Raw genomic sequence first — 72,089 nt, forward strand, 5'->3', positions numbered from 1 at the left:
AAAATGGGTCAGACAAATCTATTGGCACCCTCAATTTTTGGTTGCACACCCGTTGGAATAAATAACTGTAATCAATTGCTTCCTATAACCATCACAAGCTTTTTACTCCTCTCACCTGCAATTTTGGACTCTTCTTTTGAGAGCTGCTCCAGGTCTCTCATATATGAAGGAGTCTTTTCCCAACAGCATTTTTAAGATCTCTCCACAGGTGTTCTATAGAATTTAGATCTGAACTCATTGCTGCCCCTTGAGAACTGTCTAGCCCTTTTATTTCCATCCATTTCTGGAGGCTTATTGAAGTACATTTTGGGTCATTGTCCAGCTAGAACACCCATGACCTAGGACGCAAACCCAGCTTTCTGACACTGGGCACTACATTGCCACCCAAAATCTTTGGTAATCTCAGATTTCATGATGCCTTGCGCATATAGTCAAGGCCCCCAGTGCCAGAGGTAACAAAACAACCGCAAAACATCTCTCAAACTCCACCATATATGTGATTGTAGGTCCTGTGTTTTTTGCTCTATAGGTCTCATTCTGTTTTCGGTAAACAGTAGAATGATGTACTTTACCCAAAAGCTTCTGTCCACACGATGCTTTTTCAGAAGAATATTCGCTCACTCATGTACATTTTGGCAAACTTCAGGCTAGCTTTTTCATGTCCCTATGTCAAGAGTGAGTCTCTTGCCATTGCTACCATCTGGGCTATCCTGTATTGCAACCTTTCATCAACTTTTCTCTGCCGTCCACGTCCTGGGAGATTAGCTACCATGCCATGGGTTGTAAATTTCTTAATTATGTTGCACACCATAGACAAAGGAACATCAAGATCTCTGGTGATGTTGATTTTAACAATGTTGGTTCCCAAGTCCTCAGACAGTTCTCTTCTCCTCTTTCTATTCTGCATGCTTAGTATTGCACACCTGTGACACACAATACAAAGATTGAGTCAAGTTCTCCCCTTTTAATATGGTTTCAGGTGGGATTTTCATATTGCCCACACCTCTAACTTGCTACAGGTGAGTTTGAATGAGCATCACATGCTTGAAACAAAATTGTCTATGTGCAATTTTGGAAAGGTGCCAAAAATTTTGGCCTGTCCATTTTGGGTTTTTTATGTGAAATTATGTCCAATTTGCCTTTTTCCTCGGTCTTTTTGGGTTGTTAGGATGCACACAAAGGAATTAAACGTGTGTAACACAACATGTGTAATTGTGATAGTTCTCTGGGAGAAATACTTCATTTTCTGGAATAATTTCAAGGGTGCCAACACTTTCGGCCATCACTGTACTTTTACATGCAAAGTGATACTAGATTTTTTTTTATTATTATTTTTAAAAAAGTTTTTATATTTTACTTTATTTTTTTAGTCCTCTTTAGGTTCTGTTTGCATCTACTATGTATCATAGTATTATACTATACTAGTAGTATTATATTATGTATCATAGTATTGTAGTATATAGTATAAATTGTGGTCTTTTATGAAGTTTACCCTATAGCTGAGTTAAACAGGAGTACTTAGATAGTAGTCACTAGGGCCATTAGCAGCCCCGGATTCCATGTTAACCATCGTTTACTCTCTAATTTGTCGCGGAGTGCCGATGAAATGTGATGTGCATTCACTGTCAACCGCTGCATTTTAATACCACTATAAGAGCTTGAAAGTAGTATCTAAATGGTTAACAGCAGCGATCAGAGCCCAGCTCCACTTGCTGCTGTTAGATTCAGATACAATCTATGTAACATAGCCAGCATCTACCTCATATTAAGGGAATTAAGCTCTTAAACCCCCTCCACACTTGCGGACCCCAGCAATGACTACATTCTGTGCTAAGGGATTAATATAATATGAGATTTTTGTTCCATTTTAAGCACATTTATATTAGTTGGTTGGTTTAAATCTGCTTCCATTTTATTACTTCTTTTGAACTGAGGATAGCTTCATTTTATTTTTCTAGTATACTTTGTGCGGTACAGGATCCTAAAGAAGCTTCCATCCTCTACATAGAACCTAATTTACAGCTGTCAGAATATTTTTCTGATTTTTACATATAATGTGACTTGCTTTTCTGTGTTTGAGTTTCTGACTATTTTTCTTTTAATATTTGTCTTCATTATTTTTGGATGACACTGGTAAGATTTCACAACCAATTATCTTTTGTTTATTCTGTTACTTTTCTACAGTTATGGTCTCATGTTGCAGTTTTTTCCTCTTACGATGGTCTTCCAAGAACAAATTATTATTGCAATATGAGGGCAAACTGTATTATTATATTTTGTTATTAGATATGCTCTTTTTTTGTGTAATAACCCAAAATTACAAAAAAAAAAAGAAATCCTCATTTCTATTGTTTTTATATTTTGTTACTTTTTATATTAGTGGTTGGCAAGCGCTTACCATGTTGGAGCTAGCAACAACTGTTTTTTATTATATGAACAATCAGCTGAAGAGCAAAAAAGCAACGAAGTACAAAATGTCTAAAAGTTCTGGAACGATTTACAATGACCGAAGACCAACTTGTGCAAGACGTAAAGTATTCAAAGGAGCGGAGAGCCCTGACAGACATTAAAAACTGATATAAATGCAGCACTAATAGCACTCAGTGGGTTGATGAGGGGAAGCTATGAATAGGTTTGGACAGCAGAACTGGACACCCACACAGCAATACTGGAGTTTGCAAGAGATCATTGAAACCCTTCAAACTTGAGCTTATTAAAGATGACCTTTGACTTCTCTAAAATTTCAAAGCTGATGTTAAAAGTGCTGAACAGACTGTGTGCCATATGTAACATGACCTCAGCTCTTGCTTGCTGGAGCATTGATGGCTTCACTAATGAGAGGTAAAAGACTCCATTCTTCTCACTATTTTCTCCAATTCATACATATAGGAGCATATGATTGTTTTCTAGCATTTATTTTTCTTATTAATTCTGTTGCTTGTGAGGTTTTTTTACTATTATTTTACGTCTTAGATAGTTACGTTTAGTTTTCTATGTATAATTTATTGCAAAACTGAGTATTCATTAGAAAAATGTAAATATATAATATCATTGATATATTTATGCTAACTCTAAATCATATTTGGCTATATATCTATATACTGTTTTTCCAAAAATTAGCCCTCCCCAAAAATAAGTCCTAGCAGGAATTTTCAGCCCTTTCGGCATAAGGCTTAGGCTAGGTTCACATTTCCGTTGTTTTGCATCAGTCACATGCGTTGCTTGACGCTTGTGACTGATGCGTTGTACAACGGATGACAAGAATAGAATTGTCGGACTCCGTTGTAAAAGAGAGAGCGATCAGCCGATCGCTCACAGCAGCCGGCCGCCGGGTGATCAGCTGATCGTTCGGCTGCCGAGAATGTGTGCGGGGGGCGGAGTGCGGGGTGGGTGGAGCTGAGCGGGGCCATGGTGCTGAGGACGTCAGTGTCGGGGACTGCATGGCTGGGGACAGGTGAGTGAGTGTGTGTGTGTGTGTACATGTCGAGTGCGGGAGGGGGCAAAGCCGAGCGGGGAAGTGTTGGGCTCCCTGCACATGTAGCCAAGGTAAATATCAGGTAACTAAGCAAAGCACTTTGCTTGGTTACCCGATATTTACCTTGGTTACCAGCGTACACCGCTTAGCGCTGACTCCTTGCACACATAGCCAGGGTAAATATCGGGTAACTAAGCAAAGCGCATTGCTTAGTAACCCGATGTGTACCCTGGTTAAGTGTGCAGGGAGCCAGCGAGAGCATGCGCAGCAAAATCCTACGGATTGCGCTGCTCAAAAATATTACAAGCTGCGTTCCTGCCGCCTGACGGTCAGTCATTCCACGACTGATCAGTCGGGCGGAGGATGCAACGCAGCATCATCAGTCACAATCCGCCGCTCATACAAGTCTATGGGAACAACGGAATCCGCCAAACAGATTCCGTTGTTTACCAGAGCTGTGGATTGTGACTGATACAAATTGATGGAAATGTGAACCTAGCCTTAAATGTAAGCCCTCCCCCGAAAATAAGCCCTAGTCATGATTCAATAATGAAGTGTTCATACAGCTAAAAGTTAAAGATGCTGCAGGACGCTTCATTATAGAAAGAAGACACCCCCAAAAGAAAGAAGAAAGAAGACCCCACAATCATACTAACCAGATGCCGAATGGGAGGAGCTGCAGTGGAACGTACATCAACACACATCAGATCGCACACATACAAACATCAGATCGCACACCCACACAGATAAGATTATACAAACAATCACACATCAAATCGCACACACACACTCACCCCATCCGGCGATACCAATTGCTTCTGGTGGGCAGGTGAACCTGAGCCGCAGTGCGGTGGAATATATCGATGCATTCCACTGCCGAGTCCTCCATACGTTCCACTGCAGGTCCTTGTGCTCTACTGCACTACATCCAATCTTCTCCTGCTAGTCAGATGCAATTAGTATCACCGGAAAACTAACACTGCACATCACCCTGAAGACACCATCCCCACCGTCATACATGGTGGTGGCAGCATCCTGCTGTGGGGAGGTTTTTCTTCAGTAGGGGTAGGAAAGCTGGTCAGAGGTGATAGGAAGATGGATGGAGTTAAATACAGGGCAATCCTGGAGGAAAACCTTGAGACTGTGGAGTAGGTTCACCTTCCAGCAGTACAAGGACCCTAAACATACTGCCAGAGCTACAATGGAGGGTTTAGATCAAAGCATATTCATGTGTGTGAGTGGCCCAGTCACAGTGCAGATCGAAATCACATTAAAAATCTGTAACAAGACAAGATGTGGAAACGTTCACTAGGTATGAATACTTTTGCAAGGCACTATGTGTATGTTACAATAATTTCTATGCTATCTTATATCTACTAAATAGGACTTAAGCTGGGGTCACACTAAACGACAGCGACAACGACGTCGCTGTTACGTCACCATTTTCTGTGACGTAGCAGCGACCTTGTAAGTCGCTGTTATGATCGCTGCTTAGCTGTCAAACACAGCAGCCGAAGCAGCGATCATAACGACACGTGTCGCTGTGCTGCAACCTGTGCAGAGAGGAGGGAGCCGCGCACACTGAGCGCTGGCTCCCTGCTCTCCTAGCTACAGTACACATCGGGTTAATTACACGATGTGTACTGCAGCTACATGTGCAGAGAGCAGGAGCCGGCGCTGGCAGCGTGAGAGCGGCGGAGGCTGGTAACGAAGGTAAATATCGGGTAACCACCTTGGTTACCCGATGTTTACCTTGGTTACAGCTTACAACAGCTGCCAGATGCCGGCTCCTGCTCCCTACTCGCTTCATTTCGTCGCTCTCTCGCTGTCACACACAGCGATCTGTGCGTCACAGCGGGAGAGCGACGACCAAAAAATGAAGCTGGACATTCAGCAACGAGCGGCGACCTCACAGCAGGGGCCAGGTCGTTGCTGGATGTCACACACAGCAATAGCGACGGGACGTCGCTGCAACGTCACAGAAAATGGTGACGTAGCAGCGACGTCGTTGTCGTTGTCGCTGTGTGTGACACCACCTTTAGAGATTTATTTATCCAAATCTTTAGATATCTTCTTGGCATTATCTTCATTGGCATATAGATAATCCGTCAAGGGCTGATATTCTTAGTTTATTTTTAATAAACTGTAGCTTGTTAAATTTAGTTATTTATATGTAAGGCTTCAGTTCCCTGTATTCCATTATCCAGCTTATTTAACCTCTAGTACAGAAACTATATACCGTAGTCTTCTATAGGATCTTACCAATTCATCCAGCACATCAGTTGTGCCTGATTTTGTTTTAGAGCCAAACCAGAAAATGCCATTTCCAATGTTTTCTGATCTGGCTTTTGGTGCTAGACCGGTGCACAAATTTTTTTATAAGTTGTGTCCAGCTGAGGTTAAAAATAAAAAAAAAAAAATCAAACCAACTAATAAATGGAAACTCAGCATAATTAGTTGCATAATTCAAGGCATGGATTTGAAAAAGATAAATATCTATTTTTCTAAGCTAGTCCCACATCTACTGTATCTATCTATCTCTAGAAAAAAGAAAAGGAAGGCAGCACTCCAATTTTAAAGCTAAAAAATGATGTGACTGACAACGTTATAGTTCTTGCAATTTAAGAGACCTTTGTTTCAACCTAGTCTCATAACATGATGTCACAAAGGTCCTGATTCCTGAAGCAGCGTTATCATCAGGATATAAATGCTCAGGCCCCTAGGAGAATGGGGGTCCTGTGAAATTTCCCAGTTTGCTCTCCCTTCTCCTTATCCCAGTCCTGCATACCAGCCTGTCTCCTGTTCAGTTCTTTTGGACTTCTGTAATTAGGAGACCTTTGGTCACAGGACTGTGAAATCATCAAAGGTCCTTAAACCATCTTAACCTCAAAATACAGCTAGCTGTTGGGGTCTCTAAAAGAGTGAGTGCTCTGAGAAACTGTGCAGTCTGAGTCCCCTCAACAATTGCCCTCACTGTAACTAGGGCTTACTTTTGGAGTAGGGCTTATATTTCAAGCATACTGCAAAAATCCTGTAAAATCATGCTAGGGCTTATTTTCGGGGTAGGTTTTATTTTTGGGGAAACACAGTGTTTCCGCGAAAATAAGACATGGTCTTCTATTAGTTTTTGCTCCGAAAAATGGGCTAGCGCTTATTTTCTGGGGATGCCTTCTTTTTCTTCCATGAACAAAAATCCATATTTATTCTTGAACAAAAAAAATCATTATTTATTGAAATATAGTCATATCACATTCTGGAACATTAATATAACTCTCTGAACCTTGTGTGTAACACGTGTGTGTGTATCTATCTACAGTATCTATCTACGATATTTATCTATCTCTTATCTATCATCTATCTACAGTATCTATCTACGATATTTATCTATCATCTATCTACAGTAACTATCTACGATATTTATCTATCTACAGTATCTATCTACGGTATTTATTAGGCCCCCTCCACATGTCTGCGTATGTGTGTGTTCAGCGTGTGCTGTCAGTGTGCTCTCCGTGGGCTATCTGTGATAGCTCATGGAGAGCAGGAACTTCTATACTCACCTGTCCCCGGCGCTGCTGTCTCCAGCGCTGCTGCAGCTTCTGGGTCCGCAGGGCAGTGAATTTGTATGAGCATAATGAGCGGGTCTGGAAGCAAGTGACAGCAATGCCGAAGACACCAGGGCAGGAGATAGGTGAGTATAGAAAATAATGTTATTTCAAAGACATGTGTTTTCTCCAGTGCGTGTTACACTGATATCACATGGATCACATCAGTGTGCAGTCCGTGTGTCACCCGTGAGAAAAACGGACATGTTGCCATGTGGAGCACACGGACACGCATGTGCTCCACACAGACACACGTCCTTGAGAAAACAGGGATGTGTGCGCAGACCCATTGATTTTAATGGGTCTGCGTATGTCCTGTACGAATTAAAACGCACATCATATGTACCGAAATCACAGACCTGTGAAGGGGGCCTTATTGATAATCTATCTATGATATCTATCTCTTATCTATCTATCTAATCTATCTGAGTCTTTTATCTCATTATAGATTCAGAACATGGAATATTATGATGAGACCACACTTGAAATCTTCCCCTTGGCCTAATGAAATGGTAACATTGGAGGAATGTAAATATGTTGATCCCTAGAATTGGGATGGGGGTCTCTAAAACAGATACGCTGAGTGAAGCTTCAAAGGAAAGTGTTCCCATGTTATGTTGTTCTAACCCCACCGGATCAGGTTTCCTGCAGGTAAGTCTCCCTCATTATACAGTGACTGTGTGGCCTGACCTAGCTGCACACAGTTTGTGATTGTGATGGCCTGTGAGATAATACTGCAGTTACAGGATACGAAAGAACTTCTGCTACAGCATTTAGCACTTCCCAGCTGGATTTACTAAGATCTAATTCATTAGTATTGTGTATTATGGAAATTCACACAATGCACCATTACAAGTAAGATCCTTCACCCAACATCTGCAGAAAATGTTACATTCCCAATGTGGCACTAAAAATTATGTAATAATATTTCTAATAGAAGGTCTGAGGGAGTAGAGCAGCCAAAGCCGAGCTTTTTCGTGTTCTTTCAGTCCCTGTATCATGAAGCGCGCTGCGTGTAACAGTGTGTATCAGTTGGGGATAGAATATTGCTTTAACTTCCCGTTTGATCAATTTGTTAGGAAAGGATTTGTAACATTTTCTACAACCCCTAATAAAAGAGTTGTCGTGTCACAACATATTGATGACCGGTGTATGGGATAGGTCATCAGTCACAGATCGGTGGGGCTATAATACCCGGCACCCCCATCAATCAGATGTTATTTGCTCCGGTAGTGGCCAGATGATAACACATGGAATTGAGTTGCAAAGTACAGCTCTATTTATTGTGGAGAAAAAATCCAGCATCTCGTCCGGTTGAAGTAAAATTAAAACCAACTTTATTCCATATTCTTTAAAAAAATTCCAAAAAAGGGGGAAGTCATAAAACACTACAAGGTGCACTTTTGTAGAAGACGCTTACGCGTTTGGACTACATGTCCTTACTCATAACGATGAGTCAGGACATGTAGTCCGAAACGCGTAAGCGTCTTCTACAAAAGTGCACCTTGTATGGTTTTATGACTTCCCCCTTTTTTGGAATTTTTTAAAGAACATGGAATAAAGTTGGTTTTAATTATACTTCAACCAGACGAGATGCTGGATTTTTTCTCCATTCTCCATAAATATGTCCTTTGGATTGCCTGGTATCCTTAATTGCACCGCCCGGTCTTAATTGGGCTCAGAGAACCACACGAAAGGAGACGGGGTGAACTGATATAAAAAGCACTGTTTTCTAAATAACAGCTCTATTTATTGTGTAGTGGCCTCTGCCGAGTACAGCAGAACAGATCCTAAAAGGAGCTGATGTGACCTGCTCTGCGTTCCTCTGCTCTGCACTGCACAATGACTGGAGTTGCGCTTTGTAGCTCCGCTCAAATGGTTTACATCCGACGACCAAATAGTTGCAGATTTGCGGTCGAACACCCAAACTCTGATATTAACAATCTATCCTATGAATAGGTCATTGATATGTTGTCATGGCTGTTCTGATCCAATTTATTAGGATTCCTATTGCTCTATTGTTTACCACTAGTGATGGGTGAGATTGGGCTGGCCATGACAGGATTTGATGTGGTGGTCCTTCATCCACACATTGATGGACCTAGCTGTGTTGCATGACGCATTGTCCTGCTGGAAAAAACAGTCCTCAGAGTTGGGGAACATTGCCTGAGCAGCAGGAAGCAACTGTTTTTCCAGGATAACCTTGTATTGGGCTTTCCTTCACAAAATTTAATCTGCCCAATTTCTAGAGTAAGCTAATCTTCTCTGATGAGTCTATTTTTCAGCTTTGCCCAACACCTGGCCATCTAATGGTCACACGGAGACCAGGAAAGTGTACAAGCCACAGTGTCTTGCACCATCTGTGAAATTTGGTGAAGGATTGGTGATTATCTTCAGCAAGGCTGGAATTGGGCAAATTAAACTTTGCGAAGGACGTATTAAGAAGGCTGCATAAAAGGTTATCCTGGAAAAACAGTTGCTTCCTTCTGCTCATGCAATATTCCCCAACTCCGAGGACTGGTTTTTCCAGCACGACAATGCGCCATGCCACACAGCTAGGTCAATGAATGTGTGGATGAAGGACCGCCACATCAAAACCCTGTCATGGCCAACCCAATCTCTAGACCTCAACCCCATTGAAAACCTCTGGAATGTAATCAAGAGGAAAATGGATAGTCACAAGCATCAGACAATGAAGAACTGCTTACATTTTTGCTCCAGGAGTGGCATAAGGTCACCCAAAAGCAGTGTGAAAGACTGGTGGAAAGCAGCCAAGACTCATGAAAGCTGTGATTAAAAATCATGGTTATTCCACAAAATAGATTTCTGAACTCTTCCTGAGTTAAAGCATTATTAGTATTGTTGTTTCTAAATGATTATGAACTTGTTTTCTTTGCATTATTTGAGGTCTCAAAGCAATGCATTTTTTTGTTATTTTGACCATCTCTCATTTTCAGAAAATAAATACAAAATTTATTGGAAATTCGGAGACGTTGTCAGTAGTTTATAGAATAAAAGAACAATTTACATTTTCTCAAAAATATACCTATAAAAGAGAAAAATCAGAAAAACTAACAATTTTGCAGTGGAGTCTTAATTTTTACCAAAGCTGTAGAACTACAAAAAAATATGAACCCAAGTTATCACCAAGTTTCTGGATAGCGGAAGGATTATATAGAATGCTGTTCTAATATAGTTAGTTCTTATTTTTACAATTTATTATTTGAAAAAGTTTATCCCTTAGGATTTTTTTGTTGGAGTTTCCATTATCAAATATATTGGAGCCGATTCATCAAAACAGTTTTTTCCCATATAAGTGATATGCCCTCCCCGTAATGCATTTGGTGCATCCTTCAATGGTGCCACATGCCAAAAACAAACATCTACTCTTTGTACTAGCTGGAGCACATTTCTGGTAAAATTTGCATCACTTTCAGGTATAGATAATTTTTAGGGATGATCAAATACCTCAAATATTCGGCAACACCCATATTCGCCGAATAGGTCGCCGCTATTCGACTATTTGCGACTATTCGATGCGCAATGTAAGTCTATGGGAAACCCGAATAGTTGCCGAATAGCAACTATTCGGGCTTACCATAGACTAAAGGGGGCTTTACACGCTACGACATCGCTAATGCAAACTTGTTGGGGTCACGGAATTGGTGACGCACATCTGGCTGCATTAGCGATGCCGTTGCATGTGACACCTATGAGCGATTTTGCATAGTTGCAAAAACGTGCAAAATCGCTCATTGGTGACATGGGGGTCCATTCTCAAAAATCGTTACTGCAGCAGTAACGAGGTTGTTCCTTGTTCCTGCAGCAGCACACATCGCTCAGTGTGACACCGCAGGAACGAGGAAGCTCTCCTTGCCTGCCTCCCGGCCGCTATGCGGAAGGAAGGAGGTGGGCGGGATGTTCGTCCCGCTCATCTCCGCCCCTCCGCTTCTATTGGGCGGCGGTTCAGCGACGCAGCTGTGACGTCGCTGTGACGCTGAACGAACCGCCCCCTTAGAAAGGAGGCGGTTCGCCGGTCACAGCGACGTCGCCGGGCAGGTAAGTATGTGTGACATGTCTGGGCGATGTTGTGCTGCACGGGCAGCGATTTGCCCGTGTCGCACAACAGATGGGGCGGGTACCCACGCTAGTGATATCGGTACCGATATCGCAGCGTGAAAAGCGGCCTTTACATTGCGCATCAAATAATCGCATAGCGGCGACCTATTCGTCGGATATTCACGAAGCCAAATATTGCCGAATATTTGTGATATTCGATCATCCCTATTAACTTTTTGTCAGGCCACGGTTAACCCTGTCCCTTTCTGTAAGCTCCACCTTCTTAAAAGAGGCTGGGCAGTTGTAAAACCGCAAAAAAAAAAAAAAAAAAAAAATCACAAAATTTTAGTGCAACTTCATTTGTGTATTTTAGAGAAAAATATGTGACTTATCTGGCAGAAAAGTGTCGTAAATGGAATGAAGAATTTCCACATTGTGTATTTTGGTTTATGTGTCGGTCAGCTCTTCTTACATCTCTGTTAGTAAATTCTTGTTCTCTCATGTTGTTTCTTTATTATTATTTAGCCTTAAAAATGAAGAATAAAATCACAACTGCGTGTGACCGTTGACTGTGTCAAAGGGGTGTTGTCCCTGCACAATTAACAGTGATTTTATGTTCTCTTGCCATCTGGTCCTGAAGAAGGAAGGGGTGCCTTCCGAAACGCGTAGACCTGTAATTGGAATAAAAGGCAACATTGATCTAACAGCTTAATGTTGGTTGTCATTGGCGCGGCTTGAAAACCCTCATCCTATTGCTCTCTGTTATCTGCCAAACCGAGGGACCGCTGCTGTGACTCTGGATTAATCTACACACATGCTGATATAGGAGTTGTGACTGTCACAACCCCTATAGGTGAGTAATATCTCCCCTTCTTTTCCTCCCAATGTTATTTGGGTAAGACCCTATTGCGCTTCTTTCCTCCACAGTTTTTTTATCTTGTCCCTGCACAATTGACATTTTCACAACTTATTGGACAGTGCCTTAGGGGCACTTTGCACACTGCGACATCGCAGGTGCGATGTCGGTGGGGTCAAATTGAAAATGACGCACTTCCGGCATCGCATGCGACATCGCAGTGTGTAAAGGCTGGATGATACGATTAACGAGCGCAAAAGCGTCGTAATCGTATCATCGGTGCAGCGTCGGCGTAATCCATGATTACGCTGACGCGACGGTCCGATGTTGTTCCTCGCTCCTGCGGCAGCACACATCGCTGTGTGTGAAGTCGCAGGAGCGAGGAACGTCTCCTACCGGCCTCACTGCGGCTTCCGTAGGATATGCGGAAGGAAGGAGGTGGGCAGGATGTTTACATCCTGCTCATCTCCGCCCCTCCGCTCTGATTGGCCGCCTGCCGTGTGACGTCGCAGTGACGCCGCACGACCCGCCCCCTTAACAAGGAGGCGGGTCGCCGGCCACAGGGACGTCGCACGGCAGGTGAGTGTGTGTGTGAAGCTGGCGTAGCGATAACTTTCGCTACGCCAGCTATCACCACATATCGCTGCTGCGACGGGGGCGGGCACTATCGCACTCGGCATCGCAGCATCGGGCTGCGATGTCGTAGTGTGCAAAGCCCGCCTTAGTGTGTAGGGATAGACCCCCAGTTGGAAAAACCAAGATGTCAATTTATTAAAACATTTCGAAGAAGAATAATAGAGGAACAGTAAAAAACTGAGTTATAAGAAAAGACTTGGAAGATTTTTATTTAAAGTGGACCTTTTGTTGGAAATTTTTTAATTGAAATGGAATATGCCTCTAAGGGTATGTGCGCACGTTGCTTTTTACCTGCTTTTTTACCTGCTTTTTTGCTGCTTTTTCTTCTGCGCTGTTTAATGCCAAAATGGATGTGTTCTTCTATTCAAGCAAAGTCTATGGGAATTTGGGTTTCTTGTTCACACTATGTTGTTCAAAATGCTGCCTTTTTGTGGCAGAACTTTGGTCAAAAACTCAGCTTTGCAGTGCAAAACCCAAATGGCAAAAACAATTGACATGTTGCTTCTTTGAAAAGCTGAGTTTTTGACCAAAGTTCTGCCACAAAAAGGCAGCATTTTGAACAACATAGTGTGAACAAGAAACCCAAATTCCCATAGACTTTGCTTGAATAGAAGAACACATCCATTTTGGCATTAAACAGCGCAGAAGAAAAAGCAGCAAAAAAGCAGGTAAAAAGCAGGTAAAAAGCAACGTGCGCACATACCCTTATTGTCACTGTTCTACTGATTCTGGAGCAGTTCTTCTTTTTTGTGTTTTTCTATTCCCAAGTTATGATTCCTGGTAATAAAGATACAAATTTCCTTATAACCAACTAGTTTACTTCCGTGCGGGCGTTTGCTTTTACTCCTCTATGATAGAAGTTCTGGGATATATGCCCAGTCGGTTGAAAGGAAAATTTGCACCATTATTACCAGAGGGCAAAAGTTTGGAATGGAGGAGAACAAAAAAAAAAAAAAAGAAAACCTTCCTGAAGATGGAAGATACAAGTATACTGTAAAATTAACTTATCAGGGAAGGCTTTAAAATACAGGCTTTACTGCAATATCTTTATCTTTAAACGGGGCAGAAAATGTGAAGCTCCTAAGCTCCGGTGCAAAGTCCGTGCCAGGGTCATTGCACTAATATATTCTATATATTAGTGTTGTTATATTTCGGAGAGGGTGATTAGGCCATTTTAGACACAAGGCCTTAGGACTTCCTCCACATATTTTTTATTCCAGAGAGGGATAAAAAAGGTTATTCCCATTTCTGCCTTTCATCGCTGTAAGGGGAATAACTGCTTCTAGGTCCTGACCAACTGATAAGGACTTACCAAAACAACTGGGCACAGCTGGGTTACATTTTATGCACAGCTCCCATAGAAATGAATGGGATTTACACCAATAACTTCTGAAAATTCATTAATTTCTATAAAAGTTAGGCAACTAATAGGGATGAGCGAACCCGAACGGTAAAATTTGGGGTTCCTGCCGGACACCTAGTGTCAAATGTCGAACTCCAAACACGGTCTTCTAAACAGAAGTCCCTGTTACTAACAGTGCAGCCAATCAACAAGCCTTTTATCTTTGGACACTTCCAGGCCCTCACAGCCATGACATGTATTGGCATGGCTATGATTGTCCGGCACACCACATGACCCGGTCTTTATAAAGGCCGGATAACTGGTTGCGCCGCCATTCTGAGAACTTCTGAGCCTGGTGCAGATTGCCCTAATTCTGCCTGGTGCATATTGTCCTAATGGCCTGGTGCATACTGCTGTAATACGGCCTGGTGCATACTGCTGTAATACAGCCTGGTGCATACTGCTGTAATACAGCCTGGTGCATACTGCTGTAATACAACCTCGTGCATACTGCTGTAATACAACCTCGTGCATACTGCTATAAGGCTGTGTGCACACGTTGCGTTTTTTACCACGGAAACGCTGCGTTTAGAACCGCAGCGTTTCAGTGGCAAATTGCATGCGTTCAGCTTTCCCAGCAAAGTGTATGAGAAAGCCGAAAAATCAGTGCACAAGCTGCATTTCCAAACGCAGCGTTTTGGATGCCAAAAATCGGTGCGGAAAGAAAAGCAGCATGTCACTTCTTTTGTGCGTTGTGGCTGCGTTCTCTCCCCCACTGAAACCAATGATGTGGGTCAGAACCCAGCTACACCGCAATGAGCTGCTTTTTTGCTGCGGTCCGCGGGCTTTGTCGGCATACAGAACGCAGGCATTTACCTGGAAGTGAGGTCAAGAGGTTTCCTGTTGACCTCACTTCCTGGCAAAGTTCAAGAAAGCCCCCGGTGTCGCCAAAGTGCCCGCCCTGACCCCCAATCCCCCTCCCGAAAATCCAACATGGCCGCGCACACAGCAGCGCACCGGCCGCCCTACTCCTCTGTTTCTGTCGCATGTGCAATAACATGCGACAGAAAACTGCTCCCCAGGCCATGCCAGGTCACCCCCTATTCCCCCCGGTGTCCTCCGGTGTCCCCCGGTAACCCCCGTACCTGTCACAGCGCTGATCCCCCGCGGCCCCCTCCTTCACAGTGCGCGCCGGTCACATGTGCCGAGCAGCTGACAGCTTCCTGTGTTCAGTGTGAGCTGCGCTAGCTGCTGCTGCTCGGCACTGTGCAGCTGTGACCCGGGGAGAGTGGGTGCAGATTCTTTGCACCCACTCTCCTCAAATGGAGGGTCTGCACTACTAGAAAATGGGGGACACGTACCCTGAGCGTGCCCCCCATATTCTAGAAGGTCCAGAGGCGACGTGGGACGTCAAAAATGGATACTGCGGACCCATTTTTTTTTCTTTTCAATAAATTGGTCAAAGAGGGAATGTTTTTGGGGAGTGTTTTTTCAAATAAATTTTTTTTGGTTGTCAATTTTTTTTGCTATAACTGTCAATTAGTTATGTCGGGTATCAAATAGACGCCGTGACATCACTAATTACTGGGCTTGATGCCAGGTGACATTACACATCTGGTATCAACCCCATATATTACCCCGTTTGCCACCGCACCAGGGCGCGGGATGAGTTGGGGCGAAGCGCCAGGATTGGCGCATCTAATGGATGCGCCACTTCTGGGGCGGTTGCGGCCTGCTATTTTTAGGCTGGGAAGAGTCCAATAACCATGGCTCTTCCCACCCTGAGAATACCAGACCCCAGCTGTCAGCTTCACCTTAGCTGGTGATCTAATTTGGGGGGGACCCCACGTTTTTTTTTTTTTATTATTTATAAATAAATTAAAAAAAAGCAGCTTGGGGAGCCCTCCAAATTGATCTCCAGAGAAGATGAAGCTGTCAGCTGTGGTTTGCAGGCTACAGCTGTCTGCTTTACCCTGACTGGCTATCAAAAATAGGGGGGACCCCATGTCATTTATTTTAATAAATTTTTTTTTGGGCTAAATACAAGGCTAGGCACCCTTTAGTGCCACATGATGAAAGGCACTAAAGGGCGCCAGCTTAGAATATGCAGGGGGGGTGGGACGTTATATATATGTTTGACATCCATTGACACATTTTAGGCTGTGTGCCCACAATCAGGGTTTGCAGCGTTATGGGCGCAGAGTGTTTTCCCTGCGTCCATAATGCTGCGTTGTGCAGTAGAAGCACAGTGGAAGGAATTTTAGAAATCCCGTGCCCACTGTGCTTCTCTTCTCTGCAGCATAAACTGACCTGCGGCGTGGCTTCCTGAGACTCAGCATGTCAATTTATGCTGCGGAGACAAGAGTGTTCTCTGCAGGTAGCATAGAGCTCCACAGCAGCCTGAACCCAAATTGTGGGCATAGGCAGCTGCGTTCTCCCGTGGACAACACTCACATCTCTGCAGGAAGGCTGGCACTGTGTACTGGATGTACTGTGGCACTGTCACTGGATCATGTGGTCAAAAACGCACCTGAAGAAAACGCATGGAAAACGCACGAAAAACGCATGCGTTTTTGATGCGTTTTTTCCCAAAACGCATTGTTTACAATTCTCCCCTCTGCCAGAGGGTGCGTTTTTTTCCGCGCTGAAAAAAACGCAACGTGTACACATAGCCTTATACAGCCTGGTGCATACTGCCCTAATACACCCTGGTGGATACTGCCCTAATACAGCCTGGTGCATATTGTGTTAATACAGCATACGGACCTTATACAGCCTGGTGCATAGTGTCCTATACAGCCTGGTGCATCCTGCCCTAATACAGCTTGGTGCATACTGCCCTAATACAGCCTGGTGCATACTGCCCTAATGCAGCCTGGTTCATACTGCCCTAATGCAGCCTGGTGCATACTGCCCTAATGCAGCCTGGTGCATACTGCCCTAATGCAGCCTGGTGCATACTGCCCTAATGCAGCCTGGTGCATACTGCCCTAATGCAGCCTGGTGCATCCTGCCCTAATACAGCCTGGTGTATACTGCCCTAATACAGCCTGGTGCATACTGCCCTAATACAGCCTGGTGCATACTGCCCTAATACAGCCTGATGCATACTGCCCTAATACAGCCTGGTGCATACTGCCCTAATACAGCCTGGTGCATACTGCCCTAATGCAGCCTGGTGCATCCTGCCCTAATACAGCCTGGTGTATACTGCCCTAATACAGCCTGGTGCATACTGCCCTAATACAGCCTGGTGCATACTGCCCTAATACAGCCTGATGCATACTGCCCTAATACAGCCTGATGCATACTGCCCTAATACAGCCTGGTGTATACTGCCCTAATACAGCCTGGTGTATACTGCCCTAATACAGCCTGGTGCATACTGCCCTAATACAGCCTGGTGCATACTGCCCTAATACAGCCTGATGCATACTGCCCTAATACAGCCTGGTGCATACTGCCCTAATACAGCCTGGTGCATACTGCCCTAATACAACTTGGTGTATGCTGCCCTAGTACAGCGTGGTTGCCTACTGCCCTAACAGCCTCGTGCAGATCACCCTAATACAACCTGGTGCATACTGCCCTAATACAGCCTGGTGCATCCTGCTCTAATACAGCCTGGTGCAGACTAACCTAATACAGCCTGGTGCATCCTGCTCTAATACAGCCTGGTGCAGACTAACCTAATACAGCCTGGTGCATAGTGCCCTAATACAGCCTCTTCTCTACTGAGAATTTTGTTCAGGGGAAAAACATGAGTAGAGCATTAAATAGGGGTCATGGAAGAGGCTGTGGTGATGCTGGTGGTGCTCTTGCAGGGAGAGGACATGGTCAATCTGTGTCTGCTACGTGTCCAAATGCAAATCAAAAAAGTCTGTGGAGCCTCTGTAAAGCTGGGTTTACACACTGCAACATCGCAAAGGACATCGCTGTAACGTCACCGGTTTTGTAACGCAATAGCGACCTCCCTAAGTCTCTGTTAAGTCTCTGGTGAGTGTTCAAACAGGCAAACCTGGCCAACAACGCAACAGCGATCCGGACCTGCAGAGCGACCTAGCTGGTTGTTGGGGACGTTGATAAGCAGCCTTTTGAAAGGGAAGTTGCTAACAAAGTCGCTGCAAAGTCTTCACACACTGAAACTTCATGCTGCACAGCGGGAAACAAAGGACCTAGGAATGGTCCTGAACGATTTGTAACGATTACAACTTCACAGCAGGGGCCGGGTCGCTGATAGGTTTCACACACTGCAACATCGCAAACAACATCGCTATTGCGTCACAAAACCGGTGACGTTACAGCGATGTCGTTTGAGATGTTGCAGTGTGTAAACCCAGCTTTAGGAGTCTCGACACAGAAACCAGCCAGATATCCCTCCAGGAAGGACCCAGCCAAGGAGTGGCTCTTTTTAGGAGACCACCATAACCACCATATTAAGTGGCCCTTTAAGTCAATATCCAACTTTTTGACAAGGTTAAAGATATGACCAGGGAAATACCAAGGCCAGGTATCCATCCACAGACAGCTGTTTCGGGGTATTGCCCCTGTGGAGTAGGATTGTGGCCAGGTGGGAGCAATGCCTAGTAGACCAGCAAGACAAAACAATCACTGATCTCGGGGAGACCAGCCAGAGAAAACACTACCAGCAGCCTGTGAGGGCGCTCAATACAGTGAAATCCTAGGTGCATTGTTCCCTGGGAAATATGCAAATCAAAAAAGTCTGTGGAGCCTCTGTTAGGAGTCTCGACACAGAAACCAGCCAGATATCCCTCCGGGAAGGACCCAGCCAAGGAGTGGCTCTTTTTAGGAGACCACCATAACCACCATAACCATACTTTTTTGGGTGCAAAGAATGAGGAGAGCATCAAATAGGGGACGTGGCCGTGATGCTGCTACTGCTGGTGATGTTGGTGGAGTTGCTGCAGGCAGATGACGAGGTAGATCTGTGCCTGATACACGCCCAAATGAAACAAAATCCTCTTTTACACACAGGTGACAGAATGTTCTGCATATTTTCGTAGGCCCGAGTACTATTGTACGAATCGTGAGGACAGAGCAAGTAGAGGTAGTTTTAGATTGGATGGCTGAGAGTGCCTCCAGTTCCTCTTACACTCGTTTTGCTTCCTTTTTCAGCTCCCTAGCACTTACTACAACCAATTTACAGCCATTTTAAAGCAAAGAAGTTTGGGTCTCCATTAACCTTTATGGGATTCGGGGTGAGGGTAAAAGTTCGAGAACTGAAGAGAACTTTTTACTAAAGTCTGGATGAACATGGCAAACCTGAACATCCATGGGTCCGCTCATCCCTAGCAACTAAACAGTGCAGCTGTGCGTGGCTTGGGTTTCGTAGTTAATCCCATCTTTGCTTTTCATGGCTAAGATGGCAATAACTGGAGGAGATAAGCGAACCCCAGGACAGGATTGTTGTTCAGTGTTTGTACCGAAAACACAGACTTTACAAAAAAAACTGAGTTCAAGTTCAGAGATTAGGTGCTTTACATATGCAAACCATTCGCTCGAGAATCACTGTGCTCGGCCCAGTGCGAGCTGCTTGCAGTGTTTGAACGGCTCACACTGGTGGTAACAACAGCATGATCGGACGTAGTGCGCACAAAAAAAAATTACCCACCTGCCCCCAGAAGTGTTCTGTTTATGGCTGGCGGCATGTGGGAAGAGACCCGAACTGACCAATTAGTGACTTTCATTGGGATTGAAGTCAAGTCCTGGTCCCAAACCAAACTTTTTTAAAAGTCTGGCTGCAGCTGCCAAACCCAACTTCCACAGGTCCACTTGTCTCTAGCAATTATCCTTTAAATTAAGAGTGGGTGAGCTGCCTTGAATAGGCATAGTATTCAGCACTGCCAGGCTCCTGTCTCTATAGTCGGTGGTAACACCTATCTCAGGATATGCCAGACCCAGTCTCTGGCTATGCTGACTGTGGAGACACGGGGGTCAGTGGGTGCTCTCGTCCACTAAAACCCGCCGCCTTTAGAAAGACAGCGTGGCTCAGGGCTCATCCCAACTGAACGCCGGCCTCCTTAACCGTGGGCGTAACACTACTCAGACAACACAGGATGAGGGAACCACAATAATTAGACTTTATTGGATCCCCAAACAATTAACGGCACATGACACATAACCAGCAAAACACACAAATGTAACAGGCAACAGAGTCTCACCCTTCCGCTGGCTCACCAGGGATTTAGAATGTCCTTGCCTCAGAGGTTCCAGGGCCGCTTACTCCAATCCAGCAGCACCCCGCTTTTGGCGGGCACCCACCGAGAAAGGAATAGCGCCAGAGTTAGGAAGCTGGCTGAGGTCTGCAAAGTCTGTTCCAGGTGACTGAACTGTCCCAACCTGAGTGTCCTCCTTAGGTAGTCCTGTATGATGATACAATCCTGGCAGCCGGAGTCGAAATCCCTAGGCTGTGGATATGGTCTCCAACCGGAACCGGAGTCCCTAGATTGAAGCCATAAGATATCCTGATCCTCTAGTCAGCTCCAAAGAGCTTAGACTGGATCCATCAACAACCACCTGGTGGCTTAAAGAAATCCCTTTTATAGCCACAGCCTTCCACTTAGATACACTGCGTCCTCATCGATTGGTTGGACAAGATCGCCTCTCCCATTGGATGAATCTCAAGCTGCATAGACAATGTTCATCCAAAGGATGTCTACAGAAAGACTGAGGATATACATGTAGTCTGGAAGTCACAGACTAGATAATGGCTACTAAGGTAATTTACATTAGATTAGCAATACACAACTACATTACAATGAATGCTCAGAGGGGCCTGGCAGACACAATGGTTTAGCAAACATGAGTTAACAAAAACTTCAATACTAAACTCCCAAGAGTCTTGTAGAAACAATGAGGGCTTATCCCCCATCTATACACACAGAAGAACAATAGTCTGGCTGAATTTTAAGAAACTTTAACCCATGCTAGGCATTGGGTGTCCATGTCGTCACACTGACCCCTGGATATGTTGATCTCGGGATACATTGATCCCTGGATATGCCAGTGTCGCGGGCGGGGAGGGGACGCTGCGCTTACCACGCTCGGGTCCGGCGCTGCTGCTTTGCTTGCTGCTCGGTGGCTCGAGCGGTGGGCCGGATCCGGGGACTCGAGCGGCGCTCCTCGCCCTTGAGTGAAAAGGGGAATGGTTTTGGGGATTTATTGTCCGTGACGCCACCCACGGTTGTGGTGAGGTTGTGACACCACCGCTGCTCTGGACGGGGATCCCGGGAGCGATGACAGGGAGCAGCTTGGATGTTGTTTTTCCCCTCTGTGGGTAGGGGGGCTGGTTGTCCCGGGGCCCGGTGAGGGAGGAATGGCAGGTGGGTTACGGGGCCTGGTGAGGTGCAGGGTCGCGGGGGCAGTGCGGTGCCGCACGGCACGCTGGTACTCACTCAGCCAATGATGAATGCAAAGTCTCCGGTAAAACAAACGGCTGGATGGACGGGTCCCACAGACGGCTGCGGTGGTTCTTCTCCCGGTAGGTTGGCGGCGACTGCCTTTCCCTGCACCTCTGTTATGTTCTCGGTTCTGGTGGCTTCCCACCGGTAACCCGCTCCCCAGCTTGGATGGATGCTGAGGGAGCCCCCTTTTGCCCGCAGTCTCTGGCCCTGGGAACTGTAGCCTTGGCGGTGACTGTATTTCCCTTCACGGTTTGATTGCCTTCAATTGGGTCTTGACTGCTGGGAAACCCTGGAGGTTCCCTTCGCTAACGGATTTGACCGGTTTTACGGCGACTCCAAGCCTGGTCGGGGTCCGTAGGCCCTGCCGAATGGTGCTGGCTTCTCTTCGCTCCCCGATCCGGTACCGGCGGGCCACCACCCGTCCCCGGTCCTTACAGTTCACATGAATCAGCCCCTCCTGCAGACGGTCACCACCGTCTGCCAACCTTGCTGTATGTGCCCGGGCCACGCACCCGGACACGGTTAGTCTGCTCCGCTACCACTTCACTCCTTCACTCCTCAAACTCACTCACTACTCTCTCTTCCTTTTCCCACCTCCAGGACTGTGAACTCCTCGGTGGGTGGGGCCAACCGCCTGGCTCCACCCCCTGGTGTGGACATCAGCCCCTGGAGGGAGGCAACAAGGATTTTTGTCTGACCTTGATGTGCCTAGCCGGGGTGTGGGGTGTGTTGTTGCAGTACCTGTGACGTCCTGGGTTGTCGAGGGCGCCACATTTCCCCTTAGTAAAATGCAGACCGTCCGCGGGCTGCCCGTCCATCACCGGTTTTATTTTTGTTAACTGCAAAAGAGTAAAAACACATTTAAAAACACAAGCATTTTTTTTTTAGTCAAACTTCCCATAACGGGAGGCACATTCTTAAACGTTGCTAACGGTATATGTTTATTAAATGGCACGGCTTCCGCTCTTCTCCCACCCAAACAACCTGGCCCTGATGCTGCCCCTAAGAAGTGGGCAGAACCCCTTGACCCCAGTCCAGAACCAAGTTGCCCGAGCGGGTACAGTCTTTTTCAGGGGACCCGCGTCCATGGGGACCCCTGAACCCCCGGAGGATCGCCACCGGTTACGGTAGTGGCGGGCCTGGGCCATCACTTTCCTCCAGGCCCATCCTCCCAAATCAGCCTCTCCGGAGGCGGTAACGGTTTAAGCCAATTATTTACATCCCACAAGTTTGTGGTTGCCCTGTAAGTTCTCGGGCTTGTCCGTAAGATGTTCCTTACGCAATGGTTGCAGAAAGTCCCTACGGGGACTAGTTGTCCGCAACAGCCGGTTCAATCACGGTTCCAATCAGATAACTTCTTCGGTTGATTCAATCTTATTCAAACTTTTATCTATACACTCAACACACAAAGCCACCTTTAAAGAGTAGTTTCCCTGTACCTAAGTGGGGGTCTACCTAGGTTGGGACGGGTGGACCTTCGGGGCCCAGTGTCAGTGGTGGCAGGCAGTGGGGCAGAGGGAACAACTAGTTCCTCCTCCCGGCTATCGTGTGGGGCAGGCGGAGGCGTAGGGGAGCTGGGTACAGGTACATCCCTGGGCACTGGCTCATGGTCGATCACTTCCATCACTTCCTCATCCACGGGTTGTAGGAACAGTATCACTGGAAGAATCACCGCGCTGTTCTGCGTAGGCCAGTCTGCCGGGAAATCACCCATCACGGTATGGATTACCTCTTTTTCTTTCTCCGCCGGTCTGGGAACTGGAGCTTCAGCTGCTATCCTCAATGGTGGTGGGCATCTCTTTAGATGGTCCCGGGAAACCGTGTCCAAAGTCCTCCCCTGGTCACGGCTGATCTGGTAGGCCTTCCCATTCTCCCATCCAGTGGGCTGTACTACATACGGGGTCTTTTCCCATTGATCATCCAGCTTGTGGGTTCTTCTTTTTCGCTTCAGCACTTCATCTCCAGGCTGGAAGGGACCGGCAGGCGCCTTCTTGTTGAAACACTGCTCCTGCTGTCCCCGACTCCGGCAAAAGTTCTTTTCAACATATTCCTGGACCTGTCGGTACTGTGCTCTCCGCCGAGTGTCCCATCCAGCTGTCGAAGGGAGTGCTTCTGGGGCTTCCAACCCCATTTCTAAATCCACCGGTAGCCGGCCGGGGCGAGCCTCATCAGGTATGCTGGAGTGCATTTCGTAGAGCTGGAAGGGATGTTGTTATACATATCGACCAGGTCAGGTAGCTTCTCCGGCCACAGGTTCCGCTCTTCCAGCGTAAACGTCTTGAGGAGGCCCAGGACCAAGTGGTTCATCTTTTCACACATGCCATTGGTTTGGGCATGGTAAGGCGTGGTCCGGATTTTCTTGCAGCCGTACAACTGACAGAATTCTTGGAATACCTCCGCTTCAAAGGCCGGACCCTGGTCGGTAAGCACCCTCTCGGGGTACCCATGCGGTCGACAGAAATAAGTCTGGAACGCTCTAGCGGCGGTACGGCCGGTTAGGTCCTTAACTGGGACAACCACCATGAACCTTGAATAGTGGTCTACAATGGTCAGAGCGTAGGTGTACCCACTTCGGCTGGGGGTGAGCTTCACATGGTCGAGGGCAACCAGCTCTAGCGGTTGATGCGTAATGATCGGGTGTAGGGGTGCCTTCTGGCTGGCCTCGTCCTTCCTTCTCAATGCGCAGGGGCCACATTCTCGGCACCAGGCCTCCACAGATTCCCGCATTCTACTCCAATAGAACCGCTCTCTCAACAGCATCTCCAACTTCTTCCACCCGAAGTGTCCAGCACCATCATGGTATGCTTGCAAGACGGTGGGGACGTTAGCCTGGGGAATCACTAGCTGGCGAACCTTCTCGTGGGTCTTCGGGTTAATCAGCTCACGATACAACTTTCCCTGGTGTAGGTACAGCCGAGTCCGTTCTCGCCACAGACGTTGGGCTTCGGCAGGGGTGGCAGGGTCTATCCCCGCAGAACCCTGTTCCACCAGGGTCTTGACCAGGCGGACAGCAGGTGCCTGGTCCTGAGCTTCTTGCCACTCCTGACTGGGCAGCGGGTCTAGGTTCACCGGTTGTTGATGGACATACACCTTCTCAGTTAGTGGCCGGTGAAACGCAGGCAACTCGATCTCTTCGAGGTCGTCATCCTCTGGCCCCTCTTCAGACAGGTGGGGCATCCGGGAGAGTGCATCGGCATTAACGTTGGTACGGCCGGCCCGGTAATTGATGGTGAAATCGTAGTTGGCTAACCTGGCCACTCACCACTGCTCCAACACGCCCAGCTTGGCTGTATCTAGATGGGTTAGCGGGTTATTGTCAGTGTAAGCGGGAACTTGGCTGCTGCCAGGTAATGGCGGAACCGCTCGGTGATAGCCCACACCAGTGCTAAGAGCTCAAGCTTGAAAGAGCTGTAGTTCTCAGGATTCCTCTCAGTCGGTCGGAGTTTCCGGCTAGCATAAGCAATCACCTTCTCCCTTCCGTCTTGGACCTGGGATAGAACAGCCCCCAAGCCCACATTGCTGGCATCGGTGTAGAGGATGAATGGTCGGCTGTAGTCGGGGTACGCTAGGATTTCCTCTCCGGTCAGAGCCGCTCTCAGCTGGCGGAAGGATTCTTCATGCTTTTCTTCCCACACCAATGGGGCTCCTAGGGGTCTACCACCCTTGGTCTGTCCCACGAGGAGGTCTTGCATGGGGGCAGCCATCTTCGTGTACCCCTTGATGAAGCGACGGTAATATCCCACCAGGCCCAGGAACTGCCTCACTTCCCTCACTGTGGTCAGTCTCGGCCAGTCTTGGATGGCAGTGATCTTCTCGGGGTCGGGGGCGACACCTTCAGCACCCACCACATGTCCAAGGTACTGCACTCTGGGCTTCAGCAGATGACACTTTGAGGGTTTCAACTTCATCCCATACTTGGCAAGGGACGCGAACACCTCGGCTAGGTGCTCCAGGTGGGCTTCATACGTCTGTGAGTACACAATCACATCATCTAAGTACAGCAAGACGGTCTCGAAATTTAGGTGCCCCAGACAACATTCCATCAGCCATTGGAAGGTTCCGGGGGCATTGCACAGCCCGAACAGCATGCTGTTGAACTCACAGAGTCCCATAGGAGTGGCGAAGGCAGTCTTCTCTCGGTCTTCAGGTGCCACGGCCACCTGCCAGTACCCACTGGTGAGGTCAAGGATAGAGAAGTAGTTAGCGGTTCTCAGCGCGGCCAGGGACTCTTCAATACGGGGCAGAGGGTAAGCATCCTTATGCGTTATCTGGTTAATCTTCCGGTAATCCACACACATCCGCATGGTGCCATCCTTCTTCTGAACCAGCACCAACGGGGCGGCCCAGGGACTACAGCTGTCCCTAATAACCCCCGCCTCCTTCATGTTCCTCAACATGTCTTTGGCGCATTGGTAGTGTTCAGGGGGAATGGGCCTGTATCTCTCTTTAATAGGGGGGTGTTCGCCGGTAGGGATGTGGTGTTGGACCCCTTTAATCTGCCCAAAATCTAGAGGATGTTTGCTAAAAACTCGCTCATACTCCTGTACCACCCGGTATACCCCTTCCTTGTGATGTGTGGGGGTATCATCAGTGCCGACGTGTAGCTCTCGACACCACTCGTCTAACTCTCCCAGGGATGGGTGAGAACTGGCAGTAGGCGGTGAGGTCGGGGGAACGGCCTCATGGATGGTGTGGGGATCTAGAGTGAGCAACTTGGCAAGGGTAGCGTACCGGGGAAGCCTAACCTCTTCCTCCCCACAGTTCAACACCCTTACGGGCACTCTCCCTTTCTTGACGTCTACCACCCCTCGGGCGGCCATTACTGTGGGCCAGTGTTCGGAGGGCATGGGCTTGATCATGGCGGGGTAGTCTCGCCCTCGGGGCCCTACCGCTGCCCTACACCAAATCATCTCACTCCTGGGAGGCACAATCAAAGGGGCCGCATCCATCACTCTCACTCCTCCAATCTCTCCTCCTGTCGAGTTCACATGCTGGTGATACATCAGGGCCCGGATCTCACGCTGCACAGCTCTCTGTCGGCTCCCCGCCGCTGTGGCGGCCAGTTGCTGCAGTAGGGTCAACATCTCACTCATACAGTGCTCCATCACATTAGTCCCTAGCACTACTTTCGGGTTATGATCACTGGGTTCATTCATTATCACAATCAACCCCTGGTGTTGCAGTTCAGCTCGTCCCACAGTCATGGCCACTTGTTTGTACCCCACTTGGGTCAATGGGAGTCCATCAGCGGCAATCAGTGTCATGCTGCCATCTGGGGGGGCTAGTTCGTCCTTCCCCCAATACCGTTGATACAGTGTGCATGGTATCGTGGTTACCTGAGATCCAGTGTCCAGGAGAGCCATCAGCGGGATGCCGTCCACTGCCAGGGGGATGATGGGCCGGGCTCCGATGTACCGGTCCCGCCAGTCAGGGGGGCCACTGGGTTCTACTCCTGAGGATTGGCCCGTGGCCCCAGGGGTTGCTCATTTAACGGACACCGTCGGGAGTAGTGGCCGGGCTTGCTGCACCTGTAACAAATCGGAGGTCCATACCGTGAGTCATTGGCCCTTCTCCGCTGCATCCAGGGGACATCCTCGGAGCTGTCGGCGAGTTGCATCTTCCTAGGGGGCTGGGACCTGGTCGGAGGCTGGAGTGCGGCGAGGATCTTGGCGAGGTCCCCATCCATGTGGCGGACCTGGGCAGCCAGTTCCTCCATCATTCCGCTTGGGGCTACAGGCACCGGAGGCGTTGGGAGGGCAGGGGCCACCACGTCTCAGCTGGCCATGGGGCTGCCTCAGGGACTTCCGATGCTGGGGGCTGCAGAGCTTTAATGGCCCGTTCCTTTAACACGGCAAAGTCCACATCAGGGTGTTCTAGGGCCCACAGCCGGAGTTGTTTGCGGTCCTTCGAGGACCTCATCCCCTGTACAAACTGCTCAACTAATATTTTGTTGCTGTCCGCATCGTTAATGGTGTCTACCCACTTCAGTGTGCGGAGGGCGGTTTGCAGACGCAAGGCGTAGTCCCAAATACATCCGCGAGCCGTTGCCGGCATTGATAAAACTGCATCCGCAGCTCGGCTTCGGTACGGGTCTCAAACGCAGTCTGCAGCTTCTCAAAGATGGTGGCTACACAGGACCGGTCCCCCTCAGCCCAGGTCTCCGCCTCCTGCTCAGCCGCGCTGGTTAGCTGCCCCACCACTACCGCTGCACGTTGCTTATCAGTCAGGGGGTACAGTTCTAGTAGCGGGCTAAGCTTCTTCCGGAAGACCTGCAAAGCGTCAGGTTTCCCATCGTACTGCGGCAGCCAGGTAGCTCCGGGCACATAGGACAAGGAGAACGGCATCACCTGAGCGAGAGCTGGGGCCGCGGCGCCCCCCGCCAGTGCGGACGGGACCTGGGTGGGCCCATTCCCATCCATGGGTGCCACTGCGGCTGCGACCGCCGCTCCTCCAGCGGCTCCGTCGGGTGCAGACATCCTGTTTCCGTCCCCCTTAGTCTTTTTCCAGGCTCCTCCTCTACAGGGGCGGGGTTTCGGCTTTCGCGCCTCCACTGCTTGAGGAGACGCTTGAGCGGGGACTTTTCGCGACCAAAATGGCGGCTTCTCAAAACTTTCGGCCGGACACCTCCGGCGGTCACAAGGCGCACCTCTACCAGACGGCAGAGCGGTTCGAATCCTGTTCGTTACGCCAAGTTGTCGCGGGTGGGGAAGGAACGCTGCGCTCACCACGCTCGGGTCTGGCGCTGCTGCTGCTTCTCTTGCTGCTCGGTGGCTCGAGCGGTGGGCCGAATCCGGGGACTCGAGCGGCGCTCCTCGCCCGTGAGTGAAAAGGGGAATGGTTTCGGGGATTTATTGTCCGTGACGCCACCCATGGTTGTGGTGAGGTTGTGACACCACCGCTGCTCTGGACGGGGATCCCGGGAGCGATGACAGGGAGCAGCTTGGATGTTGTTTTTCCCCTCCGTCGGTAGGGGGGTTGGTTGTCCCGGGGCCCGGTGAGGGAGGAATGGCAAGTGGGTTACGGGGCCTGGTGAGGTGCAGGGTCGCGGGGGCAGCGCGGTGCCGCACGGCACGGTGGTACTCACTCAGCCAATGATGAATGCAAAGTCTCCGGTAAAACAAACGGCTGGATGGACGGGTCCCACAGACGGCTGCGGTGGTTCTTCTCCCGGTAGGTTGGCGGTGACTGCCTTTCCCTGCACCTGTGTTATGTTCTCGGTTCTGGTGGCTTCCCACCGGTAACCCGCTCCCCAGCTTGGATGGATGCTGAGGGAGCCCCCTTTTGCCCGCAGGCTCTGGCCCTGGGAACTGTAGCCTTGGCGGTGACTATTTCCCTTCACGGTTTGAGCGGTTGCCTTCAATCGGGTCTTGACTGCTGGGAAACCCCGGAGGTTCCCTTCGCTAATGGATTTGACCGGTTTTACGGCGACTCCAAGCCTGGTCAGGGTCCGTAGGCCCTGCCGAATGGTGCTGGCTTCTCTTCGCTCCCCGATCCGGTACCGGCGGGCCACCGCCCGTCCCCGGTCCTTACGGTTCACGTCAATCAGCCCCTCCTGCAGACGGTCACCACCGTCTGCCAACCTTGCTGTATGTGCCCGGGCCACGCACCCGGACACGGTTGGTCTGCTCCGCTACCACTTCACTCCTTCACTCCTCAAACTCCCTCACTACTCTCTCTTCCTTTTCCCGCCTCCAGGACTGTGAATTCCTGGGTGGGTGGGGCCAACCGCCTGGCTCCACCCCCTGGTGTGGATATCAGTCCCTGGAGGGAGGCAACAAGGATTTTTGTCTGACCTTGATGTGCCTAGCCGGGGTGTGGGGTGTGTTGTTGCAGTACCTGTGACGTCCTGGCTTGTCCAGGGCGCCACACCAGACTCAGGCAGGGCACCGGACTTCCTTTACAGTGCAATGGAATTCCTTTACAGTGCAGCGGGCTTCACTTACCGGGCACCGGACTTCCCTTATAGGGCACCGGATTTCCCTTACAGGACACCGGACTTCCCTTACAGGGCATAAGACTTCACTTACAGAGCACTGGACTTCAGGTACAGGACGTATTCAGGTACAAGACATCAGGCAAGTTTCAGGATACAGGCTGGTACTAGGATACAGGCAGGATAGGTCCAAGAACATGGACAGAAACACCAGTTGGTAAGATCCAGGAACACAAACAGGATGGGTTCAGGACTTCAGCAGACACAGGACTAGTTACAAGCAGGAATGGAGCTGGACACAGGCAGACCAGAGCAACAGGCTAGACCAACACACAAGTACTAGGTTAGAAATCTAATGAGTTGGTAGGGCCCCTCATATCAGGGGAGGGAGCCTCAAATACCTGGTGCCTAACACCAATAGGCTGGGGACATTTTTGCAAGGTGTACTAGTTTTCACGTTAAAAGGAGGAGAGCATGCACGTGCACACCCTAGGTTAGAAACTGGAGAACATGTAATGACTCGCCCACCCCAGGGCCTTAGGTGACTCGGTGTCGGGCCAGACTAGTCGGGGTAGTCAGCAGTGGTGGGGCCCGACTCCGTGACCCTGGAGGAGTCAGTTAAATCTGGCGGTATGGGGGTGGGGGGGTAGATGATAAAGTTAAAGTTTATATAAGATTTGTGACATCACCTGTGGTAATTTGCAGCTTTGGAGCCACAGCTGCTGGAAGGGACCTCCGGGGCTGATGTTATGGCAGTTAAGGTGTTTCTTGCTCTCCACAGGTAGAGTGGGTACCCCGGGGCAACCTTTGGTGCTTGGTAATGTCTATGGTGTTTGTGGACGAGGTGCAGAATGAATCAGACAACACAGGGCTTGCAGTTAAGGTCTTTTACTCACTGTTTTTGAGTCCAGGTGCTAGCAAACCGGTTGCCCACAGTATGCTGGGATCCACTGTCAGGTGCATCCGCCGATCCCGGGTAGTTCAGAGGTCAATACCGGTGCACCCCTCCTGTGTCTCTTTCCTGACTGACTTCCTAGCCTTGACCGTTGTAGCTGTGCTGGTCTTGGCCTCCACCACAGGGCCTGAACAAAGGGAGCTAACCGCAGTTGTATCTTACCCCCTTCACAGGGGATCTGTGTCAGGTTGTGGCCCCGGGCGCTTGCAGCCACCCCCGGGCCTTCGGTATTACTTTTGAGGAATTGTTTTTCTTCCCTCAGTCTGGGGATCGTCCCCGAATGCAGCCTGATTCCTCCACCTGATCTTTCAGTGGAACAGGCCACGAGCCAATATGCCCTTCCGTGGCCCTGGGATCCTTTCTTTCTCGGTGTCACCTGGGCCTAACTAGACCCCAGGATCTCCACCAAGAACTTCCTTCTGTCACTTTCTCTTCAGACTTTACTCCTTCACTCTCCTGAGGTAAAACAACAAAAAATCGTCCTCCCGACGCGTTTCCCTCTGAATGACCAGAGTTCCTCAAGGGAGACCACCGCTTACCTGGACACATAAGTTACTCCTCTGATCCCTGCCATTGCAGGTTGATCAGGTCTGTGATCCCTGCCATTGCAGGTTGATCATTTTCTTTTTGGTATCCCTTGAGGAACTCTGGTCAGAGGGAAACGCGTCGGGAGGACGATTTTTGGTTGTTTTGTATGGTTGCGGGGCAGACAACTCACTTGGGTGCTGCCCTTGTCAGGGCGGAAGTACAACTACAGGGGCACGACAGGGGTTTTTATTCCATCTCCCAACGCCTTACCATGGTTCTTCCAGCCTGTGACCAACTGTGGATCGGTGTGTCTCCTTACTCATGGAAAAGATCTGGGTGAGATCCTTCTAATATGTAGCCATTTGGCACGTTTGTTTTACTGCACTATTTACACTATTTAAGTGAACTAATGTCGATTTTATTAATAAATTAAAAGTTAAGTTGAAGCATAAAACACATCCACAAATGGAAAAAGTGAAGTAGCGAATACAAGCTAGGATAGCCTCCTACAACCTAACAGGAAGCAGGAAAAGGTATAGGTTAGAAACATGACGAAGCACAGAGCAAATACCACACTGGTCTCTGCATGACAAGCAAAAATAAAAATCCCTAGCAGCGGAGCTGGAGCAAACAAACAAAATCCACATAGGAATATAGCAGAGAAGCCTAGTATCAGGAGAGTATAAATATCACCACCCGGGATATGATAGGACAGAGAAAATGAGCAAGTGAGATCATCTGATAACCACAAACCAACAGGAGATAAGCAAAAGGTAAATGACCATAAGAATTTGGACAAGGACTGACCAGGCTGTAGTTCAAGAGGAAAAGTAAATGACCATGCAGCACAAGGTCACTGGAGCGAATCCCAAACGCGAGGCATGAAAGATTCATACAAAAAATAGTTAACCATGCCCCCTTGGCTAACAAAACTACATTTCTGCGAAGAGGGCTTGCTACTTACCTGTCCCTGCACAATCATTGGACCTAGCTCCCTTCTCCAATGGCGGCCTCTCTTTGCACTAGCCTCAGATGAACTCCTCTAATATCATCATTCTAGGTCTTTAAAGGCCGTTTCTAGAAGAGACCAGGTGTCTGGGTAATAGGTAACATTGTCCACAGTTGTCTCAAGTTGATCAGGAGATTTTATCTACTTCCCTTGGCTGAGCTCCATTCAGGTGTCTATCCTCTCCTTTGCTACTCCTGACATCCAAGCTACAACCAGTGTTATTTCCAAGCTCAGTCCAACTTACTAGGTGTTGTCCACACTCCTCTCTGAGCGTAAGTTACCAACTCCTCGCAACTGTTCTCAATCCTGTTCACACCTGACCTCTGCAATCAAGGTAACACATCAGTTCAAGTGTGTAACTTGACTCCATTTACTTCTCTTAGATAACAGCAAAAAAAATGTGGTACTAAACCCAATTATTAAAAGACATTTTATTTTCATTTATTTATAACAACCATATAAAATTAAATTAAAATATGCAAGAAGTACATTAAAGGCAGGCTATACCACAGCAATTATGGTATAATAGTGTAAACATGCCAGTACAATATACAAGGTTAATTATTACAGAATTAGGTGACACACATGGGGACAAATATAATTGACCAATTTACAAATTACTGAGTGTAATATTATCAGTATAAACACCTATTGTTAAGTATCCAATCAATTACTCCCCAAATGTCCACCCATTCTAATAAATGATCATGAATCAGTACTGACCCGTAAATTACAGTGGTGTAAAACCTCCCAAATCGTCCCAACGCGCGTTTCACCCCTTCAACCATTTACTTCTCTGTTACATCACTCCTATTAACTATTGCCCTGATGGAGGATACCAGATGACATTTACTTCTCTGTTATGCCTGTGTTTAACCATTACCTTACAGCAGTTTCCTATACAGGTAGTGTTCCTGTGTATATTCAGACAACTGGCTCTTCTTAATCTGTCCTAGCTCCTTTGCTAGTTTGTCTGCCATCCTGTACTGATACTCACCGCTGCTCCATGCTGCTCACCCAAACCTACAGAATCCAACTCACCATGTAAGCCCATATTTTGGCAATGGAGAAACACAGGAACAAAAAAAACCCATACAACATCCTAGGTTCAGGAGAACAGCGGTATTAACACAATGTAAGAAAAAATACATATTTATAGCAAGTGACAGATCCTCTTTAACTAACTTTTCAATGAAAATATTAAAGTCATCTAACTATATATACATACATTTACAGCTGGAAAAATAAGTATTCAACACCATTAATTTTATAAGTAAATATATTTTAAAGCTGCTATTGACATGAATTTCTCACCAGATGTTAGTAACAATCTATCCAATCCACATAGGCTAAGAATGTAAATCATAGATGTCCATAAATTTAGTGATGTGTAACAATAAGAAATGTCTCCTGTATGGAGAAACTAGTAGACTGCATTGCTCAGGTGTGATTTTGGTCCATTCTTTCACACAAACAGCCTTCAAATCTTGAAGGTCCCGTGGGCTTCTTCTATGAACTCTGGGCTTTAATTCCTTCTATAAATTTTCCATTGGATTTAGGTTGTTGGCTCGGGCATTCTTGCAGCTTTATTTTCTTTCTCTGAAACCAATTGAGAGTTCCCTTGGCTGTGTGTTTGGTATCATTCTCTTGCTGAAATGTCCACCCTCGTTTCATCTTCATCATCCTGGTTGATGTCAGCAGATTCTTTTCGAGAATGTCTAGGTACATTTGTCCATTCACCCTTTCTTCAGTTATATGAAGTTTGCCATTGCCGTGTGCTGAAAAATAGCCCCACACTATGATGACACCTTCACACTTCGCTGTTGTATTGTGTTTTGGAGGTGATTTGCCTTCTGGCCTCCAAACATTGTGTGTATTATGGCATCCAAAACATTGAATTTTGGTCTCATCTAACCAGACTACATTCTCCCAGTATTTCACAGGTTTGTCTAAATGTTGTTGAGCAAACTTTAAATGTGCTAGAACAAGGAGGGTGAGTGCATTACTTATTGTTTTATATAAAACAATTGTACCTGTTGATTCCAGGTCTTTCTGCAGCTCTCCAAATGTGGTTCTTGGCTCTTGGACAACTCTTCCACACTCCTCTGTCTGAAATCTTGCAGAATGCACCAGATGGTGGCTGGTTTATGGTAAAATGATGTTCTTTCCACTTCTGGATTATGGCCCCATCAGTGTGTGACACCCTGGCCTATCACGTCGTCACAGGGTGTTGTGCAATCTGCCCTTCTGTACAATATCCACCTCCTCCTTGGTTACGAGTCCCTGACCTTTGGCGTTGCCAAGAACAAGCTAATCATAATCCTTGGAACACTCTGCACCACACCCACCAGACACACCAGTGGCAGACCTGAAGGGAATAGGGTCGCCCACTTGGGGGGTTGGTTAAGAGGAGGTCAGGAGTGTTAGGAGCAGAACAGTGTAGTGTTGGAGGTGAAAGTGAGAGGAGGTCAGGAGCTGGGCTCCTTGAGACTACTAGGTGGCAGATGTTGGTCTGGGCCTGGTAGGAGCTGGACCCGGGTCGCAGGGGATCGTGACAAGGGGCACGGACTGTCAAGGAGGACAGCCGGCAGACTTGTGCCATCATCGGGCAGGGGCCAGGGCACGACGGGGTACGTTGACCCTAGGTCAGGAAGGAGCTTCAGGTGTCCTGGCAATTTACCTAACGAGGACGGAGCCTTCAAGATCCGTTCTCCACCAGCTCCAAAATCGGGGTACTAGCGCAACGAGGGGGATAGGACTTTCCCAACACATAGTCCAGAAAATCCCAAGTGTCAACCCTGAGAGCAAGCTCATCCAGTTAGCCCGATAGTTCTATGCTAAAGGGACCAGTTAGAAGTAAGGTGCCACGGAAAAGACCACAGGCTAACAAGCAACACCAACGGGCACGGGATCCAGGTGTGCTCCCTCCCTGCTGCAGTGATATCAAGAACTTTGGTTTACCACGGTCGTCGGTGTCAGCGTTATTGGACTGAGTGAGTACTTAAGTGATCCCTGAACGTCCCAACTGCACCTCCCTGTCACCTACACCGAGTCCCGGGGCATGACCCCTACGCTTGGAGGGGTTAAACATCTGGCTGCCCACACCATCGTCACCGGGTACTCCCCATTGCAGCGGTAGTACTCCATATTACCACGCACCACGGGTGGCATCACGAACTGTCCATACAATCCCCTGTAAATATCCCCCCTTTATTCCGAGTGGCCGCGTGACCCCGACCCCCGGGTTCGGAGACCCCTCAAGCCACCACGGATCCGGATCCGAGCAGCAGCGGCAGGCTGCTGACGCGGGGGCAGCACAAGTGCTCACTGGAACCTTAAGTAGTTTAGATATTCTTCTGTAACCAATGCCATTAGTAGGTTTTGGAATAGTAAGGTTGCAAAGGTCTGGAGACAGCTCACTGGTTTTACTCATCATGAGATGTTTCTTGTGTGGCATCTCCTTTTTATACGACATCAGTTAAGTCAGCTAATATTACTTTTCACTAAGTGGCAGGATTGGTTTCTAATTACCTATACAGTTGATTTCAGCTTGTGTCATGATGACTTTCCATGGCTTTTTGCACCTCTCTTTCTTCATAGGCCACATGTGAACAGAGTCCATAGGGAGGAACTTGAAGTCAGTGCCGCTTTGTACTATGGAACCATAAGCACTCCTTGTGCTGCCATATGGTGCGATATAATATGCTATGATGAATGTGGCTTTATTTGTTTCAGCTTACAAGGCTCTGTATGAAAAACGTCCATATGGCTCTTTATAAAATTGGATGTCTGAGGGGCTCCACATTTACAGGTATTATTTAAATATATATTTTTATTTCTGCATATAAGTGAGTGAATACATTTTCAGCACATTATAAAATGTAATTGTGTCATTATAAAAATAAATAATAAAAATCAAAGGCTTTAATAATGGATTTTAAAATGTATAAATTTGAAATAATGTTGGGGCTACCCATGCCAACTATGCGTTGTCTTGCTTCATTCACCAGAGTAGTGTTTTCTATGCTGCAGTCTGTACACAAAGAGGCTAATAAGTCACTTTTGTAAATGTCAGGCGGTAGAAGCTCCAGGTAATAGCACATATGGCCAGACATGAATAAACAAAAGAACAGTATTATGTGGTGACCTTCTTTGTCTGTAGGACAGCGCCCTCTGTCAATTGCAGAAGGTAATGACAAAAAATAGCAGAATCGCCGATTTCTGAGATTTTTCACTACTGTCTACATTTCTGAGCGCAGTTTGGCTCGGTTAAATGTGCTGAGCGCAGCTACATGAACCTGAGATGTCCTGCAACAGCAATTACGTTTTTGGAAATAAGAATTTAAAGGAAATTTCTAAAGCTGCAAATATATACATGGATTATACCAAGGTTAAAAATTGCAACAAAAAAAAAACAACAAAAAACAAACAAAAACACTCTAAAAGATTAACAATGTTTCAAATCCTTCACTATTAATTGGTAGGAGGACTAGGAATGTGAGGGACTCCTAGTTCTCATGTTGCCTCTCTACGTATGATACATACTGTGAGAATCTTCCAGAAAAAAGATCCAAGTTCACGGAAAAACTGCATTGCGGTATTGTACATAAAACCACAATCACAGTTTTAACATGTGGCATTGGATGCTGCAGCACTATGGAACAAGTGAGAAAAATAACAATGCAAACCCACTACAAAAATGTAACCTAGAAAGTGAAATTTATTACAGTTTAATATTTGGACATTTTAGTAGTAAAAATAAATTGGAAAAAAAAAACACAACATACTGTGTGAACAAAGGTGAACAATAGCTCATCAGTGATACTATGGTCATTTTAATTATTGTGCATTACAGAATACCGTCTCTTTACAGTGCACTCATGATTTTTTTTTTTACTATCCCCTGAAATATAAGATCATTATTACTTAGTAATCAATGGATCCTAACAAAATGAATTATCCACAGATGATACTTCTCCTCTCAGCTATGGGCTATTTTAGCTGCCTGTATTTTACACTGGGAAGCGTTGACCATAAACTAATTATATATGGAGTTTAATGTCTACATCTGTATTCAATAAATTCCTAAGCTCCCCCTGGTGGTGACTGCGAGCAATTGACATTTTATCCTGTATTTATATTGCGCCGGACAAAATAAAATATTTGCAGCTTTGTGCTCTAAAAACTGAGCACTGTATCAAGGTCATGTCATGTAATTGATCAGAAAATAATTTTTCACCAATTGCAAAAGTATAAAATGTTTTCAAGAATAAAAATTTATCAAAGCATTTTCACCAGAATTCTGGCCTAAATTGTTTTGAAGAATCACAAAAACTTGGCGCAATTCAGAGTTGCACGATATTTTTTGCAACTTTTAGGATTTTCTTGGCAGTTTCTGGGTGGAGCTGGTGAGTGACGTCATGACCCATCTAACTCATGATGAGCTGTGGAGTTACTTATGCCAGAAATATTATGTAAGATTACTGTTGTGGTGCACGGAGGCCCACGCTGCTCCTGATTTATGAAGAGCCGTGTACCTCTACATGAATCAGGAGCATCTGACTCCTTAATGTCCCCTTATCAAGACTGACTATAATATTGCCAGTATGAATGAAGGCTACCATGTTCGGGTGCTTGGTACTCGTAAGTAGTGATGAGTAGGCACTACCATGCTCAGGTGCTCAGTACTCGTAACTAGTGATGAGCGGGCACTACCATGCTCAGTACTCGTAACTAGTGATGAGCGGGCACTACCATGCTCGGGTGTTCAGTACTCGTAACTAGTGATGAGCGGGCACTACCATGCTCCGGTGCACAGTACTAGTAACTAGTGATGAGCGGGCACTACCATGCTCAGGTGCTCAGTACTCGTAACTAGTGATGAGCGGGCACTACCATGCTCGGGTGCTCAGTACTCGTAACTAGTGATGAGCGAGCACTACCATGCTCAGGTGCTCAGTACTCGTAACTAGTGATGAGCGGGCACTACCATGCTCGGGTGTTCAGTACTCGTAACTAGTGATGAGCGGGCACTACCATGCTCCGGTGCACAGTACGCGTAACTAGTGATGAGTGAACACTATCATGCTCAGCTGCTCAGTACTCAAAACTAGTGATGAGCAGGTAATACCATGCTCGGGGGCTCTGTTCTTATAACTAGTGATGAGCGGGCACTACCATGCTCGGGTGCTCTGTACTCGTAACTAGTGATGAGCGGACACTACCATGCTCGGGTGCTCAGTACTCGTAACTAGTGATGAGCGGACACTACCATGCTCGGGTGCTCAGTACTCGTAACTAGTGATGGGCGGGCACTACCATGCTCAGGTGCTCAGTACTCGTATCTAGTGATGAGTGGACACTACCATGCTCGGGTGCTCAGTACTAGTAACTAGTGATGAGCGGGCACTACCATGCTCAGGTGCTCAGTACTCGTATCTAGTGATGAGTGGGCACTACCATGCTCGGGTGCTCAGTACTCGTAACTAGTGATGAGCGAGCACTACTTTGCTCGGTAGTCGTAACGAGCAGTCGGACACTTTAACGGGCGCGACTCGTGTACTAAGTAGAATGGAAGTCAATGGGGAACTTGAACATTTTTTATGGAATCAGAAGTTCTGCTTTTGCATCTAGACATATTCTAGCAAACCCTGTTTTGTCATTGTTGATCTCACTTGAATGGTTATCACTAATGTTCAGAGACAGCGTATAAGTAGGTTGAGAAGCATGGTGAAGCTAAAATAGATTTTTGGGGTTTTATTTGGAAAAGCCGAAGCATCTTGGGTGAAGTGAAGCTGATCACATAATTAGTGATCATGTATAAACTGGAAGGCTCAATTAATAGCGCAATAGCCTAATGTTTGCCATATATTCATAGCCCGATTCTCTGAATGATCTTTGCATTGAAGATCTTCCGTAAAAATGTTCATTGACTTCCATTATACTCAGGTACTCGAGTCGCGCCATCCGAGCATCCAACTGCTGGTTACGAGTACTGAGCACCCAAGCATGGTAGTGCTCGCTCACCACTAATAAAGGCCAAAAATCCTAACTCAACCAATGATACATTGATGTTCATGGTCTGATGAACTATGTTTGCTTCTTGCTCTTTTTAAATCTTTGGACAGGATGGATTAGGCTAAGAAATTACTCAAGGTTTAGAACAGATTTGTCGACAATGTGGCCCTGATTCATCAGAGAGTTTACACCAGAAATCTGGCGTAAAACACTTTAAAAAAGTTGGTAAAATTTTTCCATAGCAATGTTGTGCCTTTTGGCATTTTCATGCAAGCTTTGGCCACCTCTGCCAAAATGGATGGCGAACTGTGGCTTACCTTACACCACAAATCTTACTCTAATCCCAAACTGAGTAAGAGTTGGGGCAAGGTGCACAACATCTTTCAGATGCCACTTATTCATTGAGAGGGCAAGTGCCTCTAATGTCACCATGCCCCCTCATCAAGACGACATGAACAATGCCAGTCTTGATGAATTGGGGCCTGCATTATTTTGCTAAAGCATTGCTCCCCTGGGAGATAATATAGCGTTCAATGGAGTATCATTATATAAAACATACAGCGTTAAAGTCTTGGGTTCTAATCTTATCAAGGACTTTGTATATTATCTGTGTGTTTTCCTTCAAACTGATAATTTATATTGTGAACCCAAATAGGGACAGTGATGATCGTGTCTGTAAAGTGCTGTGGAATATGAAAGTGCTAAAGAGACATAAATATATTAATAAAAAAATAATTCAGCTGTGTCCATGGCTGTTTGCATGATGTCTTCAAATTTATAAAATTGTGTTGCATTGATATGTATGAAGCTGAAGCTTTTGTCTTCTTCACACCCATGTATATTATCTTATTATTAGTGGATGTAAAATGTGTGCTTCTTCCAGAAAATGTATAGAATTTTTTATAAAGTTTGTAAAAATATATAACCGAAGTTTAATACTAACTGACTACTTAATTTTTGCAGCAGACAGAAAGAACAAGTACATTCCCCAGCGATCCACTGTCCAGTCTTCAGTCTTCAGGACTTGGGAGATCCAATTTGTCTACAGCACTTTCTAACGTAATTCGCATGCATTATCTTATTTAAGGAGTACTGTGGCTTGGACGCTTAAATTACTTGTGTATCGAGTTACAAATCACTTTATCCTGAGAAACCAAAAGAAACCCAGCAGAACATTTACTTGACTTTACAAAAAATAAATTGCATACATTTATAATAAATAAATAAAAAATACAAAAGAAATGTGTAAAGACAATGTTATCCCATATCACGACCTTAAAAATATTTGTTCAATATATATCATAAAATTAATTTTTTAGAACAGATTCTTTATATTATTATTTATTAAATAATAATGGGGAAAAAATAATTATTAAGTGCATTCGTATATGGAAGTGATAAAATTAAAAAAAATATTGTTATATACCAACATAAGTAAATAAATATTATTATTATATATTCCTCTCCTCCTGTATCAGTCGTATTCTTGTTTTTCACATGTAAAGCGCCACAGAATAAATGGCGCTATAATAATAAATAATAATTGATAAATATATATTTTTTTATTTTGAGTATTTTTTTTAATAAACATTTCACATGTAAAGTGCCATGGAATATAAATGGCACTATAATAATGAATACTACTACTACTTTTTTTTTTTTATTTTGAGTATTTTTTTTTTATAAACATTTCACATGTAAAGTGCCATGCAATAAATAGTGCTATAATAATAAATAATAATTGATATTTCTTTTTAGTATTTTTTTTTAAACACTTCACATATAAAACACCACAGAATAAATGGCGCTATAATAATAAATAATAATTATTAAAATAATAATTGATCTTTTTTTATTTTGAGTATTTTTTTTTATAAATATTTCATATGTAAAGCACCATGGAATAAATTTTGCTAGAATAATAAATAATTATTGATAAATATATTAATTTTTTGAGCATTTTTTTTTATAAACATTTCCCATATAAAGTGCCATGGAATAAATGGCACTATAATAATAAATAATAATAATTGCTTTTTTTATTTTGAATATTTTTTTATAAACATTTTTTTATTATAATTTATTTTTTTTTTTATAAACAATATTTTTTTTTATAAACTTTTCACATGTAACGTACCAGGAAATAAATGGTAAAAATGGAAATAATAAAAAATAATAATTGATACATTTTTATTTTTTTAGTATTTTTTAATAAACATTTCACCTGTAAAGCGCCATGGAATAAATGGCGCTATAATGATAAATAATAATAATAATTGATAAATATGTATCTTTTTATTTTGAGTACTTTTTTCATAAACATCCAGAGTCTTTTTAATCTTTACATCCCCTCTGTTTACCTTCTATTATTTCATCTTGTCTTTTTTGGCATTATTTTATCAGTGTTTTTAGCGCCCTGGAATAAATTGCACTATAATAATAATAAAAAATAATAAAAATTGATAAATATTTCATTTATTTTTTTCATAAACATCCAGAGTCTTTTTAATCCTTACATCCCCTCTGTTGTTTACCTTCTATTATTTCATCTTGTGTTTTTTGGCATTATTTTATCAGTGTTTTTAGCGCCCTGGAATAAATTGCACTATAATAATAAAAATTGATAAATATTTCATTTATTTTTTTTAGTATTTTTTTCATAAACATCTAGAGTATTTTTAATCCTTACATCCCCTCTGTTGTTTACCTTATATTATTTCATCTTGTCTTTTTTGGTATTATTTTATCAGTGTTTTTAGCGCCCTGGAATAAATTGCACTATAATAATAAATAATAATAAAAATTGATAAATATTTAATTTATTTTATTTTTTTTTTAGTTTTTTTTCATAAACATCCAGTCTTTTTAATCCTTACATCCCCTCTGTTGTTTACCTTATATTATTTCATCTTGTCTTTTTGGCATTATTTTGTCAGTGTTTTTATTCCAAAATGAGAGCGACATCTTGAAGTAATCAGAAGCTGAAAAGGACTCGTCCCCCTGGCATCTCAGGTTAAATAAGGCGCTCTAGGAAAATATGGTAGGCCCATTACAAGAAACTTGATCTGCCTTCATCAAGACTCCAATTGCCATTGCATTAGGATTGATTAGAGACCAGCAGTACCGTAATGACCCGGGGAGAGGGGCAGCATGGGACCTCTAATGGCAAAATCTCACAGGGGCTCATCGGTTTAGGTTACCTCGAAAATTTAGATTTGTTTGCATATTTATCTAAGCAAATCAGATATCATGGGAATAAAAAAAAACAAAAACACCAACATTGGGAATGAGGAGGAAAGAGATTAATGAATTACTAATATCTCCCTACAGACTAAATAATTTCCTAAATATAATAATAATGAAACATAGTAGCATAAACATAAATTGTTATTAGTTTCCAGGGGTCCTGCAACATTTGGGTCGCAGACAGAATAGCTGTGGCTTTTAGGCCTATAATTTAGGATTTTACAACCACTGCAAAAAAGTGCAGAATTTGACTTTCTTTCTGAGGCTCGCTGCTCTGAGACAGGGTGTGACCACAGAAAAATGATTTGAGGGGTCTACTGGAGGGCAAGCCGGAGCTGAATTTTTCTCCGACAGAGTCAACAAAAATTAGTTTTATTATAATGTGGCTAAGCTGCGAGATATTATGTGCTGCACCAGAGATGGTGGGGTCACCCCCTACCCCTGATTTCAACCAGGAGCAAAGAAGCCCACCCTTATTACTATTTTAAAAGCCATGGAGATTGCCCCTATGCTGGGGAGTCACAACATATACACCTCATAGTGGGGCATTCAGTGAAGTTCACTGCATAATTAACTCCATCTTTCCTAGCCAACTTAACTGTTTATTTAGTGTCACATACTATTACCATCAACAGACCTTCTCTCCGAAGGAAAATTAGCTAGCAGACTTCACCCTGCAAGGGCAAATTCTTCCTTCCTTTACTGCCGGAGGGGTTTTTTCTTTTCTTTGACCAGTAATTAAACAGTTAAAATGACCATGGAGCGTGTCTCTTGAACGCATTGTGCCCGCAGATATTTATAAAAAGATCTCAATGGCTGCAACTTTGTCTTCTAATAGAACAGATCATGGATTGATGTAATAAAATATATTCAGCTGTGATCGGAGATTGTGGAACGGAGCAAAGTGATCCCAGATATAGGCCGCGGTCACATACTGCGTTTTTTGGTGCAGAAAATCATCATTATTTATTTTTATAGCCCCATTTATTTCATGGCGCTTTACATGTGAAAAATCCTCCTGCGTTTAGCATTTCAAGAAAAGTGTATGTGATAATATGCAAACTCATGCCCATTTTATTTTATGGGAAAACAGAAATAAAAAAAAAACATAAAAAATGCAGAATTTAAGTACAGTGTTTTGGCACTGAAATGAGCAAAATTTGTACCAAAACGGCAATAAAAATGGAGAAAATGCAACAAAAAAAATGCAATAATCGGAGAAAATTATTTTGCTTATTTCAGTATAAAGACCTGCAGGAAAAAAAAACACAGAGGGAATAAAAGAGTTGTTTTTTTTTCCTGTGGCCTCATGTTTACTCTGTATTGAAAGATGCTGTTTAAGGCCATGTGCACACAGTGCGTTTTGTAAGCGTTTTTTTTTTTGGTGCAGATTTGTCACAAATCTTCATGCTTAGGCTACATGCGCACGCTGCGGTTTTTTGCTGCGTTTTTGGCTGCAGTTTTGTCAGAATTTTCTGACATTTGACTTCCCAGCAAATTCTATGAGAAGTCAGATTTGCTATGCGCACATTGCAGTTTATTTGTCAGCGTTTTATTTGTCAAACGTTTGTGACAAAAAAAATGCAGCATGTTCATTCTTCCTGCGTTTTTGTCAACATTTGTCACAAAAACGCATGTTGTGAAAAATGCACCGAAAACGTAGCAAAAACGCACCTACAATTACAAGCGTTTTTTGTGACATTTCCAGGCTCTCTCTGACAAGGTGCAGTTTTGGCTGCAGTTTGTGAACACAAAAAGATGCAGCGTGCGCATGTAGCATTATACTGCCAGCAAAGTCAATGAGAATTCACAAGTTCTGTGCGCATGTTGCTTTTTTTCCTTGCAGATTTGGTGCAGAAAATAATCTGCAGAGTGTCAATTCTTGGTGCGTTTTTTTTCTTGCATTTTTCAGCCCTTCCACCCATTGGCTGCAATATGAAAAGCACATGCAAAAAATGCACCAAAAACATACTACGTTTTTGGTGCACAAAATACCCAAATATGCGCACATACCCTATCTATGCATTTTTGGTGCATTTTTCCTTATACGTGTCTACAGAGAGCCTGAAAATAAATGTTGGATTTATAAATGCAGAATCAGCATTTCTGCACTAAAAACTGAATGACAAAAATGATGCTTCAAATCCGCATCAAAAAGAGAAAAAGCGATGATCAGAGCAGATTGGTATTGCGTATTTTAGTATAGGCATCTGCACAAATAAACACAACAGTAAAAAAAGCAGAATGTTTACATGTGGGATCAGGGCCATATAATAAAATGTGGTTCACTAATTTAATTGTATGTGCATAATATTCTGTTTTGCTCTTATACCCTAATTGTTAGGGCCCTTGAATACTCTTTCACTACTGTATTTACAAACATACAAAATAATAATAATATTCATTTATATAGCGCTATTGATTCCACAGCGCTTTACATACATTGGCAACACTGTCCCCATTGGGACTCACATTCTAGGGTCCCTATCAGTATGTGTTTGGGAGGAAACCCACGCAAAGACGGGGAGAACATACAAACTCCTTTCAGATGTTGTCCTTGGTGGGATTTGAACCCAGGACCCCAGTGCTACAAGACCGCAGTGCTAACCACTGAGCCACCGTGCCGCCCACTGTATAGTGCTAACCACTGAGCCACTGGGCTTGCCTTGTTCCATGCAAGTTGTACATGTATCTCCAATAAATGTGTAATATGGTTATTGGGTGTAAATTGAGCATTATAACATTACTGATCAATGAGTAACAGGCCTTGATGGGCTGCTATGGTCTGAGCTGCAATACTGGATGCTGCCTGTGAGTAAGAGGAGTGCTGTTTCTTTTTTTTGTAATAGATCTACTGACCTGTTGGAGTCTTCTATAAGTTACCGCTATGTCAGAGAGGATGCTATTAGTTACTAATCAGTCATATGAATTTATTCATGAGTATTATTATTTTTTATTATTATTGTGCTATTTATGCCATGGTGCTTTACATGTAATTGAACAATTAATTGACTAATTACGTGTAATATTTCTTTTTTGTACAATAATGACGGCACGGCTGAGCACAAGACTCTATGAAATTACAATGAAGCTTTCAAGGGATACAAAGATGCGACTGGACAGAAATGATACCCAAAGTCTGTAGCTTTCTAAAATACAACCCCTCTACTTTCTGCGGATGTGCTCCAATATAGCTGACGGTGGATGGTAAGGGTAAGGCCAGAGTCACACTTGCAAGTACCTCACTTGTAACTCGCGCGAGTCTCGCATCGCATCACCCGTCACGGCTGCACACTCTCCGGACAGGAGTGTCTGAGCTGCATAGAGATACATGCAACCGACCCTCTCCTGTTAGAATGTGAGTCCATGCCGGATGATTCAATGAGAGACTTGCGCGAGTTACATGCGAGGCACTTGCAAGTGTGACTCTGGCCTAAGCGCCGCTCTGCCGTGGAAGAAGGAATGAGAGCAGGTCCTAGAAATGTATTTTATTCAACGCGTTTGGATTGGAAACTCCTTCATCAGGACGATCACCATCCCTTCTTCCATGGTGTGCTCCAATAGTCATGTTTGTGGGGAGGGATTAGTTTAGTTGCTGCGTAAGAGAACAAATCCTGGATATCTCATAACAGAAAGTGTTCTTCTTTTGTATATGTTATTTTTTTTTATCATTTTACACAAAAGGAGAACACCAACTGGAGAGAGGGTCAAGAAGTCTCCTTCTTTACAGCTCCACTGGGCCTTTCCCGGCTTTGGAAACTCTCGATGCACTGAAGTAGGAATGGAGCACACTGTAACATTGGTCCTAATTCTAGTATTCGAGCATCATTTTATTAAAATGTAGGTCCCATATTAACCTCTCTACAAATCTAATCATTGAGCCCAGATTAAAAAATTTGCAATTAAATTTATAAGGCCCAGAAGTTAAGACGGTGACATAAACTTTACTCTCTCCTGACTGCTAATACACCTTTGCACTAATCTCTTGAGCAGCATCCCGGTTGCCTTTAGGCCATGAGGAGCATCTAGAACAATGGCACCAGCATCTCCAAGTCATCCAGGACAAATTGAGGAGGCTTCTGGCCACAGCTTTCCTTCAATCACCTCCTCAGTTTTGTTTATACAGGTGCCTACCTAGTAATTACCTCCAGCTCATTAAAGTGTCCACTCTAGTTTATAGATTTGCTGTATTATTTTTATTCCAGGACACCAGCAGCCTACAGATATATGTTAAGGGATTGAGGAGGTTATTTAGAAAGAAAATACAAGTGCTTATTGTTTTGGTGTAGGGCTGCCTATGTCACAGGCCTGGCTGGTGGGCAATGCACCACTGCTGGAGAGAGGATCGGGTGTCACCCTGCAGATTCCCACTACAGATAAGGAAATGTGATCTAGTTTTCAGAACAGCAAGTGGTTGGGAAGAAGGAGGAAAAAAACCTTTCAAACACAAAGCTCATTTACTAATGGACTGGTTTTGTGTTACCCAACCCAATGTACGGGAATGGCCAAGAGATAAATAATCTGCTCCAGGAGCTCAACATCTAATTAGGCTGCTCTAGTGTCCTCTGTGCTGGGCAGGATGTATTTTTAGCATAGTCTGCAGGTACACCATATCAGACTGCTTTATGGATATCGTTTGTATATACATATTCTCATGCATAAGGGTTGCACAAGACTATGTTTTTTTCTGGTGCACATAGCTATATATATATATATATATATATATATATATATATATATATATATATATATATATATATATATATACACATATACATATATACATATACATATATATATATATATATATACATATACAATTAGGTCCAGAAATATTTGGACAGTGACACAATTTCCGCGAGTTGGGCTCTGCATGCCACCACATTGGATTTGAAATGAAACCTCTACAACAGAATTCAAGTGCAGATTGTAACGTTTAATTTGAAGGTTTGAACAAAAATATCTGATAGAAATTGTAGGAATTGTACACATTTCTTTACAAACACTCCACATTTTAGGAGGTCAAAAGTAATTGGACAAATAAACCAAACCCAAACAAAATATTTTTATTTTCAATATTTTGTTGCGAATCCTTTGGAGGCAATCACTGCCTTAAGTCTGGAACCCATGGACATCACCAAACGCTGGGTTTCCTCCTTCTTAATGCTTTGCCAGGCCTTTACAGCCGCAGCCTTCAGGTCTTGCTTGTTTGTGGGTCTTTCCGTCTTAAGTCTGGATTTGAGCAAGTGAAATGCATGCTCAATTGGGTTAAGATCTGGTGATTGACTTGGCCATTGCACAATGTTCCACTTTTTTGCACTCATGAACTCCTGGGTAGCTTTGGCTGTATGCTTGGGGTCATTGTCCATCTGTACTATGAAGCGCCGTCCGATCAACTTTGTGGCATTTGGCTGAATCTGGGCTGAAAGTATATCCCGGTACACTTCAGAATTCATCCAGCTACTCTTGTCTGCTGTTATGTCATCAATAAACACAAGTGACCCAGTGCCATTGAAAGCCATGCATGCCCATGCCATCACGTTGCCTCCACCATGTTTTACAGAGGATGTGGTGTGCCTTGGATCATGTGCCGTTCCCTTTCTTCTCCAAACTTTTTTCTTCCCATCATTCTGGTACAGGTTGATCTTTGTCTCATCTGTCCATAGAATACTTTTCCAGAACTGAGCTGGCTTCATGAGGTGTTTTTCAGCAAATTTAACTCTGGCCTGTCTATTTTTGGAATTGATGAATGGTTTGCATCTAGATGTGAACCCTTTGTATTTACTTTCATGGAGTCTTCTCTTTACTGTTGACTTAGAGACAGATACACCTACTTCACTGAGAGTGTTCTGGACTTCAGTTGATGTTGTGAACGGGTTCTTCTTCACCAAAGAAAGTATGCGGCGATCATCCACCACTGTTGTCATCCGTGGACGCCCAGGCCTTTTTGAGTTCCCAAGCTCACCAGTCAATTCCTTTTTTCTCAGAATGTACCTGACTGTTGATTTTGCTACTCCAAGCATGTCTGCTATCTCTCTGATGGATTTTTTCTTTTTTTTCAGCCTCAGGATGTTCTGCTTCACCTCAATTGAGAGTTCCTTAGACCGCATGTTGTCTGGTCACAGCAACAGCTTCCAAATGCAAAACCACACACCTGTAATCAACCCCAGACCTTTTAACTACTTCATTGATTACAGGTTAACGAGGGAGACGCCTTCAGAGTTAATTGCAGCCCTTAGAGTCCCTTGTCCAATTACTTTTGGTCCCTTGAAAAAGAGGAGGCTATGCATTACAGAGCTATGATTCCTAAACCCTTTCTCCGATTTGGATGTGAAAACTCTCATATTGCAGCTGGGAGTGTGCACTTTCAGCCCATATTATATATATAATTGTATTTCTGAACATGTTTTTGTAAACAGCTAAAATAACAAAACTTGTGTCACTGTCCAAATATTTCTGGCCCTGACTGTACATATATATATATATATATATATATATATATATATATATATATATATATATACATATACATATATATATATATATATATACATATACATATACATTATATATATATATATACATACACACACACACACACACAGGGCTATGTGCACAAGTACAAAAAACTACTACTACTACTAATAATAATAATAATAATACTGATAATAAAATTAGTATATATACATTTCTTATTATTTTTAATTATTATTGTTTTATTTAGTAACAATACCTTGTATAACATGTTGACATTTGATTAATATCTGCCAATACCATTATTTATTGGGCCAATATGCCTATGTGTACGTGTGTGTGTGTGTGTGTGTGCGTGTGTGTGTGTGCGTATGCGTGTGTGTGCGTGCGTGTGTGTGCACGTGCGTGTATGCACGTGTGTGTGTGCATGTGTGTGTGGGTGCATGCATGTGTGTGTGTGTGCGCATGCGTGTGTGCATGCGCGTGCGTGTGTGCGTGTGTGCGCATGTGTGTGTGCGCATGCGTGTGTGCACGTGTGTGTGCGCGTGCATGTGTGTGCGTGTGAATGTGTATTATTATTGTATGGTTACATATATAAATTGTGTGTGCATTTTGACACACGTGCATATTTCATTGCCTTGTATGATTTTTTTGCCTCGTGAAACTTCTGGACCTTCATTTTAATTTTCAGGATGTATTGGGCTCATTTTGCACTTGAGGAACCTTTTCTATCATGCAGCATCTTAGAGGTAACACTGCACAAACAGCAGTGGTGAAACTATATTACCAGCATAATAAATAAATTACAAATGTCTCATTTTGATTGCACATTTTGGATGTGGCAAAATATTACAATTTGTTGTTTTTTTTCATGTAAACACAGTGTGACACTAGCAAGATGGTCCTCTGACATATTGCAGTTTCTATGTGAAACATTGTTGCAAGCATATTATTTGAAAGTCTATTATCTATCCTTCTATCTAATCTATCTATCTAATCTATCTATCCATCCCTCTATCTATCTATCTCTCTATCTATCTCTCTCTGTCTATCTATCTAATCTATCCATCTCTCTGTCTGTCTATCTATCTCTCCATCTCTTTATCATCTATCTAGTGTGTTAGATGAGGTGAGGGTCGGGCTCAGCAATGCCTCCTGGCAGGGGCAGGAATGTGTCCTCTTGGAGCAGATGATGGTTATTGACATGGCAGCTGTGGCACCGGAACGCGTTAAACCTGCTCTGGATTCAGCTCATACCCTAAAGTCTGAAGCTAGTGCGCAGAGGAGACCTCAGAGACCCCAGCCCCTGCCTCCCAAAATAGGGATCCTTCCCTGTACTCCTAGAAAATATACTGTTACCTTAAAGGGGGCTGGATATACTCTAATTCCTGGAAGACTTCGGGATAAGCTGAGCCTCTATCCTTGGTGTACACATATAAATATATAGGTGATTTCCAGTGTGATCAGACACAGTTGGTGACATTCTATAAACGCTCCATAATGACCCACATTATAATAAGTATTGCATCTTCTTTTATGTATGTAAATATTGATTTAATAATATCAGAAATAAATATTGATTTCTCAACCTGTTAAGTGTGAATTATTTGTCCTAATTCCTTCTGAGAAAAGTAGTTAATTGTCCATTTAGTACTTGCAGACAAATGACAGATAAATATCCACTTCTCCCAGCACCTCTGTGTTCTCTTATCTAAGACTATTGTCTTCCTCTTATTACCTCTCCTGCTACCAACAATACATTATTACCTTTGTTTACAAAAGCCTAATTGTTTTAGGGAACTTTTTTTTTTTAATAATTGCTTTCAAGCAAGGTGTGCAAATTAGGATTAGTATAATTACACTGTTTGCTAAATGCCAGAGAGGAGGAAATACATGGAATTCTGCTTGAATTCTGTTATTTAGTAGTAAATATTGGAGATGCTGCTTACTAATATAGCTCTAAAGGAAAACATAGCAGGAAGTTCTCACGATGACACTCATATTGAAAATATACATACAATAATAGATTGTAAAACATACACAGATACATATCTATTTATCTATCTCTATAGATATATACCTGGATGGATGATGGATGGATTGATAGATAGATAGATAAATAGATAGACAGATAGATAGAGGGATAGATAGATAGATAGATAGACAGATAGAGGGATAGATAGATGATAGATAGATGGATAGATAGATAGCGGAATAGATAGATAGATAATAGATAGAGGGATAAATAGATAGAGGGATAGAGAGATAGATGGATAGATAGATAGATATGTATCTGTGTATGTCTTAAAATGTATTATTGTAAGTATATATTCAATATGAGTGTCATTGTGAGAACTTCCTGCTATGTTTTCCATTAGAGGTATATTAGTAAGCAGTCTATCTATCCATCTATCCATCTATCTACCTACCTACCTACCTACCTACCTACCTATCTACCTACCTACCTATCTATCTATCTATCTACCTACCTACCTACCTACCTACCTATCTGTCTATCTATCTATCTATCCATACAGGTATAAATAGATGTGTATATAATATGTAACATGTATGTACACATATATGTTTATACATAGGGGTATAAATATATATATATATATATATATATATATATATATATATATATATATATATATATATATATATATATATATATATATAAAAGCATGTAATCTAGATTATAAAAAATCCCCATCTATCGATATACATTTGGTCCCTATGTTCCCTGTGCTGGCTCTGCACTGTTGAATAATTCATCCCTATTCATCAGCACATGTTTTATTCATAGCAAGCATTAAGGTAATTAAATACCAACTCACCTGAACTGGACAATGACATTTTTTGATTTTTGTTTCCCACAGAGCTCTGCTGTTATAATTGATTTGTGCAGAGATGAGTCTTGGGTCCCCTTAGGTGATACTTGAGAAGGGTCTCATGTTGCAGGGCCCTGGCGTGTCTACCCCCCCTCCTTTCCCTCTTCCCACCCAAGGGCAGCAGCATCACCCCTGCCCTCCCCACCCTCCAGCCTGTGCTCCTGCTCTGCCCCCATATGTGCAGCCAATCAGTGTTCTCAGGACTGTGGAGCTTTAAGGAGGCTTCTACCAGAAGAGTGACAAACTTCTTGCCGCTCCGCAGCATCCCCTGCCCTGAGTAGCCCTGCACTGTGTTCTTTGGTGTTTTTCCCTGGATATACCCCTGTGACTTGCATTTCTTCTGCAGTGTATGTGGAGCTTCTATACACGGAGTCCTCTGGCTGTGTCTCCAGCACACTGAGCCATGTCTATGCTGCCTTCCTTCGGTTTTACGCAGGAGCAAGTAGCCTGTGTTTGTGAGGTTCTGCAACAAGGGGGGAACCTGGAAAGACTGGGCAGGTTCCTCTGGTCCCTACCAGCCTGTGATCACCTCCACAAGAATGAAAGCGTCTTGAAAGCTAAGGCTGTGGTAGCCTTTCACAGGGGAAACTTCAGAGAACTTTACAAGATCCTGGAGAGTCACCAGTTCTCTCCACACAACCACCCCAAACTACAGCAGCTGTGGCTGAAGGCGCACTATGTGGAAGCCGAGAAGCTCAGGGGGCGACCTCTTGGGGCAGTGGGCAAATATCGGGTGAGGAGGAAATTTCCTTTGCCAAGAACCATATGGGATGGTGAAGAGACAAGTTATTGCTTTAAGGAGAAGTCTAGAGGGGTTCTAAGGGAATGGTATGCTCACAACCCCTACCCCTCTCCCAGAGAGAAGAGGGAGCTGGCAGAGGCCACTGGACTCACCACCACCCAGGTCAGCAACTGGTTCAAAAACAGGAGGCAGAGGGACAGAGCTGCAGAAGCCAAGGAAAGGTAAGCCTGCTGTCAGCCTGTAACAAAGGGATTGTCATGCAACATTAGGGTCCTAGAAACAGATCATGGAAAAGCAGCCTGAGCCCTCCAATACCAAACCCCTGCCCCAGACAAAGAATCCCATCATCTCCTGCTGCTGCCACACGTGGTTTGGAAATGACTACTGACCACTAGTCCACCCAGCACACAAGAGGTTAAGGCAGATCTGCTGTATGAGGAGGGTCGTCCATTAATAAAAGCGGTACTCGCAGTTAATGATCTCGCCGTTTGCTGCATCCCTTAGCTGTAGTAGGGCACTCATAGACAGCAACATAAACAAATAAAGAGGTGACTGTGGAGTCTGATGTTTTCCTAACTCACCGCATACTCTGCTGGCTGTCAGGCCGCCATTCACACACAGAGAAAGCTTATTAGTGCAGTTATCCGAGGGTCTGCAGTATGGACAGAGAGAGAGGACAGACAGAGGACAGAGAGAAACCACTATACTCTGTGGGAAATTAGATCGAAACATTGTAATTGCTACATTGATATCTCTACGTGTCATAGATCTCATTGGATCTAACATCTATTTATCTCTCTATTTGTCTATCGATCTATCGATATGTCTATATATCCTTCTATCTATCTATAATATCTATCTATATCTATCTGTCTATCTATCTATCTAATCTGTCTGTCTGTCTGTCTATCTATGCTTCTATCCATCCTTCTCTCTATTCTTCTATCTATCTGACTATCTATCTGTCTATCTACCTATCTATCTATGCCATCTATCTGTCTATCCTATCTATAAAAAAATATAATAAACAGGACAATAATATAAAAATAGTATGTGCATGGCGCCCCCTCCACCCCCCCCCCCACACACACACACACTAAAACTCCAAATAAACAACAACAACAACAACAAAATAATAATATTATATGATTTTAACAGAAAAAGAGCACCCCAAAACAATGCAAAAAAAGTGGACTTTTATTAGCCCATGTGGCAACATTAAGGTTCACAGAAGCGTTGAGGAAGGTTCTGTGAACCCAAACGTTGCAACTAGGACTTTTAAAAGTCCACTTTTTCTTTTGCAATTGTTTGGAGGGCTGCCTCTCTTTAGCTGTCGATCTATCTATCTATCTATCTATCTATCTATCTATCCTTCTATCTATCTATCTATCCTTCTATCTATCTATCCATCTATCTATCCTTCTTTCTATCTATCCTTCTAGCTATCTATCTCCTATCTATCTATCTATCCTTCTATCTATTTATCTATCCATCCATCCATCTATCTATCCTTCTATCTATCCATCTATCTCTCTTTCTATCTATCTATCTATCTATCTATCCTTCTATCTATCTATCTATCCTTCTATCTATCCTTCTATCTATCTATCCTTCTATCTATCTATCTCCTATCTATCTAACCCTCTATCTATCCTTCTATCTATCTATCATCCATCCATCCTTCTATCTATCTATCCTTCTATCCATCCATCTATCCATCTATCCTTCTATCCATTCATCTATCTATCCTTCTATCCATTCATCTATCTATCCTTCTATCTATCCTTCTATCTATCTATCTATCTATCTATCTATCCTTCTATCTCTCTATCTCTCTATCTATCTATCTATCTCTCTATCTATCTCTCTATCTCCCTGTCAATTACCAGTTTATTGATGCATCTTAATTGAGCTGGTCTAAACTATATTCCCAATTAAAGATAAATTATACTTTTTAAACTAAGCACAAAGTGTTTCTAGAGACAGATGACTGACTGATAGCTCGGTAGATAAATAGATAGACAATAGATAGATATTCAATGTTTAGCAGTGGCCCAGCAGATGACTCTAGTTAATATATATCAGACTACAATAGTTATTTACCTATTATTTCTTACACATATATCTATTTATTTTATTTTTCTCCAGAGAAAACACAGAAAACAACAACACATCTAGCAACAAACAGAACCAGTTGTCTCCGTTGGACGGAGGGAAGTCCCTTATGTCCAGCTCTGAAGAAGAGTTTTCTCCCCCGCAGAGCCCAGACCAGAACTCCGTGCTCCTCCTGCAGGGCAGCCTCAGCCACCCGGGGGGCTCCTCTTATACCCTGAGCGCTTTGGGGGCTTCTCAGGGCGGCCATGGCCTGGCCAGTCACCAGCACCAGCTGCAGGACTCTCTCCTTGGACCTCTCACTTCCAGCTTAGTGGACCTAGGATCGTAAACCAGGGACTGTGCTGGAGACACCATGGACTGCACAATGATTGTACATAGCGAGACACTTGGTGGTCTCAGAGCTCATCTCATGGTACTTAATAATATGTAAAGAGACTTTTTATATTCCTGTTGATGACAAGACCCCCATGTTCACCGAATGCTCTTATACCCCCTATAGCTCTTCTGCAATTAGCCAAACGCTGAGGACAAAGGCACTAGGACCCCTCCTCCTCCAGAATTCCTCACCATAGGATATAATACCACACTGCAGGATATTATAATTATTATTATTATTGTGCTTTATTTATGAAGATCCGAATTTTTGTTTTCCTCCAAAACCCAAGAAAATCCTAAAAATAATGGAAAAAAAACATCTCTGGGGGCCGAATGCTCTTCTCAATGACGCGAGTCCATCACTTTGGAGGAGGTTACGTTTACAATTTTTTTTTTCACAATTTAGTGGAATAAATCGATTGCAAAGTAGTTTATAATAAAATACAGTATTAGAAAAAAAATGTGAATAGCGCCTGATGTCTTTTGTCTAAAGTAAGAGGGGAATTTGCAAAAGCCGAAGCCCTACACACATTCTGCGACCTGATCCCATCATTGCACCACCTGTATTTGTAAACAAATAAGTTCTGCAGAACAGAAATGAGGCACTGACAGCAAACCTCAGGGACCTGATATGCATAAGTATATATATATATATATATATATATATATATATATATATATATATATATATATATATATATATATACATATATCTTTGGTGCAAGATAATTTAGCAGCATTTGGTAAGTATTCGCACATATATGTATTCATTATATACTACATTATCCCAGTAGAAAAGGGACTTAAATAGCGTCTAACGTCTAAACCAATAATGCATTCCCCTATAGGCTGCTCTGTAATTGAGCAGATAAAGAGCATTGTCCCAATTAGTCGCACAATTTGCGAATATAACATCAGACAGGCCCAGACACTAAAGCTGTCAGTATACAGGACAGATCACCATGGATCTCTTGTTGACTGGTATTGGAAAAACGATTGAGTGCAGTAACCATAATGTTCTGGTGTCTGCTGGGCAATGTAATAACTGGCAGACCATGGCCCATGGCAGGCTGTCACTATCTCCAGGTCCACAAATGCTACAAACTTTGATTAGAATAATGAAGTGTATATTTGAGCACGATAGAGCAGCATTCATATCTTTCTGTAAACTCCAAGTTTTGCATCTGCATTTATTATTATTTATCTATATTATCATTTTAATGTATTAATATAGTTTTTTATTATTATTATTATTATTATTATTATTATTATTAGAGGTAGTAGTATTCTAAAGTTGCTAGCTCCAAGATATCTAACTTTAAAATGTATATACCTATATATATATATATATATATATATATATATTTATTTATATCTCTGTATATATATACCTATATATATATATATTATATATTACTTGGAGATAAAAGGTTTAAAATTTCCATACCTATAAATCTATACATATAAGTATATATCTATGTATCTATCTATCTATCTATCTATCTATCTATCTATCTATCTATCTATCTATCTATATATATATCTCTTTCTCTCTCTGTGTATAATATATATATATATATATATATATATATATATACATATACACACACACACACACACACACACACACACATACAGATCTGTCGCTCTCTCTCTAGTTCTCTCTTTTTTTTTCTCTTTCTCTCTTTTTCTTCTCTCTCTATTTCTCCTTTCTCTCTTCCTCCTCTCGCTTTCTCTCTTATTCTATATTTCTCTCTCTCTCTTGCTATCTTTGTCTCTATTTCTCTCTTTTACACACTCTCTCTCTCTCTAAATATATGTATATGTATATTATTTATAGATAGACGGTCAGAAAGAGATAGATAAATATAGATATATTAGGTTTATGCTGCCTCCATTTATTTTTTCCTGACACGGTACTTATCACCCCACATGCACAGTGAATACATTTCTATATAATATAAAGGGATTTTCTTGAATATTAGTTTTACTCTATTTACTTTTATATCTGTTCAAGTCAAGATATATAGAATAACATACTATTTAGAAGATAATTTAATATACAAATCATTCTTAGAAATCTGTAATGAATACATATATACCAGTTGGTATATACACAATTGAATATGTGTATCAGTCTATAGTATATGCCTGGGTATATTTTGTATGGAGGTTTGTTATGTTCCACCACATTATTATTATTATTTTTACAGAGTGAAATAACTCTGTACAATCCATGTGTGCAGTTGTAGACAGTAAACACACAGCTCTTCTCTGCCGGTGGTAGTTTATCTCACTGATCCCGATCCCTTTGGGTGAAGCTAATTATCGTTCTGTTGGTGTTTGGGGCCATTAATAGATGATTATATAGGTGACAGCAGGGTTTGTTCTTCAGCCTGGGGAGTGGAGGATGTCACCCCGTGCGGGGTCTGCAGGGGACAATCCCACCTACTGTATCAGCAAACCTATCTAAGAACAGGAGAAACGTCTATTTAGCCATATTTCTAGATAGAGAGATAGATAGATAGATAGATAGATGGAGGGATAGATAGATAGATAGATAGATAGATAGATAGATAGATAGATAGATAGATAGATAGATAGATAGATAGATGGAGGGATAGATAGAGGGATAGATAGAGAGATGGATAGATAGATAGATAGATAGATGAATACATAGACAGATAGATAAATAGATAGAGGGATAGATAGATAATAGATGGATAGATAGATAGATGGATAGATAGATATGAGAACGATAGATAGATTGGAATAGGATAGGCAGCACTCCCAAAAAATGCAAAAGAAAAAGTGGACCTTATTAGCTAATGTGGCAAAGTATCTATTCACAGAACTTTTGTAAGGTGCTTGAGAAAGGTTTTTGGGAACCGAAACGTTGGAACATGGACTAATAAAATTCCACTTTTTCTTTTGCGTTTTTTTCAAGGACTGTCTTTTTTTTTTTTTTTAATTTATATTATTACAACTGCTTTGCACCCACTATCAATTGTGCTGTTTCAAATTTTTTCTTCTTCTAGATAGCTGGATAGATAGAATAAATATAGAGGGGAATTAAGTAAAAATATAATAACATGACTGAAGGGAATAAGAAAGGATAAAATAACTATATTTATAGTATATAATAAGATAGAAAGATAATGAAAAAGTGCAACAGCACCACCATTAAATTTCAATATGTGGGTGCAAAGTCACTACTACATTTCCCAAACAAATGGCAATTCACCGAATGAAAAACAGAGCAGCAAATAAAAAAAAAGTTGCAAAAGAGAGTGAGCAGTTTAAAATAGCCCAGTGGTCTCTGTTTGTTTGTTTTTGATAGCTAGCTAGTTAGATAGATAGATAGAAGGATAGATAGATAGATAGAGATAGATAGATAGATAGAGGGATAGATAGAGGGATAGATAGAGGGATAGATAGAGGGATAGATAGATAGAGGGATAGATAGAGGGATAGATAGAGGGATAGATAGAGGGATAGATAGAGGGATAGATAGATAGATAGATAGATAGATAGAGATAGATAGAGATAGATAGACAGAGGGATAGATAGAGGGATAGATAGAGGGATAGATAGATAGACTAAATATAGAGGGAATTAAATAAAAATGTAATAGGATTGAAAGAAATAGGAAATAGTAAAATTAAATATTTATAATAGATTTCTAATTAGCAGCAAAATATGCAAAGATATAGATAAATAGATAATTGGTAGATAAAATAGAGAGGAACAGAAACATTTGAATAACATAAAGATGAACAGAGGGAAATTAGTTTACAAATAATATGATAAATCCATAATACAACTCTAATATCAGACTAAAAAATAGTTGTAAACAGAGACACTAGTCTCTATCTGTGCAGTAATAGACGGGAGTGTATTAGCCTGCCCGTCCATGATACAGGCACAGAGTATTAGACTCTCACACATTTGCTGTTCCTGTCTCTGATTCTCATTAGTTGCAGCAAATTCAATAGTTGTTGCTGTTCGCTAACTGCACTGCAGCAGATAAGGAGGACCATGCATCGCCTGCAGGAGAGGAAACTGCAATCAACAATCATCCCCGGAATATGTGTCCTTTCCAGGTGTGAACTGTCTGCAGAGCAGGAGTGCAGCAATGTCGGGAATTACAGATGTAGGGATACAAAGGAGGATGGTGGAGGGGTGGATAACGGTTACAGAATTCTTCAGATTGTATTAACAACCTAATAACGATTACCGAAGACCTCACTTTTGCTATTTATTGCTAAAATTACTGTAATTGTCGGATGATACACAAGTTAATCCGATTTTAAACGAATTTTTGTGAAATTCACCACGGGGAGAAGAGAAGAAGGTAAAAGGGGTCACCGGTGACTGCACCAGGCGAAATATGACGGGAACATCATCATCATCATACATTAGAGGAAAGGCAGATCAGGACTGAATATAAAAATATACGGAAGAAAATTTGGTGTATGTAATTATAACAAGAAGCAATGTGTGATAAGCTGTAAGATATTCCATCCAATTACAGGAAAAGGTAATGTCCGTGCAGAAAATGCTAGTGTATTACTATATTATGTCTTATGTATTGTCGGGACATCATTTGGCAAAGGTGAAAATGATTATTTATTGTGTATCAAACACAGCTGTAATAATTGAACCTGCATATATGATCTATCTATCCCTCTATCCCTCTATCCCTCTATCCATTTATCTATCTATCTATCTATCTATCTATCTATCTATCCATCCATCCATCCATCCATCCATCCATCTATCTATCTATCCATCTATCTATCTATCTATCTATCTATCTATCTATCTATCTAACTCTCCTTTTTTTTGCATTTTTGTTTGGAGTGCTGCCTTCTTTTATTTATTATTATATAATTACAATTGGATCTTTGTGAACTTTTGTATTCTCACTTCCTTTGTTTATTGTGTTGTTCCAACTGTTTATTCTATCTATCTATATCTATCTATTCATCTATTATCTATCTATCTAGTCATCTATTATCTATCTGTCTAACTGTCTATATATTCATCTATCTATCTCCAAAAAATAGCAGGCAGTACTCCAGGAAAAAAAAAAATAAGAAAAAAGTAGACTTTAATAGCCCATATGGCATGGTAACCTTTCAGTTGTTTTCAACCTTTATCAAGCGTGGAAACAACCACTACGTCACCATGCCATATGGGGCATTAAAGTCCACTTTTTCTTATTTTCTATTTTTTTTTTTTGAGTGCTGCCTGCTTTTATTTTGTTCTTATATTGTTTGCCAGTGGATTTATGGTATTTTAGGGGGCCTTGCGCCCATGTTTCATCTTTAAATGTGCCATTTCAATTTTTATTATCTATCTATCCCTCTCATATCTATATATCTATTGCTCTCATATCTATCCATCTATCTATCTATCTATCCCTCTCATATCTATCTATCTCTCTCATATCTATATATCTATTGCTCTCATATCTATCTATCTATCTATCTATCTATCCCTCTCATATCTATCTATCTATTGCTCTCATATCTATCTATCTATCTATCTATCTATCCCTCTCATATCTATATATCTATTGCTCTCATATCTATCTATCTATCTATCTATCTATCCATATAAACATGCACACTACTAGACAATAGAAGCTATATAAAAAACACCAAAAAACTGAGCTGTGACAATTGTTCAATAAACATGCAACATTACAAGCATGTGAATTGCAGCCTCAAGACTAGAAAAAAAATAGGAGAAAATTGTAGAAAAAATACCCTGACTATAAATAAATAAATTGCAAGTGCTTAATAAACAGGGTACTTAGTATATACATTTTTGCAAAAAGGTAAGAAGCTGTCTCACCTCGTCACGGTGTACCTATCAGATGGGTACACCGTGACGAGGTGAGACAGCTTCTTACCTTTTTGCAAAAATGTATATACTAAGTACCCTGTTTATTAAGCACTTGCAATTTATTTATTTATAGTCAGGTTATTTTTTCTACAATTTTCTCCTTGTTTTTTTTTAATAGAAGCTATATAGTAGGAAAAAGTCATATACCAAGCTAATGAATATATTATCTGTATCGGTCATACATGTGCCTATGTTTCTGTACATTGGAATTACCTTTTTATAGGTATTGTGTATGTTGCTAGGTTGCTTCTTTACCCCTGCAAAAAAGGAAATGGTAATAGTGGGCCATAGAGCAGCAGTATCCAGTGTGATCCAGAGATCTTAGGAAAGGGAACAAGGGAGCTGTTCCAAAACTGCAGTAAATAAACAGATGATATTACAGCTAACACCGCCCTCACTCACACTAGTATTCTTTTACCAAACACTGTGGTGCACTAGTTTATAGGCCAACTGCATGCAGAGCTGTAGAGTCTATGGGGCAGCTTTTTATTCCTCTGCTGTGCATAGGAAGGCTAACATCTTATATGTGTAACTGTAGGGTTAACCTCTTACATACTAAGTTTCTTGGCTGGAGTGAGAGAGTTAAACCTCTGCCTGCCAGATAGGAACATTGTTAAGGCTTGTGCTATCTGTCTCATACCACAGTCTTTATCATTGCACTTCACACTCTTGCTCTGTATTAGGAGGGGTGGCCATTGATGGCTTTCCTCTGCATAGCCGGGTGAAATAACTGTAATTATGCCTTCCACACTCCATTAGAAATGTGCAGTGCTGTGTACATAATACCTATCCAATTTTTTTTATGGAGGAAAGGAAGTACTCCAATAATGCCCATGAAGGAGTGAGGGGATATTGGGTTACTGGGAAAAGTCAACTTTATGGGGGTAGTGAGAAATGGGAAAGGAGAGAGGGCTGCTCCTTCCCTTATAGCTACAAGGATGTAGTATGGAATGAAAAGGGTATATTTGATAATTAGATCTAGGGTTCGTTAAAATAATTTTTCATTCAATACATATTACCGATCAAATAATGAAAATATGGATTTAATCCCCTTAACATAATATGTATGGGTCTCCTCTGTATAAATCTATCTTGATATTGTGCCAGCAGAATCCCTTTATATGTATATTACATGTAATTGATCCATTATGCTATGTGATTAGGTTACACAATTGTTATGTTATTATATTTATATATGGAAGATAAACTGGTCCATGGGGAGCTGTAAATAATGTGTGGAGGAAGAGGAAGCTCGCACTCAATGTCAGGGCCGTATATAACAGAAGGATTCAGGAGGGGACAATTGATGGCTCTGCAGTTGTTGTGGAATTACATTTCTTTACATAGCGACTTGAATAAAATAGAAACATACTGTAGACAAGAGAGGACAGAATAAGACCCTGTTGTCCCGGGGTTTTTATTATAGACTTCGGCTGCTTTCACACATCTGTTTTTTGCAGTGCGGCACAATCCGGCTCAAAAACCTATGCAACGGATGCGGCGAAAAACCCGGATCCGTTGCATAAGTTTTTCCATGCGGCCCGTCCATTTTTTGACGGATGCGGCTTGATACTGAGCATGCGCAGTTCAAAAAAACGCATCCGGCGGCCGAATGCGTTTTTTGCTGCAGGACGCCGCATCCGGCGTCTATAGGCTTGCATTGTAAATCGCGCCGCATCGCACCGGATCCAGTGCGATGCGTTTTTTCGCCGCAGACAAGAATGGTTGACTTGAACATTTCATCCGGCTGCCGCATCAGCTAAATATGCCGCATCCAGCAAAAACCGGATACAACGCAAGGCTATGCGGCACAATCCGGCGCTAATGAAAGTCTATGTGGAAAAACTTCACCCGGCGGCAAAAAAATCCCGTATGCGGTTTTCCCGCAAAGCGCCGTATTGTGCCGCACAGCAAAAAACGACTATGTGAAAGCAGCCTTTCTTGACTTTGCTGGCCACAGATATGTGTATTCAGGTCCAAACTCAAGGGAGAAATCACACTTCAGAATTCAGGATGCAAGTGAATATAATTTTATAAGGCAATGTTTCGGATCAGAAATGATACACTGTGATATCCGAATTGCAAAGCCTATTTGGTACGACAATACACAGGCTGAAAAATACCTAAGAGAGAATCCCCATGTTTTTCACTGCCCTCCTCATTCTATGTACTAGGCAATAACATAATAGTCTTGCCTGCAGTGTTCCTAATGCTTTCTTTGTTCCAGAATTTGAGGATATACAGAGAGAAACACCATGTACAATGTGGAAGTTTGTATCTGGTTTGTGTAGGTGTTTTTCTGCCATAGTAATAGTAGTGACTGAGCAACGGAAGTAGGCAGGGCCAGGATAAGGTATTTTGGTGCCCTAGGCAGATGAAGGCAATGAAGACCCCCTCCCTCATCCTTCTCAAGCAAAGAAATGGGTTAGAGACTAAGGTACCAGGACCCATAATGCAGCCCTCGCTTCAGTAGGTCCAATAACAAGCTGTGACTACCAGTGATAGTGGTTCATGTGCTGTATTCATGTAATGATGGGGTTTCAGGTTCTGTATTCATGTAATGATGGTGTTTCAGGTACTGTATTAATGTGCTGATGGTGGTTCTGGTGCAGTGTTCATGTACTGATGGTTTTTCTGGTGTTATATTCTTGTACTGATGGTGTTCTGGTGCTGCATTTATGTACTGATGTAGGTAGCGTTAATATATTCATATACTGATGTTAAGAAAACAACGGCTGCGGCAGTTAGCGATGTCAGTGACTTAATGACACTGATCATCTTTGTGGCTGCACCCTGGATATTAGTGTACTGAATGCCTGCAACCGGAGAAGGGTGCTGGGTGGTCGCAGGCATTCATCAATGTTAGATTTATTTTAAAACCACTCCCCCTCTGGGAGACAAGAGGTAGCTCCCTATGTGGGTGCCTACCCTGTTTACCCAGCATCCCAGCCCTGGAAAAAGGGGATTCTGAAGATGGTCCAAGGAGTTTTACGAATTTGTCACAGAAACAACAAACTTTGTACCATTTTAGATTACAGACTGTGCCTCAGTCATCATATTAGCTATTACTCTTCAGTAGAGGATCAAATTTTGGAAACACTGCTGCACTGTTTCAATAAGGAGACACCAAGAACAAATTAAATAAATATAGCATCATATATTATTGTTGGGTATATGACAAGTTTTAAAGGGAACATGTGAAATATTTGGGCAGTTTGTTATACATCAGGAGAAGCTAAAAAGAAAGGTTCAGTATAACTTGTATTTTATTTATTTATATCCCTGGTCAATGGGGTAGTTCTAATCAGTAATTGACAATATAAGTGTGCATAGGAAGATAGTGTTCAAGTACAAATTAGGACAAACCCCATTATGGCTAAACTAAGAATGACAAGAATATAGATATTGAATCTTTTCTCCCTAAACCTACAAATGAATCAGTTTAGTTTTTCCTGCCTTACAACAAGCTGCCCATAGATTACCCAGCTTTTGTAAGTTGGCAGGTTCCCTGTGTCACTTTATACACTGACTCCACAGCTCTTATACCCTGTTGGTCGCAGAGAACTAGTAAGGAGGATTTACACATGGAGTAGATGAGCAACGGGTTGCCAAAGCCTAGATTATAGTGGCCAAGATTTGCAGGTGGGAACAGAGGCGACTATAAGTAATGACTGCCCGGGGACAGAAGATGCAAAGTAAATTGAAAGTCAGCACCATTTTGTCGGCAGCCTCTAAGCTAAGGCCAGTAAAGGCTACGTTAAGATTTTTTTCTAAAGGTCTGAGAAAAAAATGTATCTGTCATTCACACCTGTGTCTGCTTCCCAGCCTTGTCTATGAGCAGAGCATTACATTTCATCCTTCCTCTCAGCCCTGCAGGCAGCTCAGTGCATGTCATTCCCACACTACTGCCCTCACATACACACCTCACTTTCCCAGGCATCGGATATACCACTTACCTACATTTGCTTAACCCTCACAAAAATTTACTTTTGCTGGAGGGGGTCTTAAAATCCTAGATTCCACAAGGTCTACAGAACGGGGCATATCAGCCTAACTGTGGTCTGCCACATCATCTATATCTAGGTCACTTGCTTGTTAGTAATAAATCGGATGACCGACAACTTTTCTTATTGCTGCTTGAGGATATAAATAAAGGTTTAAGTAACATAGAGGAGGAATTCGAGTTTAGAAATAAATCATATTTGGTGCCACTAGGTAAGACAAAAATTGATAAGGATAGGGAGATACAAGGAGCAAATTTAAATATTTATTTGTTTATATGTCACAAATTAACAGATAGTAGACAAACCTCAAGAATACTAAACCAAACTTAAATATTTAGGGGTTAAAATGTTTCATAAATTAACACATTATAATTACAAATTAGGACAAACCCCAAGAAGACTAAACCCGAAAAAGGGCAAATTTAAATATGTATTTGTTTATATGTCACAAATTAACAGATTATAATTACAAATTAGGACAAACCTCAAGAATACTAAACCCAGAAAGGGCCAAACTTAAATATTTAGGGGTTATCATGTCTCACAAATAATCAGATTCTAATTACAAATTAGGGCAAACCCCAAGAAGACTAAACCCAAAAAGGGGCAAATTAAAATATTTAGGTGTTAAGGTGTCTCAAATTAACAGAATGTAATTACAAATTAGGGCAAACCTCAAGCATATTAAACCCAAAAAGGGACAAACTGAACTATTCAGGGGTTAAAATGTCTCACAAATTATCAGATTATAATTACAAATTAGGACAAATCCCAAAAAGACTAAACCCAGAAAGGGGCAAATTTAAAATTTTAAATTCGGCATTCAGTAGTCACATGACTGCAGAAATTTATGTTGAACCCAGAAAACCCTATTAATATGGATTATTTAATAAAAAAAATCCCAAAACACCAAGAAACTCCCCCTCTAACTTTTTCCCCAAAAAAGAAATAAAATGTGGAAATATAGTTTTTTTTATTCTTTTTATTAATGTTGGATTGGATCTAGGTGACTAGGAATAGTGATTCTTCCATCCAAATCTCCACACATAATGAACATGTATATGACAAGTTTTTAAGACATAGTAATATGCTATCATTGTACATGTAGGACATATTATCGTCAGGGTCTAATAGGTTATTTGTGAATCATCCCATAAAGGCCCCTTTACACACTGAGACTTTCAGCGATCCCACCAGCGATCCCAACCTGGCCGGGATCGCTACAAAGTCTCTGGTGAGTCTCTGGTGAGCTGTCAAACAGGCAAACCTGGCCAACGACGCAACAGCGATCCGGACCTGCAGAACGACCTAGCTAGTCATTGGGGACGTTGTAAAGCAGCTTTTTGAAAGGGAAGTCGCTAACAAAGTCGCTGTAAAGTCCCCTTTACACACTGAAACTTACTAGCGATCATGCTGCACAGCGGGAAACAAAGGACCAAAGAATGGTCCTGAGAGATGTGTAGTGCTCAGCAACCTCACAGCAGGGGCCAGGTCGCTGATGTGTGTCACACACTGCAATGTCGCTGGGGAGGTCGCTATAACGTCACAAAACCGGTGACGTTACAGCGATGTTGTTTGCGATGTTGCAGTGTGTAAAGCCACCTTAAGACACAGACTGTAGTGACAAGTGATTGGCATCAAAGTCAGAGCCCATTACTGTGTTGGAGCCTGAGGCCACCGGAGGATCTCTCATACTATTGATGGACCAGTCCAGCCCTTCTTCTAAACCTGTGCAGCCTATATAATCCTGTACAATCCATCAAGCTTCCAGGAACAATTCAGTCATATATAGGATTATCCCAAACACCAAGACTTGCTGCTACTTTCTCAGCCAATTTCAGTAAAGGTGCCTGTCACAAACCACCGGGGGGGTCACTCAGAAATCCCCCGCGCTGGCTACCAGTACGTCACAATCGGGGGGGTAACAAGTGGGGGTCACCCCTCCTTTATACCTCCCGACCGACAGACAGAGCACGTGACGCGCTCTCTAGCGCCCCTCTTATAGTCAGGCCAATTATGGAATTGCCCAACAATAAGCAAGGAGGCCGCTATACTACTTATGCCGATTATTGAAGGGTCCCCGGTGAGAGTAGGGTATATATTCCCCCGACCTCCGCGGGCGGAATATATAAAATCTCCCCGAATCTCACTGGCCTCCCCACAATAATCCTTGGCACAACTCGCTGCCACCAACCGCTTCACGGTAACTATTAGCCGAACACACAGACGTGGGATTCAAGATCGAGATAACAGAACAGCCCAAGATTAATTATATAATTTAATCAGCCTAAAGCACACTAGAACTACAATATATACAATAGGGAATCTACAGAATATACATATGTCAGAGTACAGTTACAATCAAAGCATGGGTTACAAACAGGCATACACAGTTCCAGCAGTTACCTTGTTGCGTCTGGCCACAGGGGGGCGCTGTACCCAGGTTTCTAGGATCCTTCCCACAGATGTTTCCTACACGTGCCCCCAGCGAAAAGAACACTGGAAAATGGCCGAAGTAGGGTTATCAACCTGGGCAGATCCAGGTCCCCTCCTACCTTCGTGACCTCACAGGGAACACTGCTCCACCCCTGGCTTGAGTTATGGACAATATCCCAACATGGAATATGGGCCATAACTTTGCCTGGGAGCGTCGTAGGCGGACGCCAATGCTCTCATTGTGACAGTTATGAATTTAGCTACAGAACGAGGGGACTCATGACCTGTCTGCCAGTTCCCCATTGGCTGATATCACGCCTGGGGCATTTCCCAATGTCCTGCTCCCATAAAAAGGGTGTGCCGGCATCGTCTGCATGCGGAGACACCATTTTTATGGTTGCCATATTTATCGGAAATATGGCTTGCGAGATATGAACCATTTTTTTACTGGAGTCGTTCTGTCTAGCTAGTTCCATAGCCTTGCTAATGAGATACAACTCTTGTTACAGGGTGACGGCAGGGAGTCATCCTGTGTCCATTGTTCCCACACCACCTCATTTCCATATCACAGGACATGGCCATGGAGGTGTAAGTGGAACACTGAGAACAAGAAGGGAGGGGGCACTGCCAGGGAGTGATGAGGGATTATGACTGGAGTCATAATTCATCTTCATATCCCGGGATTTGCCTCACACCTCCCCCCTTTTGAGGGCGCTAGGGGGCAGCACACTCCGGTGTTCCCCCGTGCGCCCGTCCGCGACCTCTCCTTGTCGGGACAGCCCGTCTGCGTTACCGTGGTCACGGCCCCTTTTGTGGCGAATGGTGAAGTTGTATTGCTGGAGCGCAAGGCTCCATCGCAACAATCGCCCATTCGTCCCAGAGACGGTGTGCAACCAGCTGAGGGGATTGTGGTCCGTCTCCACGATGAAGTGGCGCCCGTATAGATAGGGTTGCAGACGCTGCAGGGCCCACACTATGGCCAGGCACTCCTTCTCCATCGTGGAATAGGCAACTTCCCTTGGTAACAGCTTCCTGCTCAGGTACAAGACTGGGTGCTCTTGGCTCGCAGAGTCCACCTGGCTGAGCACCGCACCGAGGCCGAAGTCACTGGCGTCGGTCTGTACTACAAACGGCCGCGTGAAGTCGGCTGCCTGTAGCACGGGCGGGCTGGACAGGGCGTCCTTTAGGGCCCGGAAGGCTGTCTCGCAGTCCATTGTCCAATCGACTGCAGAGGGCAGCTTCTTCTTGGTGAGGTCCGTCAAGGGCTTTGCCAGGCTACTATAGCATGGAACAAACCTCCTATAGTACCCAGCGGTCCCCAAGAAGGACATCACCTGCTTCTTGGTCCTGGGGGTGGGCCAGGATGCGATGGCCTCCACTTTCTCAGGCTCGGGCTTCAGTGTTCTCCCACCTACCCGGTGACCGAGGTACTGGACCTCGCTCATGGCCAGCTGACACTTTCCCGGCTTGATGGTCAAACCTGCCCGGTGGATCCGCCTGAGCACCTGTGCTAGATGCTCTAGGTGGTCCTCCCAGGTGGGACTGAAGACGGCAATGTCATCCAGGTACGCGGCCGCGTACCCTTCAAGTCCCTTGAGCAGGGTGTTGACCATCCGCTGGAAAGTGGCAGGGGCATTCCTCATCCCGAATGGCATCACCGTGGACTCGTACAGTCCAAATGGGGTAATAAAGGCAGAGCGTTCCCTGGCCTTGCGAGTCAGGGGGATCTGCCAATATCCCCGGCTCAGATCCATGATGGTCAGGTACTGAGCCCCGGCCAACTGATCGAGCAGGTCATCGATGCGTGGCATTGGGTACGCATCGGCGACCGTGACCGCATTGAGCCCCCTGTAGTCCACGCAGAACCGAGTGGTTCTGTCCTTCTTAGGGACGAGGACTACAGGCGAGGCCCAAGCGCTGTTGGATGCCTGGATCACCCCCAGCTTCAGCATCTCGTCAATCTCCTGGCGCATGTGTTGCTGCACCTCCAGGGAGACCCGATATGCTGAACGCCGGATCGGGGGATGATCCCCAGTGTCCACGTGATGGACAGCCAAGTCAGTCCTTCCGGGCTGGTTGGTAAACAACCCCCGGAAGGGGTGTAGGGTGGCCCACAGCTGGGACCGTTGGTCCTCCAAGAGCTGGTGGCCAACCTCCACATCCTCAATGGATCCGCCTGCCCTAACCTGGGCTAGCATATCCAAGAGGGTTTCCGCTTCTCCCTCCTCGGGCAGGTTGCACACGGGGAGCGCACATGCCTCCCGCTCATGATGTGCCTTCATCATGTTCACATGGAAGGGCTTCCGCCTTCCACGGGCAGGGTCCAGGGTGACCAGGTACGTCACAGGGTTGAGCTGCTGGTACACGAGGTATGGGCCTTCCCAGGCTGCCTGAAGCTTGTCCTGTGGTACGGGGACCAGTACCCACACCTTTTGACCCACTTGGTAGGTCCTCTCACAAGCGTTCTGGTCGTACCAACGCTTCTGATCGGCCTGGGCTTGAGCCATATTGTCGTGTACCAGTTGCGTCAAGGCCTGCATTTTGTCCCGGAAGCGCATGACATACTCGATAACCGACACTCCAGGGGTGGCCAAATCCCCTTCCCAAGCCTCTTTCACCAGAGCCAGGGGGCCCCGCACACGTCGCCCGTACAGGAGCTCAAACGGTGAGAATCCTGTTGAGGCCTGTGGAACCTCCCGGTAAGCAAATAACAGGTGTGGGAGATACCGCTCCCAGTCACGCCCATGGGAGTCGACCAACATCTTAAGCATCTGCTTTAAGGTGCCATTGAACCGCTCGCACAGGCCATTAGTCTGTGGATGGTACGGGCTGGCCACCAGATGTCGCACCTGGACTTGCTTACAGAGGGCCTCCATCAGCTGGGACATGAATTGGGTCCCCCGGTCAGTGAGCATTTCCTGGGGAAAACCCACTCGGGAGAAAATCTCCAGCAATGCGGTGGCCACCTTGTCAGCCCGAATGGACGACAAGGCCACTGCTTCTGGGTACCGGGTGGCATAGTCCACTACCGTCAGTATGAAGCGTTTCCCGGAGCTGCTGGGGATGGCCAGCGGGCCGACCAGATCCACAGCCACCCTCCTGAAAGGCTCATCGATGATGGGCAGAGATACCAGTGGGGCTTTGGGGCGTGGCCCCGCCTTCCCCACTCTCTGACAGGTTTCACACGAACGGCAGTAGGCAGCCACATCGGCCCCCATTTTTGGCCAGTAGAAATGCTGGTTTAACCTGGCCTTGGTCTTAGCGATCCCTAGGTGTCCGGCCATCGGAATCTCATGGGCGATCCGCAACAACTCCGTCCGGAACGGATAGGGTACCACCAACTGTCGGTCCCTGGGCCACGCCTCCGGTGAACTCTGCTGGACCGTGGCCCGGTACAGCCGTCCTTGGTCCCAGACCACTCGCTCCGGGTCCGAGTCCGAGGGAGGCTGTGCCGCCTGCTCCTTAAGAGCTTTCAGGCTGTCGTCAGCCTCTAACGCTGCCTGAAACCCCTGACTAGATGTGGCCAGAATCGACGAGACTGTCACATCTTCAGTCAGTACCCCGGGACCTGTGTCCTGGCCTCCACCTGACTCGGCTGCCACTTGGTCAGAAGGGGGAGAGCTATCGGACCTCCGGGAGGCCCCTTGGCTTCCAGCACTCCCACTGCGGGTGACAGCGGCCACAGCCGCTGCGACCGTGGGTCGTGCCTGCTCCTCCTCCGTTCCTGACCAAGTCGCCGGTTCAGGCAGACCTACCTGGCTTCCTGACACCCCGGTTGTGGGGGAACCATGCACCGAGATCTTACCTGGGAGCACTTCCGCTCCTGGACCGGCCCCAATCTCACCTGCCTGTTCCCCTCCTGCAGCAACAGAACCCCGCTGTGAAATCTCTGGGGACCCCACATTTGCTGTGGTAGCCCCCACCCCACACACTGGTCCTCCCCCTGCAGCACCCTGCTCTCTGCTTATCCCTGCAGAGGGCAACAGATCCCAGCTCACAGGCTGGTTACTTGTAGAGGCATTGTCACACCTTTCTCTGACCCCCTCCCCTGTCACAGCTGCAGCTGTGTGTGTGTCTATGGTGTCTATGCAAGCAGAAATATCAGAGTTCACTCCCTCCTCCCTTACATCATTCATAGATAACACATTAACATTGTTAGGAGTCATTTCAGTACTGGCTGAAGGTTCAGCCCTTGGTGGGGGCCCAAACTGGGAGGTTATCTGCCCCAAATCTGTCCCAAGTAGCACGTTTGCAGGGATCCGATCAGTTACCCCCACCTCCCTCACCCCCCGCCCTGCGCCCCAGTCCACATAAATGTCAGCAACAGGCAGCGCCGGGTCAGTGCCTCCAATCCCGGAGACAGCGAGGGTTTTTCCAGGGATCAAGTCTTGGGGGGACACCATCTCAGGCCGCACCAGAGTCACCTCCGAGGCGCTGTCTCGCAGTCCTATGGTCACAGACCGGCCGACGGTGACAGGTTGGAAGCTGTCCAGGGACCTACCACCACCCCCACCCACACAATACACCTTGGGCGGCCCTTGGGACGGGGACGGAGCCGGGGCCTTGGGACGCTGAGGGCACATGGCCTTGAAGTGTCCAGGTAGGTTGCACTGGTGGCACCGTCTTGGTTCCGCCACGGGCCTGGAGAGGGGAGTTGAGGGGGACACCCCCTGCAGTCTAGGGGCAGGTGGGGCAGTCGCAGAATTCATCTTACCCCCTCTCCAGGTGCTGCTGGTGGCCGCTCTCCTGGCCTCAGGGGCCCGGTTGTTGGTGTAGTCATCGGCAAGGGCAGCTGTAGCCGTGGACCCCTTTGGCTTCTGGTCTCGGATGAACTGGCGGAGATCCTCAGGGCAGTTCCACAAGAGTTGCTCCGTGATGAACAAGTCCAGGATCTCCGGTCCGGTGGAAAGCTGCAGGCCTTGGGTCCAGTGGTCGGCAGCTCGGGCAAGTGCCCGCCTGTGGTCAGCCCAGGAGTCCTTTGGTCCCTTCTGTAGGCTCCGGAACTTCTTGCGGTAGGACTCTGGAGTGAGGTTGTACTGTTGGATCAGGGC

General features: G+C 44.2%; 1 protein-coding gene and 1 long non-coding RNA gene across 2 annotated transcripts; both read left to right on the top strand.

The window, feature by feature from the left end:
• Positions 1-7,534: 7,534 nt before the first annotated feature.
• LOC142258082 (uncharacterized) lies at positions 7,535-40,009 on the top strand. The gene is made up of 3 exons (XR_012727706.1): positions 7,535-7,731; positions 35,558-35,633; positions 39,803-40,009. It is a non-coding gene; the product is annotated as an uncharacterized LOC142258082 (long non-coding RNA).
• Positions 40,010-51,673: 11,664 nt separating this feature from the next.
• On the top strand, positions 51,674-55,146 carry LOC142258363 (homeobox protein six1). Its single transcript, XM_075330944.1, has 2 exons — positions 51,674-52,416; positions 54,344-55,146. Exons 1-2 carry the CDS (start codon positions 51,857-51,859, stop codon positions 54,636-54,638), a joined length of 855 nt encoding a protein of 284 aa, XP_075187059.1. The 5' UTR covers positions 51,674-51,856; the 3' UTR covers positions 54,639-55,146.
• Positions 55,147-72,089: the final 16,943 nt, after the last annotated feature.

The sequence above is a fragment of the Anomaloglossus baeobatrachus genome, chromosome 12, assembly GCF_048569485.1.
Source record: "Anomaloglossus baeobatrachus isolate aAnoBae1 chromosome 12, aAnoBae1.hap1, whole genome shotgun sequence".
Lineage (NCBI taxonomy): Eukaryota > Metazoa > Chordata > Amphibia > Anura > Aromobatidae > Anomaloglossus > Anomaloglossus baeobatrachus.

Excerpts from the sequence above, each read along its gene's own strand:
- LOC142258363 (XM_075330944.1), top strand. The coding sequence starts at position 51,857 with ATGTCTATGCTGCCTTCCTTCGGTTTTACGCAGGAGCAAGTAGCCTGT. Across the intron at positions 52,417-54,343 it reads GCTGCAGAAGCCAAGGAAAG|AGAAAACACAGAAAACAACA; the intron begins GTAAGCCTGCTG and ends ATTTTTCTCCAG.